Source organism: Oxyura jamaicensis, chromosome 17 (genome assembly GCF_011077185.1).
Source record: "Oxyura jamaicensis isolate SHBP4307 breed ruddy duck chromosome 17, BPBGC_Ojam_1.0, whole genome shotgun sequence".
Lineage (NCBI taxonomy): Eukaryota > Metazoa > Chordata > Aves > Anseriformes > Anatidae > Oxyura > Oxyura jamaicensis.
In genome coordinates this window covers 6134121-6200238 of record NC_048909.1, presented here as the reverse complement: position 1 = coordinate 6200238, position 66118 = coordinate 6134121, and the positions used below count along the sequence as shown (strand labels likewise).

Below are 66118 nucleotides of genomic sequence, written 5' to 3'. Positions count from 1 at the left end.
TACATTTCCCTCACGCTCAGGACATCAACACCTACAAGGTGAGGCGGAACTCGCGGCAGGGGGCAGCAGCCGTTGCTGCGTTCAGCTGTAAACGTTACAGCCCGGTGGTGCTAAAATTATTAACCGGTACGATTTGAGAGGTCTGGCTGAGTTTTTCCTAAGAAAAGGAACATTCCTTGTGCCTACCAGCTGGCAGCACGGGGGTATTTGCAACCCTTGCTTCTGACCTACGGCATTGCTGGCTGTGCCACCCCACGGGCTCTGCCAGCACCGACCGCGCGCTGTCGGTTGTGGCAGTTAACGAGCTGCCCACGGAGCCCATCTCCCGGGGCTGGGTACCTGCCGCTGTTAACGTTGGAAGGATTTTGCAGCCCAAATGCTTTTTTGCTAAGATCGTGGTTAATAAAGCTTCTGTCTGACCTGTCTAAAACTGTATTCTCGTTATTACGTATTTGGACTTTCTATGTTTTCTGGTAGCACCACCAGTACTAAAATCCTAGGCGCTGTTTTACTCTGTAAAATGTACCCCATGCCAGTTTGGGATTCTTCTGCATGGCATTAGGTAAATCCTAACATGCATCAGGACAGGTTTTCCTGTGAAAATAAAGACTTTTTTTTGCATGCGTTTTGAGCCTCTCTTTAGGGAAGAATGATATGGTTAATTTTTATTGTTCTACGCTTTACTTAGAGATGTGTGTGACTTAAAGTGGATCAGCAGGTTTCCGTGGTTAGGTGATGTGCTGAGGGGCCCTGCGAAAGACCAGGAATAGTTTGTGACACCGACGAACCATCTGGTGGCCTCCAAGCACGTTAGGTACTGCGGAAAGCTGAAACTTGCTGTCTGAGGCACGTGTGTAACGTCCTGCTGCTTGCACTGAGCAGGCTGTTTAGTTTTGCTATGCTACCATCTCCCAGCTGTAAAACAGAATAACAGAATAAGCTGTTGCCAGAAAGGTACAGGTAAACTTGGAATCATTCCCTGGGTTTGGGAAGCATCAGTGTAGGTGGATATCGTGGGGCAGTATTTCAGATGCACGTTTTCTGCTTTGTTTTTGGTTTTGTTTTAACTTTAACAGCATAGTTTGAATGAGTAGGGCTGTATTTTCTAGTACGGAATGTTTATATACTATTTGTGTATGTTGAAAATGGGAACAGGTCTACAAACCTACTTTCTAGATGGTGGAAGTAGATATTTCCCCTTTTACAGCTTGCTTTTATTCTCGTTGCAGCTGAGCTGTTCTAAAATAAAACGGACCCTTTTCTGCTTTCCTTTTGAGATGAACGCACTGCTTGGTAAAGTTGCTGCCCGTGCCAGTGTGAGGAACTATTGCTCCTTATCCACAATATATCCAATGACACCTTCCTTTTCCACCTGGTTACGCAGTAAATCTCAAATTATGAATCGCTGGAAATGGTCAGGACAGTCATTTCTCAGTCATTTGCCAGCAGATTTTTTTTTTTTACTTTGTTACTGATCTTAAATGTCACCCACAAATGAGAGAAAAATGTAACTGTTAAGTGAGAGAATCTTCACAGCACAGCATTAGCCTGTCTGAGCAATACCGTGGTTTAAGAAGGACCTGTAATTGTCTCCATTTAACTTTGAAATGATTAAGGGCTGAGAACTGAATTCTGTTCCTACTTGTGCTGGTGACTACAGGCGGAATTCCTTAGTGGTGCTGTTCATGTAGTAAATATAACACTGTTTGTGGTTTTGACACCTAAGGATGTTCAGACCAAAGTGCTGCCCAAAGCAATCAGCTTACGTGGCAGGGTTTTGCTTTGTGTTGCTGTTCCTTGGTGGTACCCATCTTTTGTCCAGATGAGCAGGCTTTCATTTTTGATGCTTTCAGGAACATCTTTTGAGGAGATTTCCTTCTTGTTGTCCTGTCTCTTGGTGTCTTCAAAATTTCTCAGAGCTAGCATGGCATTTGGTTTAATTAGTTTTATTTACAGCTTTCAGCCATGCTTTAGCCAAGAAGCCAGAGCGAGTGAAATGACACAAATGAAAACAATACAAAACTCGGTAGGCACCAGTCCTATTTCCTGTCTTTTCATCACAAATTCTTTCAGCTGCTTCTGTCTTTATGCCACTCAGGACCAGTTGCAATCATGGATTCGGGGAAATGTGAGCATCTGTCCCCGATCGCTCTTCATATTTGATGAAATGGATAAAATGCACGCAGGACTCATTGACTCCATCAAGCCATTCCTGGACTACTACGAGCTCCTGGATGGGGTGTCCTACCGCAAAGCCATCTTCATATTCCTCAGGTAGGAGGTGACGCCTCAGGCTTGCTGTCCTGGTGCACTCGGTGCCTTTTCAAACTACCTTCAGATACAACCTTGGTTTTCTCCTTACTTAGCAATGCTGGAGCTGAAAAGATAACGGAGCTGGCGCTGGATTTCTGGAGGAAGGGGAGGACGAGGGAAGACATAGAGCTCACAGAAATACAGAACGCGCTGTCCGTGTCTGTCTTCAACAACAAGAACAGTGAGTGAAACTGCGATTGGTTTTCAGGTGGTGAAAGCCCCACAAAAGCGATGGCCTCGTGCAGTGTGCGAGCTGTACTTTGACAGCTGTGGTTTCTTGGTGTGGCCTCTGGGGTTTGGCTACGGAGGAGCCACAGTGCAGTCCGGGGGCCTGGGGGACAGCTCCTGCGTTAGGAGCTCTGCGTGCACCTTGGTCGCCTCTTGGCTCACATACATGGGGGGGAGTCTGTGCTGTGCATATTGACATGCTAAGGGGAAAGCAAAAGAAATCTAAGGCTGGATGAAAGCTTTGGGGGAAAAAATCAGCTCTCCCAGAGCAGCTTGTCCTGCTCTTAGTAGCAAATCTGTTCTCTCCGTGGAAGAGGTGAAGGTATGAGACCAGCGTCTGGGGAGCAAGGCTTTAAATGTTCGTTTGAAAGAGATCCAACAGGCCACACACATCTGTGTGCCTAAGATGATGCAAAAAGCACCATGAGAATGGACTGACCTGTGCATTAGAGGGCCCTAACAATACAGATGAATTCTTACTGGTCCGTAGCAGAGGGCTGTGGTATCGTTGTGTGTAACGAGTGGAGTAGAAACAAGGCCCTTCTCTTTCCTTTGTAGGTGGATTTTGGCACAGCACCTTGATTGACAAAAATCTCATTGACTACTTTGTTCCCTTCCTGCCTCTGGAATACAAGCACGTGAAGATGTGTGTCAGGGTTGAGATCGAATCACGTGGCTACGCCGTGGATGAAGACATTTTAACCAGGATAGCGGACGAGATGACCTACTTCCCCAGGGAGGAGAGAATTTACTCGGATAAAGGATGTAAAACTGTGGATGCCAAGCTGGATTATTACTATGACTTCTAAGGCTTTATTGCTGCAAATGTAACTTAATCACAAAAATGAAGAACCCAGGACATTTCATTTTTAAGCACTTTGTAAAGAAGGGACCATTGTTTTAAACTGGTGTGTAAATAAGTGGCAGTGCCTCTGCATTTTTATTCTGTCACTAGTCACGGCGCCCAGGTACGTCGCGTTGTGCCACCAAAGTAAGGAAGAGCTGCTCTGTGAACGCAGGGACTCTGATCGTGCCGAAGGCTCCTCTCGAATCATGTATTGATCGCCAGAACCATTCGGCAGGCTCTTGGCACGTATGCTGGGACTAAGATTATGGCCTGATTTTAATTAGGTTTTGGGTTGGTGTGGATGGTCTCTAGGCAAGGTTGAGAATCGTGATCAAAGTCCCTGCTTGTGGAAGCCTTCACTGGGCTTGTGTGGGTAAATTCCTGTAACAGCATTAAAAGTGTGTGTGTTTTCTCCTCACGTAGCTTAAAAATACGTATACTCTTTTTCCAATGCTGTGCAGTCACGATGTCTGTCTCAAAACAGGGCTACAAATTGGCTTTGTTTGAGCCAAAGCTAATATGAAACTCTTTGGTGTGAATACTGTTCAGTGGAAAGACTTAATATTAAGTAGGAGGAGGAAGTAAGTTAAAATCCTTGACTGTATCTTTGTGGTAGTTGGTTCCAATTTTTGGTTATTTTTTAATGGATAAAGTTGCCCGCAGTTCTCTCCTAGGAGTGACCTTCCTGGGAGAAAAGCCTGCTTTGTGAGTGCTGGCTCAGCTTCAGGGGAAGGCTGTAACGTAATGGGGAACGTGTACAGGTTAAAATTTACACCAAGGAACTGGACAAGAGGTTTCTCCTCTTCACCCCCGCGTAGAATTCAGAAGCCAAATTGCAGGGTTTTGCCTTTCCCAGTCTCACAACCCCGTATGCCTTGGAGGTAAGGATGAAGACCAATCCAAATGCGTTTGTGACCAACGTGAACCGTGTCAGCTGGAGTGACTGCACGGAGTGCTCGACTTCCTTCTAACTGTGAGCACTGCAGAGGCTTTTTTTTCATTCCAGTTTCTATTAAAAATAAACTTTCCTCATCAGAACCGTATTCCGTAGCTACCTTCTGGTGTTGCGTGCGTCGAGTAACCCGCTGTTGTTTTCTGAAGCGTTCTGCTGTGCTTGAGTGCTGGTATTTCCCTTTTGGAGCACAAAGGGAATGGATACAGGAGCTGTGATTCTTTTTTCTGCTGCTTGGTGAAAGGGAAACAAGTGGACTTTGTACTGGGAACGAGCTCACAAGTACTAGCTGTGCTCAGATGCTTTTTGCAGAGGAGAGCTTTTTAGATACAGATGTGCTGAACGCTGTTGTAAGGATGACCTTGGCTTCTAGAAACTAGGTAGAACCCTGCTTCTCATCTCCTCCCACCGTGGTGCCACTGACTACCTACCTTCCAGGCTGTGATCGAAGCCACACGCATTTTCAGAAACAGCATCCTGATGTTTTCTCCCCAAGGGGATTAAGAAAAAAAGTCATTAAGACTCCAGCTGTCCAGTTCTGCTCCGAAGCTGTGCAATATGCTAGTGAACTTACCAGTCCTGGAATCTGACAGCGAGCGAGTGCTCTGGCCTCAGGTATTTGTCTGCTTCTTTGACCTCATGTAGGCAGCACTGACTAGTTGATGGAAAAAAGCCGGCGTGGAAATGATAAACTTCCAGCTTCCTGCTGGCAGCTTCTCAGCAGAGGAAAGCGTTCGAACAAGCAGGACCGTGCCTCTTCCAGCCTCTTGGTTCTGCTTCATGTGCAGCATCAACACGAGCATTTGACAGACACTGGTAGCAAGCGTTTCATTATATCCTGGCCCGAGGTGGCTTAGGGTGGATAGAAGAAACTTCCTCCAGAGGAGGTGGAAGTGATGTTCGAAGGGTGGGGACTGGCTCCCTGACAAATCTCTCCCCTATAAACCAGCAGACCTGGCTCAGAGCATTGCCTGCATCTGGGTGAAAGAAGTGTTTGTGCACCCGACCCTACTCCCAGATTTGATCCTCCTGATCCTTCAGGACTAGAGGAGGCTTCACGGAAAGCTGCCATAAAACAGTACTTTTCAAGGGCTGGAAATCATTAAGGCAAGAGACAAAGTGACGTAGCATTTATTCCAACTGCATTACAGTAGTGTTCCGTAGTGTTTTGAAACTGCACAAAGAGTTGGCACTTGGAATAACTGAAACCGGTGACATTTACGCCGGTGAATAAGTCAGTTAAGAGGCAAAACGCTACTCAGGAAAAGCAACAGTCCAATGTCCCAAGGTTAACGGCTAGCTAGCATCTGGCTCTTGGGATTGCGTCAGTGTCAAAGAGTTTGCCAACGTCTGACAAACTCCACGTGGAGCTGTAAAAGGCAATTGACACTTCTAATTCGGAGCTTTACATAAACGCCAAGCTCGCTGTTGTAACTTCTCAACGTTATTATGCTAATTTGCCTGTAAGTTTTGCATCACATTTTTAAGCTTAGGTACAGGTGGGGGATTAGAAGCTGCAGTTCAAAGGGCCCGCTCCCTTAAAACAGTTTAAAAACACTGCCCTCAGACAAGTGATAGGTACTTCTGCCCTGCACGAGGGATGGATAGATGAAAGAATTGAAGCTGTAACAATGTCTGAACCCCAGCCTTACCACGCACATGAAGATTAAACCAATCTTTCCCAGCCTCCTGAACTGTCACTCGCCCTTCCACACAGACACCACTTAGTATTAAAAGCTACTATAAAATATACTTCTCTAGATAGGTACGGGGATATCAGAGGCTGATCTCCTTCCCCATACTCCCTTCTCTGGTTCTCTAGCATTGCATTTTTGTTGCTTACACTTCAGTATAAAAATACACTATTAAAAATAACTTCAGCCATGAAAGTATCTTCCAAGCAGCGTGAGAGGAGGATTACCCACTCCTGGGCTCTTGGGTGCAGCTCCGGGGACTGATGAAGACCTTGAAGACTTCAGGCCCTGGAACACGCCCAGAGGAACTTGACAGGCTGCAGCAGTGAAATCCTGGAGAGTTTTCTGCTTAAGAAGAGGCCACATAGCAGGCTGAGAGTCAGACCCCTCTGCTGGGTCCCTGTGCTTAGGAAGACAGACACCCTGGAGTTACCATGTAAGTTCACTCAGTCCCCTCAGAAAAGTATTAAAAGAGAAGACATCACCATTTCTTTTCCCCAAAGAAGTGGAGTGGCAAGTAATTACATTCATTCCCCTTCTCTCCCATTTAGTACCGCATCTTCTGAGCTCATCCTGACTTGCTGCGTTACCATAGCAGGAGACGTGCTAGGATGTAACAGTCAATCCATAATCCTGCTGTTCTGTTCCTAAATAGCTGGATCTCATCTGCAGAGGCCACAACAGCATCGGACTGCTGCGAAGGACAGGGAGCCCTCCAGCATTGCACTTTCTTCCTGCAACGTGGTGAGGTACGTACTCTTGCAGACACTGTCACAGGCAGAATCACATCATGAACTCCTGTAACTTCGCTAGCCCATGAACTGGAGCTTCTGCGTACGTGGAAGGGAGTAGAACTGCCTGCAAGAGTTCCTCAGTTTTGAATTGTTTTGTGGAAAGGTGAAGGAGGGATTTAACAATCCCAGCAATTAATTAATCAGGAGAGGCTATATCCAGCGCTGTGTGTGCCATGCTCAGAAGTTTTCTATAGGTTAAAAAAAAAAAGGGGGCAATATTTGGATATCAGCCAGTTTAGAGATGAACAGTGGGATTTTATGTTTAAAAAAAAAGTTTAAAAGCCCACACCGCTCTCTCCAGGATTTTCACCATATTCCCTGCAATAGTAAAAAAAAAAAAAAAAAAAAAACCACCAAACAAGTGCAAATAGACAAGTTTCCAAAAGCTCTGGCAGTGCTTTGGAGAGGTGAAGGGTAATCAATCATTGGCTTTCGTGTATTTCACGGCGATGTCTTCATGAATGTCCAGCTTGGCCTGTACAGTCTTGCAGCCTTTATCGGAGTAGATTTTTGCTTCTTTCGGGAAGTACGTCATTTCATCAGCCACTGCCTCCACAACCTTCTCATCGACAGCATGGCCACGGGCTTTCATTTCAGCTCGGACGCACATCTTCACATGCTTGTGCTCCAGGGGCAGAAAGGGAACAAAGTAGTCGATGAGGTTCCTGTCGATGAGGCTGCTGTGCCACAGCCCACCTGCAGGAGAAGGGGGAAAGAAAATAGCTGTCAGGGAAGGACTTTCTTTGAACTTGGGCCTGCGCAGGGCAGGATCAGCAGACCAGAATGAAATCACAAAGCAGTTTCTCTCGTCTGCTGCCCAGGGAGGCAACGCGTGCTGGTTAGATGGATGGGTCAGAGGGATTGCACCTTGCAGGGGTTGCTGCTGCTCCTCAGTGTCCCCACGTAGCACCTTCTGTGCTGAGAACTCTCCTGTGGCGGGATGACATTGCAGTGAAGGGACAAAAGGGCAGGGAGCTGGGACACCACAGGAAGGTGTGTGAGGGTGTCACAGGAAGCAGGGCAGGGTCAAGGTAGGTGAGGAACAGATTGCAGAAATAACCCTGTCTTATGAAGTAAAGGAAATTCCCATCTTCTAGGGAAAGTGACTTACTGTTCTTGTTATTGAAGACTCCTACAGATAGTACAGGCTCCAGGTCTTTCAGCTGAATCTCTTCCCTGCGCTTCCCACTTGTCCAGAAGTCAAGTGCTGCTTTATTAATTAAGTCACCACCGGCATTGCTGTTCATAAAAGAAAAGTTTACAGCAGTGAGCCGAGACACAATTAAGCCAGAATTCCTTTGTAGCTGGTTACATGAATTGCTAGTTTTCTTGAAGTCAAACAAGTAACCAAAACAGAAAGCTGTAAGCCAAAATGTAGGGGGAAAAATCTCCAGTTCTTATCAGCTGCCATCAGTGTGGGGCAGGTTGACCCCAGCCAGCAGCCAAGCACCCACACAGCCACTTTCACTTTCCCCCAACTGCCCCCAGCATGATGGGAGGAAAAAATAGGAAAAGCAGAAGTAAGGAGACTTGTTGGTCAAAACAAAGACAGTTTAATAGATAAGGGAAAGCAAAAGGACAAAATAATAATTTAAAAAAGCACATGGCTAAGGAAATCACTCGCCATCCTCCCAGGCACACCAGTGCCCAGCCAGTCTCTCAACAACCCTCCTTCTGGAGGCTGACACCTCACACTTCCTGCTCTACCCCAGTTTTTCTTGCTGAGCATGGCACTACATGGTTCAGGTCAGCTCTCCTGGCTGTGTCCCCTCCCAATGTCTTGCCCACCCCCAGCCTGCTCCCGCTGTGTGCGTGTGTGGGGGGGAAATCCTTGAGGCTGTGCAAACACAGTTCAGCAACAGCCAAACACCGGGGCGTTATCAGCACTGCTTTAGCCAGAAATGCGAAACAGCACCCAACAGGCTGCACGGGGGAGGTTAACTCCATCCCAGCCAGACCCAGTACACAGAGCACCCACCCCAGAGAACTGTCCCAAAATCTGAGCTCCTCAGCTTAACTGTGCCCTGGGCCAGTCTCCCGAGCTCACTGCGGTGACCTGCTGTGCTGTCAGAACTGCTTCACCACAGCCACGGGCCCTGCGCTCACGAGCCCATGGTGCTCCCTTCTGTCTTCGAGGGACGGTCCTCACCCCAGGGCAGCTCTTCTGCTGTGCCTGAGTGAGGTCTCATGGGAACATCATTAGCATCGTAAATACGGATTTATCAGGGTATCTCCAACAGCTGTAAGAAGTGCTACCGACCTGAGGAAGATGAAGATGGCTTTCCTGTACGACACCCCATCAACCTGCTCGTAATAATCTAAGAACGGTTTGATGGCATCGATAAGGCCCTGGTGCATCTTGTCCATCTCATCAAAGATGAAGACGGAGTGAGGACAGGCACTAACATTGCCCCGAATCCAGCTCTGCAATTGCTCCTGGAACAAGAAGGTGAGAAACACAGAAAAGCCAGGGCTGCAGAGGGCGTACTGCAGGGTGGTTGTGTGTCGCAGACTCCAGAGCCACCCTTCCAACTGCCCAGATCCTGCACTCACTGGTTTTATCCTTTTCCCTAGAGAGGACCATAAACATGTTTGTGATTGATCCCTTTAATGTGACACTGAATTTAACTGTGGATTATTTACTGCTCACAAAGACTTTCTTTTTCTTCCTGCTTTGCATACAGATGTGACACTGCAATCAGGAATGGGAAGTTTCAGAGAAACGAAAGTGTTTTTAACAGTGTTTCCTCCTTCATACAGAAACGCACATCAGCTTGGGGCACCTTCAAACACTGAAACACGAAGCTGAGAGAGAGGTCTCTTGTTTCAAGGAGGGAAGTCACCTGAAAGCTCTCAAGCAAGTTACACTTCCTCATGGCACAGAGATGTGGTTTTTAGTGCACTGCACGGCACCACATGGTGCAAAACGCTCCTTGGTGCCTTCAGGCCTGCTCTCCCACCTGCGTTTCCCTCCCAGCCTCTTGCCCACCCCCTGCCAGCCCGCTATGGAAGAGGGGAGAAGCAAACAAGCCCTGAGGCTGCACGAGCACTGCTCAGCACCACCAGGCTGTGCCCAGCGCTGCTCCAGCCACAGCCACAAAGCACAGCATGACGGGGCCACAGCAACAGAGGGCTCCGATTAACAGGAGGGCTTTTAACGATGGGCTCCTCTCCCACGAAGCCAGCAGCGGGTAGCACTGGCAAACAGGCCGTCCCTCGCTGCTCCGGCCGTTCCCTCTCCCAGCCTTTTGTGCTCCCCGTGGGATGCGCTCACCTGGTAGAGCTGCAGCTGCTGCGGGTGCGGGAAGTGCAGGGTGGCCAAGAAGAGGTGCACGAACTTGCTGCGCAGCCCGGCGGGGTGGACGTGCTGCGCCAGGAGCTGGCTGAGGAAATTCTTACCGGTGCCGGCCCAACCGTGCAGCGACAGCGTCAGCGGCTTCTTGGGGCTGGGGTTGTGGCTGAAGCCCGTCACGGCCCGCAGCACCACCTCCTTGGCCAGGTGCTGCCCGAACAGCCTGCCGTCCAGCTGCTCCCGCAGCGCTGCGGGGAGAAACTCCCTCAGAGCCCGGCTGGGGGGCAGGGGGTGCCCGGGGCTCCCCGATACCCCCCCCCCCAGGTCCCCTCGGTCCCCCCCGTCCTCCCGGTACCGGTGGCGTTGAGGCGGTGCCCGGCGCTGGGGCAGCACTCCACGTAGCTGCAGTAGAAGCTGGGGTGGGAGAGGTACCCGGTGAGCGCCGAGGCGACGCCGATGGCCAGCCCCACGCTGAGCGGCTCCAGCGCCGCCAGCCCCGGCAGCAGCAGCAGCAGCGGCAGCAGCAGCCCCGCCGCCCCCGGCATGGCGGCTCCGCGGCCCCGCTTCCGTCCCGCCGACAGCGAGCGGGAGGACGAGGCCGGGCCGGCTCCGCCTGTAGCCGCCGCCGCCATCTTTGTTAAGGGCACTTGGGGGCGGGGGGGGGTGTCCTTTTAGGTGATTTGGGAGGGCCGTGACGTAACGCTGTGGTGACGTCACGGCTCGGAGTGACGGCATTAGGTCCCGGTGACGTCACGGGGTGAGCTAGGACCAGGCTTCGGTGCCTCAGCTCCCCCTGAGCCCCGCCGGGGTGGGCTGTGGGGGCACGGCCCCACGCTGTGCCTGAGGGGATTTGGGAATGAAACCCAGGCTCACAGAGACATCAGGGTTGGAAATCCCTCCGAGATCATCGGCACCAACCGTCCCCATACCACCAATGTCACCACTACGCCCCGTCCTAAGCACCACGTCCAGCCTTTCCCTTGAAGAAGCTTCCAGGGCAGAGTGTGGCTGCCCTCCATATGAGTCCCCTATGCCCCCAACCTTAGATGTTGGCCACACCAAGGGAGCTCAGCGTGCTAAGAGGAGCAGTGTGGAGCATGGAGCAGAGTGGAGACAGACTTATAACGGCTAATTGGGCATCACTCACAACTACTTTAACCTTTAGCACAACAGTGCCTCAGCCCCCAGCCTCCTCTCTCTCCTCCCTCACCACAGCCCGAGGGAGCAGCATGGCAGCCTCAGGCACAGGGACGTGGCAGCGGGCAGTGATGGCAGCCTGCCGAACCACTACCTCAGCGTGCTTCCAGCCGCCTCTGTGAGCGTGGCAGCACCGGTGCCTAGAGACGAAGAGAATTGGTGTGGAGACACGAAGGGTTTCTCTATGCCATTATCTGGCACCGGTGTGCCGTGATCCCCAGGCAGACAGCTCGGCAGGGTGGGATGGCCGTGTCGGCATGAGGCAGCGGTGCCATGCGGGTGGGCTGGTGATGTGGGACCTCTGCCTCTGGCCAGGCCTGCTGGGTTTGGACCACTCGGTCTCCTCCTTCGTGCTTTGGTTTCCATGCCAGTAACGCAGGAGCAGGGGTGCTGATCTCCTGCGTGATTTCTGTGAACAAGGTGGGTGACTGTATAAAGCAGGCAGATACTACTACACACGATGGTTATTTATTAATAGATTTTATTAATTAGGGCAATGCTGGGTGCAAACAGTCCTGCCACAAAACTGGGAGACTGACCTCTTTAAAATACTTACATCTGGGAGTGATTGTGTGGCAAGGAGAGCAAACCTCATCCTCCATGTATGTCCCTCTTCTGCTTACTCTGTGCTATGACTGTTGCCTTGTCCTTTGTATTTATCTCAAGGTCCCTCTGCTATGGGAAAGCCCGAATCCCATCAAGGAATAACATGTAGCTTGATGGGGAAGGGAGTCACTGGTTCTTCCATCTGCTTTGGTCTTGCAGTAGGAACACAAGGCGTTTGGCCTTGTAACGTCTAGGTGCTCAAAGTCACTCTGGAGGCTACAGTCTTGCAGCCTTTGCTGGAGTAGAGCCTTTCTTCACTGGGGTAGTCGGTCATTGCCAAGGCAATCTCTGTGATGAGGTCCTCATCCTCAGGATGCCCTTGCGCTCGCATCTCCTCCCGGACACACTGTTTCACGTGATTATATTCAAGAGGAAGGAAAGGGATGAAATAGTCAATCAGGTTCTTCTGGATCAGTTGACTTTGAAAGAAACCACCTAGAAGAGAGAATGAGGAGCTTTACCATCTGAGCGCTGCGGAGGCCAGCACATTGCTGCACACCTCCTGGACCAGTCTGCAGAACACACTGAACATCAGCAGTCCTGGAACCTGGAGCCCAGAGGTACTCACTGTGTGTGTTCCTGAAAATTTCCTCAGATAGCAGATGCTGGAGCTCCTTCTCAGGAATGTCTTCTCTTCTCTTCAGCCTTCTCCAGTAATCAAGAGCAATCTCTGTTATCTTATCTCCACCTGCATTGCTGTTAGGAAAGAGATTAATGGGCTCATTAGAGCTGTATCTTTGCCATCTTTATTGCTCAGATCTTGGCAGTGGTTTAAGTTGCAGTCAGCCACAAACATGTTACTCCCTTTGTCCCTGCTGATTCTTTGGGACTGTAATTCCCTTTTTTAGCTTTCCTTACTTCAAGAAGATGAAGATCGCCTTGCCATAATAAACTCCATCAGTCTCTTCATGGTAGCCAAGAAATGGTGTAATCGAGTCTATCAGGCCATGTGGCATCTGATCCATTTCAGAGAAGATAAAAAGGGACCTTGGACAGGCACTGACGTTGCCCCGAATCCAGTTCTGCAGCTGTTCCTGTGGGAAGAGGCAAGGTTATCGGTGGCTTGCCCTCCCAGTTGCAGACAAATTAGAGAAAATGAGGTGAATCTGGAAGTACCTTATACAGATGGACACGTGAGGCATGTGAGAAGTGCAGTACCGTGTCAAAGTGGTGCACAAACCTCCTTCTTGGTGTACTAGGCCGATAGAGGTTCTCTGCGATGATACTGCTGACAAACGATTTGCCTGTTCCAGTCCAGCCGTGGAAGGACATCACCAGGGGTTTCTTGGGCCGTTTGGAGTAAATATTTGCACTCAGAGCTCTCAGAATTAATTGGAGAGCAAGATGCTGGCCAAAGACTTTTCGCTCCAAATCCATCTTCACAACTGGAAGAATGAGAGGGGAGGCAGAAAATGCCATATATTCCTCCTTTTTTTTTTTTTTTTTTTTTTTTTTTTTTTGCTCTAGCTGAATGACCATCAGAGAGAACAAATATTCCCTGCCCTCAGCCCATGAAGAGACTGAATCAGCAGATAGGCAGACAGACATCCCAGCGGCATGGTACCTACTGCCTCCTGTGAAGCCCTGGGATGGGGTCTAATTTACTGGCAGCGATTTGTTCTCTACATGTGATTTGTAATTATTACATGTGACATGTAATTCTCCTTAACAGTTTCAGTGGCATCAGGCATACCTCGTATTTATAGAAATAAGTCCTTCTGTTGCTGTATCATGTCCTCTTAAAAAAGAACCACAACTGTTTATTTTTAGTGGCTAAAGTGTTGAAAACCAGCCTCTTTGTAACCAGCCAAATCCAGAGCCAGTATGAAGAGATGCATTGCAGTACCTGGAGGCACACAGGTCTCAAGTGCTTGAGAATTTCCTTTGAAATCTGTGTCCCAGCTCTGAAATGAAACAATTTTTGTAGTCCTGTGACAAAAAGGTTGGGGATTTTCAGGTGGCAGGATCTGGAATTTATGGTTGAAAGGCTGTGTAAGCTTTTTTTTTCAGACTCTGCACTTGTTCCCCACAGGCTGGGTGAGCCAGCTGCCCATCTTCCCCTTTCTCAGGAGACTGCCAGCCTGCTTGGCTCGGGGAAATGAAACGGCAGTGTTCTGACTCTTAGAGCTACCACTGATAGCTGCTCGTTTGGCATCGATTATAGGCCAGTGCTGCCTGGATTCTGGGATACCACCGGGGTGTCCATCTCACAATGTCGGATTGTTACCTCTTAGCCTTAAATTCACCTACAGAATTTTGCCTGCTTCTGCCAATGAAAACCAAGACACAAGCAAGGAAAATGCTCCAGTATTTGTGTGACAAGTAGGGTACGTGGCCATGTGCAGGATAAGCTAAATGAGAAGCTTTTGCCTTCTGGAGCCGCTGCGGGCTTTGACTCTCGTCTTTCCACGACCAACTCAGGGATGCCGGCCTTACGAGGGAAGACCTTGCCACCCTGGGACCATCAGCAGGGCCCACTGGCAGCTGGCTCCTGATGCCCCTGCCACTGCCTTACCTGAGAAGTTCAGCGTGTCCTTCGCATTGCAGCACTCCAGGAGATGGCACTTGAGCCAGGAGTGAGGGGAGAAGAGCTGCCAGGTGATGGCAGCCCCCCCCATGAGGAGCGAAGCGCTGAGTGGGTCCAAGGCTGGCATCAAGGCGGGCACGAGAACAAAGAATACACCAACGCTCAGAGGCTTCATGGTGGAAACTGCAAGCCAGCCCGGCTCAGGAGGGAAGGAAAACGAAACAGAAATTGCAGAACAACTCCCTGCAGCGTGGTGCTTCAGGCTGCTCCCGCAAATGGGAGCCGAATTTCCTGTAAAGCTGGATGTGTTGATGATTTCGTGCCAAGGGCAGAGTTACGGCTCTGTGCGGTGAGAAGTGAAAGTGTCTGAGCAGGGCATCGCCCAGGAACGGGCGGTACCGCGTGGGGAGAGTGAGAATTTGATCAGAACAACCCCAGCTCTGAGGGGAGCAGGGCTGGGACCTCACGGCATCTGAAGTGAGGTGCTAATTGATCTGGTGATTACAGGAACATAGCAGTGCTTGTTCAGGGCTCAGCGCGAGGGGCTGCACACAGCCCAGAGGTTTCTTTCTGTGCAGCTCACAGGGCTGGACACATCAGAAAGCTGCTTTTTGAAACCAGGTTCTCACAGCAGGTATTTCGTCCTGACAGCTTCGTGATCCCTGCCCTGCCAAAACAGCGTGTTTGCAAAGGGGAGGGACAGACAGCAAAACATTTTTCATTTTCTCAGTAAACATTTTTTGAAATGATAAAATGTGAAAAGCACATGTAAGTAATCCCCACTTTATTTTTAAAAGCCTCGCTGGAAAAACACCAAACAGCATTATTTAGTAGTCAGTGCACACGTTTAACACTTGATGTCTCCTGAAACAAGGCTTGCCCCGTGCAGCTTATGGGAAAGCCACGGCGTTGCCCATTTCAGGTCCTCTCTGTCAGCTGCCCTCCAGCTCCTGCTCTGGGCTCCTTATTCCAAAGCTGCTTGCCCAGGTGGCTCCCACAGGGGGTGTCCTCAAAGCCCCATGCCCTGGGCTGCCCAGGAGCTGAGGCACACGGAGCTGGGCTCGCAGGGCTGTCAGGCTGCCACCTCTCCTTCAGCTCAGCCAGAGGCTGCCTGGAGGAAGGGATCAGCACTGGAGGCGTCGTGCAGGGTTCCTTCTTGCCTGGACTCTCCTGAGGTCAGCTCAAAGGATATTTTTACAGAAGTGGCTTGATACAGCTGAAAAAATACTGGGAATTTTCCAGTCAGCTCCGTCTCCTCGATGGTCCTCTGCACTTGGCCGGGCTGAACGCTAGATGGGGTGTCAGACAAAGGGTTTGGGCCAGAATTAGCGGGGGTAGGACGACTGCAAAGACGGAACGTCATTCCTGAGGAAAACAGGAAAGGAGGTTTTTAAAAACATCGCCTTAAAAACAGAGGTTGGGTTATGAAATGTTGTTTCTTGGGATATCAGACAGGACAGTGCTCACGGCTGCTCGGGCTCCACGAGGACAAGAGCCTCACAGGCAATCTCAGAGGGGACCGAGAACAGCCCAAGTTACCTCCCGAAGGAGGACGGAGAGTTTGAATAAAGAAATGAGGCGGCAGAGCTGCGATCTGTAGCTTATTTCGGCTGCACATCCGAGTTAAAGGTGCAGGCAGGTTGCACTGCTCACCCCGCAGATGTTTTCCCCTTCCCCTGTAGGAATAGCGTGGTCCTGAGGACGGTGGGATGGGTGGTCAGCCCCGAATCCCTCTGGGATAAAGCACAGCAGCAAGTTGTGACTTAGAAAGTGCGTGCAGGCTTCACCGTTGATAATCTATATTTTCTCCTCAAACATATCAGGGATTGAGCCTCTTCTGACTGATTGTGCAAGGGGGACAAATTCTTCACTTTGGTCGTGTGTCCTGCCACAAGGTTCCGCCGACCTGCAGGGGACCACATCGCCCAAACTCGGTTAAAAAATACAAAGTGACACGCTAGAGACAACGCAGAGAAGGGGAATTATCTCATTCATGTACAAAGAAGGGGTAGCATGGGACACATCTATAGATCTTCTCCTTTCCATATGGGAGGGAGGTGGCATATATTTCCTATACAACAATAGGATGTATGCTGCCTAACAGGTACCAGATGGGTGTTTAAATAACCTTCAGCTGCAACATGTCATGCTGTTATCTCATTATCCCTTACAAGTTAAATGGGTTCAAGCTGGGTCCGGACATGGATGAGATGTCTAATAGCGGTGCTGAGGCTGACACTGATGGCAATTTCCTCGAACAGCTGTCTGGAAGCTCCAAGTGGAGCGCAGACCCCGCAACAGGCAGCGTGCGGCGCGCCGTCTTGCTGCCAGTTGTGCTGTGCTGGTGAGCGCCTTGCTCTGCCCGGCTCAGCACCCTCTGGGCACAGAACTGCCCTCCTGTCCTGTGCCGGCACCGGCCCCCATCGGCGTGGGGGTCAGCCAGCAGCCAGTCATTGTGAATCAGCAGCCCCAGGCTGAGGGAACTGGGAACTTGTGGCTGAGAAGAATTTTCCAAAAGCGTTTGGTGTGTAATGGGTGGCTTGGGGTGTCCGTGACCTGCGGCGTTGGTGGGTGGTGGGGGTGGGAGGGAAGGTGAGGGTGTGGGAGAGGCAAAGATATGGGAAACTACAAAGTGGGGGAAAGTGAGGATTTGGGGAGCAGTGAGTTTGGACTGGGGGATGTGGGGTGTTTGCAGGGGTAGGCAGGGGTGGGATGGGGAGGCGGTGGGGCAGGGTGTGTTGTAAAGGGAGAGACAAGGGATGCAGAGGTGGAGTCCTGAAGGCCAAGGATGAGGAGAAGAAAGTCCCAGGAGAGAGCTTTGCCTGCCCTTTCTCTGCTTTCCGTATGTTGAAATTTTCTGTCACCCGCCCACGGTTTGATTTGTGCGTTGTTGGTTTAAAGGCAGCGCTCCCGGGGCTGGCTGTGAGCTCGCAGCCCTGCGGCGGAGAGCCGAGGGTGTTTGGGATATGGCTGGTTAGCAGGGCTGTGTACCCAGCTGTCGGCTCAAGAGCCAGGAAAAAACATCTTCACCCTTGGGGCAGGGCGATAGGGATTGGGGTTGCAGCCCTGCCTGGTGTCCTTGGAGAGCAAGAGGTTTCCAGGTAAGAGTTGTAGGGTCAAGGAAGCGATGCTTTTCCCCAAAGAAGTCTGTGTTTTTGTTGGAAGATGTGTATATTAGCTATATTTCCAAGGTTCTCTGTATTTTCCTCCATGAAAGAGGTTTGGTAACGTGACTGCTGGTTTACACGAGGTGCTGGGCTGGCAACAGGTTCTCACTGGAAGAGAGGAAATGGCAATTCTCTTTTCCCAGCACTCATTTTCATCTCTACCTAAGCACGTCTCTTTCCATGTGCTCCTCTCCCTGCTGTCTGACCCTAGCTAGGTGCTCTCTAATGCTCAGAATTTTTCTGAGGAGACTTTGATTTATTTTTACTTTTTTTTTTTTTTTTTTCCTGTATGAGTGGTTTGGGTTTGTTTTCTTTCCCTTCTTCAATTTCAGCACCATCTTTCCAAGTGCTCCTCGTCCTGAACACAGAGGCGAGGCAGCGACAGGAAAAGGCCGTCGCTCTGACGTACTTTGGGATCTCTGAAGGAGGGGATTGCGGTGGGCTTTATCCAAATACAGAGCCTGGCTAAGCTCCGAGGACGGCGCTAACGCTGCGGGAAGGCTCTGACTCACTGGAATGTGTCCGTTGGCCTTTCTATAATGTGATGGTTATAGAAATAACACCAGGCACCAAAACCTACATTAACGATGAGCAAACGTTGTCTAATCCTGGCAACACCCCGGGAGTCAAGACACTGTCATCCTCCTCTCGTAGGTAGGGAAATTGAGGTCTGCAGATGATGAAAGTTCTTCTTAACGTGGCCGTTTATAGCTGGAAAGCTTATAGCGAAGGGATTAGCAGCTCTGCTCTCTGATATCTTTGCTCAAGAGCCTGTGCTGTGATTTCCCTTGAGCAGGTTTAAAAATGCTTGTCTGGGACACAAAGTCAGAGTTCCTCATGTCAGCGTGTGCTGCTGGGGGCAGATGGTCCGACACGGAACGGTGTGGAGGAGCTTGGGGTGTGGGTGAAGGGGAAACCATGTGCAAAAACCTCTGTCCGTGTAAAATAATCCCTTTGTCTGAACCCCTGTGAAGTTCTGATGTACCTGTAGGGTCTTTTTTTCCTCTGGATGCTGTCGCTAGAGAGCACAGCTGAGAGGATTTTCCCTACAAGAGGAAAGGATTTCCCATCTGGATGCCCAGCCTGAAAGTCTCTTATCCAGAGCCTATACTGCGGTCGGAGAGCAGCCTCAGCGCGCTGTACAGGCAGCACCAACCCCAAGCAAGGGGCAGCAGCTGAGGGGGAAACGAGGTTTATCAATGCTCCTGATGCTGCTGGGCTATGGTGAATGCTGACAGTCTGCAGAGGGAGGGGGGGAAAAAAAAAAAAAAGGGACTTTTAATCTGATAGCAGGTGGTTTTCAGCAGGTGGAGCTAGCCAGGTGGTGTGGCCTGGTGGGGACAGGAGCAAAAGGAGGAGGAAAGGTCTTCAAACCAGGCTTGATCTACAGCAGTGGTGTGGGTGAGTGAAGCTGCTGCCTTGCACTTCTCGCCTCCCGTGGGATCTCCCCTGAAAGGTAATGTTTTATGGGTAGGTGCAGGGCGGCAGGGCGCCCCTCTGCTCCTTCAAGCTCTGCTCCTTAAAGGCTGGGAGCTGTTGCTGCAGTGCCTGTTTGTTGTATTCACCCCCTCCAGCAATGAGGAAGGAGAGGGGTGGAGAAGGGCTCTCTGGACAAGCACAGGGAGGTGTTTGAGTGCCCGGCACCCAACCTGGCTCTGCTCCTCCTCATCCCACGTGGTGCCCATGGGGGAGAAGGGACAGCAGGGTAGCTCTTTGGCTTTGGGAGGACAGAAGTTTCTGCACCAGGAGATGTCAGGACTGCTGCAGTGACCGACTCTGAGGAGAAAGGGGTTTTTAAATCTGTAGCTGGGCAATCTTAACAGGCGTTTCTTCCTAAAATCGATTTTTGTGGCATCGACACGCTCCAGGTCCTTCTGGTTTGGTGCCAGGAGTGAAGAGGTTAAGACACAGTTTGGAGAAAACCTTTGTAAAGGATTTAAGTACCAGAGCTGCACGGACAATGGGGCTCAGGGTGTTTTGTGTGCTGGTTTGTGTCCCTGGTTGCAGGGCAGGAGGATGCAGCAGCTCCAGGTCTGACTGTCACCCAAAGCCAGGTGCACAACACAGCAGCCACAGGAGGACCATGCAAATCCTCCTGGGCTGAGGGAGGCAAAGCAGGAGGGGGCCGGTGTGCCACCAGCCTCCCCTCATCACCGTCACTGCCCAGGGCTGCCCCTGCTCCAGCCTGATTGCCTCTGGGCTTTGATTTCAGGGCCTGTGTTGTGCAAGACTGAGACTGAATAATGGGCAGAAAAGACCGAGCCAGTGGACGGGCTATCAGGTTGCACTGCATGCTGCTGCTTAGTCTCTGTTTTGACTTGTAAGCTCCTGGTGCAGACATCACATCGCCTGTGGTTCAGTGACCAGGTCTGGGGACTGTGCTGTGACCCCAAGGGTCTGGCCACGGAGGTGTCACCCAGCTCCGAGCGGCACAGAAGTCACCTTAGCAGTGCTGTGAGCTCCTCATCGGTGAGGTGGGGATACTGTGAGGCCGGGTTTTGCCCCTCTCCTTTTTTTTTTTTTTTTTCTTAATTGAGATCAGAATCTGAAACTGGAGACTGTTCCTGTTTGGCTTGCAGTGGGTTCCAGTCTGGGGCCGGGATCTGCTTTCTGGTTTTGTTCTCCCGGCTGGCTTGGAAGCAGCTGGAGCAGAGTGGTTCTCGTCTGAGCCCGTCTGTGTAGCAATAATTCTCACTGAGAGAGCAAGAAATAATAGGGAAACTCTACTCGGTGTTTTCTTCTCTCTTAAAAGTTGATTTCTATTGCAAATAATAATGTAGGGGTGAAAACTGTGTGAAAGGGATGAAGCCTAAACTTGATTAAGTAAGAAAACACTGCACTCAACGTGGCGGGGGAGGATCGCTACGGGAAGAGGATTATAGGGCATAAGTAATGTGGTGCCCTCCGGTCACGGGCTCTCTGATGTGGCGAGTGGCTTGTATCTCATCCAATGTACATAAGGTGGTGGAGCTATTAACCAGGCATCGTCGTCCAACACTTTGGGACCCTTAGGTGAAAGAGGGTTTGAAAGTGTTCAGGAGGCTTTGGGCTGGACTTGAATCAGAGGCTGCGTTTGGCTTGGGGTTTGCAAAACTAAACACCCTGCTCCTTCGCCCATCTCCTGTGGAAGAGCAGTAAATACAGGCCACTAAAATTAGTCCTGCAAAGCAGCTGTTCCGACCGGCGCCTCTGTTTTTCCTGCCCCTCTGGCTCATGCTTGAATAGAGACCTCTGCCTCATTTTAACTTGGCCTTGAGGGACACGTAGATCCACCAGGAGGTAGCCATGTGCTGTTTTAATTGTTCCCCAATTTGTTCCAACAGGCAGAGCCTGGCTGCCCTTGGAGGCTTCCGAGCTGGGCTGGTGCTAGCTGGCTGCTCACGAGGCACGAGGAGGCCCTTTGCCAGCGTCAGGGAGGGATCTGAGAAGGTTCGGTTCTCTTTCCAGGAGAAATGTGGTCTGAAAGGGAGGAGAACGGACTCTGCTATGAATGGACGATTGCAGGCAGGGCTTCTGTTTCCAGCTATTGTTAAAATGCGTGTGAGAGCTGGGAACCCTGCGGCTGGCAGTGAGCTGGAGCAAGATGAAAACAGCACGGACACACTCAACAAAGAACAGTGTTTGGGGAATGCTAACAGCATAGGAGGTTGTGCTGGGGGATACAGAAAGGCCCCGGAGGAACAGAGATGAGCAAGGCAGATCTGCTGCCGGATGGCTGCGGGGTGAGTGTCCCGGGCTTGTCTTCTGCCAGAACATAGCTGGAATTCCTTCAGTTTGGAAGTAGCCCCTCCAGAGTACTAAATAACTTGGTGCGGAGTCATCCTAGCCCCCCTCAGTGAGGACTAGTGGCATTTAAAAGAAAAATGAGCTCTTAGGAGGCCGAAGGACGGTCGGAGCATAGTGAGCTGGGAGTCATGTGCTGGTCATCTGCTTGCTTCAGCGTTGGAGGGAAATAAGAAAGTATGACTGGGATAATCAAAAGCACGGAGGAATCTCCTTTGAAGAGAGATGAAAGTGAATGGGACTGTGATAAAGCTGAGTAAGAGGTGATTTCACAGATATGTATCAAAGGAGGAGTACGCTAGACAAAGCTGAGCAAGAACTGCTGTTCTTCCTAACCCCCAGCGTGCCTCTGTGACATGAACAAGAGGGGAGGCAGATCCTATAAAAAAGATTATCATCATCATCTTAACTTAAACTGCGTTTTATTATGGAACTCGTTGTCTGTAATGAGTTAACTGTCCATTGTCAGCCGGGTAATTTAATTTTAGCAGTTTGGGAAAGTGACTCGACACATGTAATTATCAAGCATTACCGTCAGCTATGACAACAACAACTTGGGAAAGAGAATTAAACCTCGTGATTCAGAGCTTAAATTAATCCCCAACCTTTGAAGGGCACCGGGGTGTGTATGGGGCCAGCGAGCCCCAGTTCATTGCCCTTTACTCCCAGTAGGTTGTGGAAATGGTGGTGGACCTGAGGCTGGTATGGCTGGGCAGCTCCCTGCTCCTGTTGAGGAGCAGCAGCCCCTTTCCACCAGCAACTGTTCCCACAAAACCCTTTTAATTGCCCAAGTCCCTTTTGGGGCAGCTCCAGCCCTGATAATGTGGCCGCAGCATCCTGCAGCCCCCATTTCTTCCCACCTGGTCCAGCTTCTCCCCTGTTAATGGGCGAGCCCTTCTTGTTCGGCTTTGGCCAAGCCGGTGGCACTGTCAACAGAAACGTGCCGTGCTAAGCAGATGCCTTCTGCTGCGCTGTAAATATTTGTAATGAGAACCTCTCTCCTCGTGGAGGGCTGCGTGAAGCAGTCGTGTTCGCATAAACACAGCGTGGAGCAAATTTCTGGAGCGCACGTCATGGACACAGGAATATAGCCTGCGAGGCAGGAGAGCCATCAAAGCACGGGACCCATCGGGTTGCTGGAGGCCTGCTGGTGGATCACTCAATGGGGAAGAAGTCGTAGGATGGTTTATCTTAAGTGTTGATGCCCATGATGTCACTTGGACATTCCCTCTGGGAGGTTATCTGGTCCTACACCCCCCCCCTTCTCTTTCCTTGCCCTGGGTTTAGAAAACATGCCCTGACTGCTTCTAAATCCCAGTTCAGTGGGTGCTGCGCTGCACAGGGCATGTGGTCCCTGCTCTGATGCCCAGGAAGGGGCCCCGTGAGCTTCCTTCCCTTCTCCTGATCTCCTGCTCTGCCACCTTGGGACGTGACTGTGGGCAATCCTGGTGCTGTGAGCGGGAGGGCAGCTGGGATGACTGCAATAAAGAGCTGCCAGGCGGTGGGGATTGGGAACAGCACGGCTAAATTGCTCCCTGCTTTCCAGGCTGATTGCGGGGAGGGTGTTCGTAGCACTGGGGGGTGTACTTAATAATGTACTTAATACTTAATGTACTTAAGTGTACTTAATAAATGTCAGCGCTGGGGCCTGGACCACCTTTCTTCTGGCTGCTGAGGTGCAGTTGCTGCAGTTGCTGCTGCCGACGTAGGCCTAAATGACACGTTGTGTGTCGGTAAAGGAAAGGGAAAGTCTTAAAATGCTTCTGGAGCACTGCTTATGGGCTGACAAGTGACTTCATCCAAACTTCGAAAAACCTCAAACCTCTGAGAAGCGTTCCCTGGAGCCTGAGCCAAGCACAGGGCCCTGGCTTGGGGCTATTTATGGGGGGGAACAACCCATCCTGCTAACGAGCCACCAAAGCAGCCTGATTTCACCCCAGGCAAGATAACCCAGCTCCTGGGTGGGGGGGATGAGCCGAGGGCAGGAAGAGGAAGAGCAATTTTTTGGTTGATTTAACCTCTTCACGGTGTCTGCCACGTAATTCTCGGTGACTAAGCTCGGAAAGCATGGCTGAGGTGAGCTGGGGAGCTGGCGGCGGGGATGTGCTCGGCACGGCTCGTGCGGGCCTGCTGAGGAAGGAGGACAGCCCCGCTGCCTGTTCTGCCAAGTGCCTCGCTCCGAGGAGTGCGAGCCTCCAGGAGATCGGCGTGTGTGATAAAGGGGTTTAGAAAACATGACCTATGAGGAGGGGCGGGAGGAATTAGCCCTGTTTAGTCTAGGGGCGATGGAGGGGACAGAGAGGACTCGGGGTTTTGAAAATGAGCGCTGTGTTTTGGAAAGGTTTGCGGTGGGTGAAGCTCGGTGGCAGGCCATGAAGGGATGCTCTCTGTGGAGCTGCTCTCGCCAGGATGGTGTCACTGCTCCGCTGGTTTCAGGAGAGGTGAGGATGCACTGACCCTTCCCTTCCCCTTGTGCTACCTTTCTGTGTCACTGCAGCAGCCTGAAAATGCCTTTTTAAGACCCGTTTTTAACAGTAGGCTTCAAAATGGGTGAGTTCTGCTGTTCTTCCTGGGTTTCTGGGCAGGGTCAGTGAGGAACCGAGAGGTTCCCACCTGCCCCAAATAGGTCCCTGACATTGAGGTGGGCACCCCACTGTGCTCCTGAGGGTGAGCAGAGCCCCGTAGGGCAGCCCAGCAGGTCACAGTGTGCTCAGGCCCTGGAGAACACCTTGGGTTGTTTTCCCCTTCAAGCTGCTCTTCAATGCCAGGCCTCTGCAAGGCTGAAACATGGGCCCACATCTACGTTCTGTCCCAGCCAGAGCTCTCACAGCTGTAAAACGTGCCCCGATCCCCGAAACACGGCATGTGGAGGCAGGACCGTGCAGCATCCCTACCTTAGCTCTTGCTCAACAGCATCCCAGCAGGGCATCTGTAATTGTTTTGTATGTTTGCAAATGCTTGCTTCAAGACTCGGAAACGCTTCCTGATTTTGGAATTTTTGGCAGCAGGATTTATTTCTCTTCTCTCCCCAGCCTGGCTGGGAAACCCCCTCTTTTTGGCCAATAACTTAAATGTTATTTTTTTTGCATGCTGTTTACAGCTGGTAGGATCCAGTTCTGGGGAAAAGAAACACATTGTGAGTTGCTGCAGGGTAAAGCAAGAGAGAAGCTGGCTTCCCGTGCCCTGTTCCTTGTCACACACCCTCGCCCCATGGCAGCAGCAGCAGGTGCAGCTCTGCAAGAAGCCAGCCTTTGGGCCAGCTGGGTAAAAGGGAGGGAAAAAAAGCAGGGGAGAGGAGCTTCCCTCCCAGCTGGGCTGTATCCCTGTGCATGCTGCAGCCCAGCCAAGGAATTCTTTCCTCTAAGAGAAAGCTCAGGCGTAAATCCATGTGAGGCTGAGACCAAGAAAAAATAATCTGCCTCCCACATGCTCGCAGCCTGATGGCCTCTTTTCCAGCAGGCACCTCCTTGGGGCAGGAATGGGGCTGGGAGCAGGGCAGCAGCCCTGTGGTGTTTGGGAGCGGCTGGAGCCCGAGGGAGAAGCAGGGAGGATGTGCCACTGCCTCGTGCACTTGGCCTTGGTGAGGAGGAAAGGCCTCTGCTCCTCTGTTGTACTGGGGACCCCAAGCCACTGCACCCCTTCCCCAGGCCCCTCTGCTGCTGCCAGCATCTGGTCTTCCTGAGCACGACACACAATTTGGGAGAGTCCCATTGCACATTCCTTGTGCCTGAGGCCTTCCAGGCAGCTCCTGCCAGTACAGCTGTGGGGAAAATGCTTTACAGAGCAACAGGCAAAATCTCTGAGAGTTTGCAGAAAGGCTGAAGCAGTTCTGGGAGATGCTCCTGCTGCTGGTTTTGCTGCTGAGTTAATTTGCGGTGTCTTCTCCTGTCCTGCACAGACCCAGGAGCTGCACGTGGGGCAAGGGCATTTCACTGCCAGCTGGGGCAGAAGGTGCGGCATGGGCAGGGCCCGAGCGCGTCACCCTGGCTTCATGCAGGCTGAGCAGAGAGCGCAGGTGGAGCACCTTTCTGGTTGATAAATAGCCGAAACAACTCATGCCTTTACTTGAAAACGTGGCTGTGTTTGAGCCGCAGCAGCACTGCCGGCTGTGGGTCACTGGGCTCCCCAGGGCTGGCGCCTGTCTGCCTGCTCCTGGGCTTTGTGCTGGGAGAAGCGGGGAAGGAGGCACCTGCGCTGGCAGCAGCCTCCGATCAAGCTGGGAATGTGGCTGAGCACCACCTGCAGCCCTGGGCAGTGGCAAAATCCCAGCTGTGCTCAGGGAAGGGCTCTGCACCTTGTCCAGCAGCAGGCAGGAGCACCCTGGGGCTGTGCCGCTCCCTGCCTGTCTCCAGGCTGCACCAAAATCTCCCCACAGCTCCTGGGGTCATTCTAACCTGGCAACTAAATCTACAACCCTTTCAAAGCCTGGCCCTGATTCTTATTAATCATTTCTCCAAAGAACGCTGTGTTTTTTGTTTTTCTTTTTAGCACGACTGGTTTGGGGTGGGTCTTTTCCTGAGCTGAGACCTTGTGCGCTAAAGGCTTTAAGGCACGGTTCGTGTTGTGAGGACTTACTGCCCTTAGGGCACGGTTTATGTACAGACAGTGGCTCTGTCCTAGCAGGATGTGATCCATGTAGGAGGATCAGCACACTGACAGTAACAGCCTGCTTCCTCCTGAATTCATGCGGTGGCTGAACTTGCTCCTGGCAGCTGGCATTGCCCCGTGCCAGGAAGGTGCCGCCCTGCAGAGGCCGTGTCCTGCAGTGCAGGGCCCCAAAACGTGAGGCTGGGATCCCAGGGGCATCCCATCTGCCTTCAAAGGTGGCTTCTGCCCCTCGTCCCCATCCACTGGGGTGCTGTGTCCCCCGCACTGTGCTTCAGCTGCGTGCGAAGGGGGCTGAAATGCAGAAACCTGTGGAAGAAGGATCTTTCTTGGCCTGCTGCAGGTTTAAACACCGTGGATCCCACCCCGCACATCCAGCACGTGTGTCTGGGTCTGCTCCAGGAGCTTACACCTAAACAAACCACGTTTCTTGATCGCTTCATGTAATTTATATTGATGCGAGTTGCTGGTGCAAATTGGCCTGGACTTCCTGCCAGCACTTGAATAACACCGCAGAGAAAGTCCGTCTGTCTGTCCATCCGTCTCCAGCTGCCAGGAGAAGTCCTGGCTTGTCTGCAGGTGGTACCGAGCTCGTGTGTTCCTGCTGCTCAGCAGGGCCTGTGGCTGCCATGGGAGGGGAAGGTGCAAGAAGAAGGCACCGCAGGATGCCCGTGGGCTCGGCTGGCAAACCCGGAGGGGGTCCCTGCAGGGTGTGGGGGTCGGCGAGGGGCCTGGCTGCCTGCCCCAGCTCCAGGCTCCTGGAGGAAACCTCACCCCTGTGGCAGGGCTGGTCTGTGCCTTGCATCACCCAGCCCTTGGGCACTGAGGTCCTCCCCGCTGCGGGGCTGCTCCCCTGAGCTGCACGGAGGGGAAACGAAGGCGAGCGGTTTGCGCCTGGCTTTGCCATCGGCTGCTAAGGCAGAGGAAACATTTCTGATGCTCATCTTAGAGGGAGACGTGCATGGGCTTGGATGCGGCCCTGTGGTGACACAGGACCAGGGCTCAGGGTGAGCACCTGGCTCTGACCACAGGGTTTGGATCTCCCCAGCTGCTTTGGGGACCCCCATAGCCCCAGGAAGCAGCCGGCCAGAGTCATTCCCTGCCTGGCCTCTGAGCACTGCAGCGGGCTGTGCCGGGACTTGTTCCATGGCCTCCTCAACTCGGGGTACTGGTGACTGGCTGTGATTGCCTCCCCTTGAACTTGGGTATTTGGGGTGCTCGGGGGCTCCCTGCACACACACCGTGTCGTGGGGCTGAGCCCCAGCCACCGCTGGGGACAAACCTGCCCTTGTGCAGCAGGGAGGGCAGGGGGAAAGCAGCACCTGAGCTTGGTCCCAGTCCTGGTTCCTCTTGGACCAGAGCTTGCTCCATGGGTAGTTAAAAGGTTAAAATGCACAAAAGAGCAAGAGCAGACGTAGAAGCTGCAGTGCTTTGGTAGATTCTTTTGATAGATACCAGCCATCCTACTCTGCTCATTGCTTTTCTGGGCCTTTTTTTTTTTTTTTTTTTTTTTTTTTTTTTTGAGTGGCTGGAAACAACTTATCTATTCTAAAACATCAGTTAATGAAAAAAAAAACAAAAAACCAGTGACATCCTCAAAACACTCATCTTCCGGAGAACCTCCGAACGTTTCCATGTGCCTGACACACGTCTTCTCCTGCGTTTAAAGGAACCGAGCCCCGGACCCAGCCCTCCCACCCCCCCCAGGCTGGGGGAGCCCCTCCGTGCCCCGTGCTGCGGGCTGGGGAAGGAGGAGTTAAAGGCTCGCAGCGGAGCAGCAGCCGAGCTGCGACCCCTCCATGCAGGCTTAGATCCTGCTCTTTCTTTAGCTGGCCGGGGAATGGCAGCTCCACATCCAGATGCTGCTTTCTAGACCGGGGATAAGGTCGTACCTGGCTCTCCTGCTTCACCTTGCTGGAGAAATCCCAAGCCTTGCTGTCCCCGGCGCCGGGAGACTTGGTCTGTTTCCTTCTGCTTTTTTGGAGCTTTGGGGTTTTGTTCGTGCTTGGGGGCTTCAGGAGCACCCCGGTGAGCTGGTGGGACAAGGGACAGCTGTGGCCCCTGTCCCTTGGCAGGTGGCAGCGGAGGGGAGGTCTGGCTGCCTCCGCCGGGGAGCGCTCAGCCCATGCTGGGCGGGACTGGGAGCACTGGGAGCACTGCCACGGAGGGGTGGCTGCGGGATCGGAGGGGTGGCTGCGGGATCCAGGACAGAGGGAGCACAGCAGCACGGGCTGGGTGCAGCCGAGGTAGGTGCCTTCCTCCTCCCCACCTCCTCCTCCCTCCCAGGGCTGCTGATGGGCGAGGGATGCTCTTTGCAGCTCCAGACACAAACGGGAGGGGAGCTGGGTTTGGGGGGCTCGTGGCGGGGTGTTTTAGGGCAGGGTGGTGCTTGCTGTGCCCCCCAAGAATCTGAGGAAGCCTTGTCCCAGCTCTGGACATCCTGGGGGTGGGGGGCACGAGAAGCACAGAGCAGGGCGAGCGGCTTGCTCTCCTGCCCACCCCTGTTTTTTGCTCGCTGTTTGCTTCTGCTGAACCAGCGCTGTCCCTGCGTGCTGCCCTGCTGACACACCGCTGTCCCTGCCCCTGCAGAGCCCTCGCAGCCCAGGCAGGAGCCCGGCGGGCTGGAAGCGCTGCAGACGGCCGGGCAGCTCTGAGCCTCCCCCCACGATGCTGGAGAACAAAGTGTTCCTGTCATTCGCGTTCTACAGCACGATCCTGATTGTGAAAATGTACGTCGTTGCCATCATTACGGGGCAAGTGAGACTCAGAAAGAAGGTACGTTCCGGTTTCCTTTCCCCTCCTCACCCTTTCTGCCTTTCCCTTGGGTTTCTGTTTGGGTTTTCTGCAAGCCCTTTCTTCTTTTAATCCTGGAAAGGCCGACACAAAGTTTTGCAGAAGCAAGCCGAGTTTCCTTTGACTTGAGTTGAAAGCAAAACATGTTTTATAGCTGGGGCAGATAAATATCTCGCTCCTCTTTGGCTCTTTTTGTTTGTTTCTACCATCTGTAGCTTGATGTTTATCATTTCTGAATCCTAATCTAAATAGCAATTTCAGATTCAAAATGCCAGGCAGGTGAGCTGCTTCTGGAAGGAGGCTCTGTTTACAGTTAATTTGCTGTGTCTGGAGGAAAAGGAGAAAAAAAAAGTGGTTTGAGCACAGATCGCTGAAATGCCAGAAGAAGCGACTGCAATGGAGCAGAAAGCTTTCGTGCTTTCAGAGGCTGAATCTCTTTGTGGGCGCTCCAGGAGAGCGAAAAGTCGTGGTGAACAAAAACAATAGCGAGAGGAAATGGTTCTTGGACACGGGGAGAAAAGGAGCGGGAGCTTGACTGCCTGCAGCCCGGTGGGAACTTGTGGCAAAACTCCGCAGTCTGTAAAAATAACTTGAAAAATATTCGAGACGTTTCCGACAGCATCAGAGGAGTGAGAGGGAGATATTTCTGCTCTCAGGCAAAACGCAAAGATGGACTCTCCTGAGCTGCAGCATCATCGTAGCTAACGATTTGGCTTTCCCCCGAGTTTGTGAGCGATGCTGCAGCCCCCGGGACATCCTGGGCTCGTAACGCGGTTAAGGGAAGCGCCAGGGTCCCTGCCAGGCTGCGACGGGGAGCTGTCGCGTGTAAACAGGTCCCTGCCGAGCAGCTTCTGAGCATAGGTGGGGAGCTTGCATTAATCATTTCTATTTGTGAGCCTATTGATGACGGATCCAATTCCCCCGGGGCTTGTTTCAGTCACACAGCATCAGTGCCCAAAAGCCAGCCAGGGAATTTTCTGTCTCAGTAGGGCAAACCGGTCTGTCATTCCCGGTTATCTTTTGGACGCTGCTTTCACCATCTGCAAGCGCCGTGCCAGGAGTGATCTCATTCGGTGGCTGGCAAAGGCTCTTCCAAAAGGGTTTCACGGAGAGAAGGGGGCTGGGACCAGGCCAGCACGGGACCCCCAGGAGCTTGGAGCCCTGATTTCTGATCTGCCCGGTGGGCAAAGCGGGGTTTTTCAGGGGAAACCCATCGGGACAAGCGGGGCTTAACCCCCATGGAAGCACATGTTACCCATGTGTTTGTGAAGGGTGCTGAGAAACTGGGGTTCGGAGAGCTCCTTGGTCTCGAGGGCTGGGGCAAAACTCCCACCTGTAGAGTTCCAGGAAGCGTTGTAAGCTCTCCAAAAAGGGACCGGGACAGACTGGGGTGGAAACTCCCAGCTCCAGCCGGGGCCTCCTGCGATAAATGTGACGGATCAGCCGCGTCTCCTTGGCGTCCAGGCAAGGTACTGACCCCTCCTCAGCCCTGCCTGCTGCCCAGGGTGGGCTGGGGGACCCATGGTGAGCCGAGGATGGGGGCCTGGCAGGGACCTGCACCACCAAGGGCACCCAAATGATCTCCAGCGTGCCCCGAGGGGCAGCACAGGAGGCCCCGAGCGAGCACTGACTGTGCTCCTCCCATCCAGCTTAGCTGATTTAATCATTTTTTAACCTCGCCATTTAAAATTTGCACGGAAATCCAAACAAAACACCCACATGAAGCCCTCGCATTGGAGACGTGTCCCCTGACAGCCCCCTCCCCCCCCCCGGGGGGACTTTCTCTTGCAGGCCTTCGCCAACCCCGAGGACGCGCTGCGCAACGGGGGGCTGCAGTACTACCGCCAGGACCCCGACGTGGAGCGCTGCCGCAGGTAGTACCGGCTGGGCATTGCTCCTTGGTGGGGCTGGAACGCTAAAGGGGTCATTAATTAAGTAATTACCCAGATGGGTGGATGCCTGCAGGTCTGAGGCAGGCCCTGCACGCCAGGGCAGCTTAATCTTTAATGGGAGCCTGGTGTGGGCTAGCGCGAGGAGAAGAGGAAGGACACGGGTGTGGGGCCAGCAGACACCACAAAACCTCAGTGCCCAGAGCCCTGCCGGCCCCTGGGGGCTTGTCCCATGCCCACAGCCAGGGGATCCTCATGCCCTGCTGTGACACTACCCGAATTTCCCAGCTCCCTGCACACCGTGGCTGCTCCCAGCACCGAGTGCTGCCTTCCTTGGGGACCTGGCACGGGGCCGGGCACAGTAGCAATAACTTCTCCCTCCCCGATTAGGCAGCCCCACACCTTCCCCCCATCTTGTGGGGCTCACCCAGAGGATAAACCCCAAGTGATGCAGCCCCAGGCTCGCCTTGACCCCCCAGGGGAAGGTGCTGGGGTGCTGGACCCGATGCCACACAAGCTGGTTGTGCACAGGAGGGCTGGAGCTGTGCCCGGCCCCGCTGAGCCCCCGGCTGCCAGCATGGCTCTGGGGGGGCTCTGCTGCCCCCATCACCCCCATCTGCCAGGTTGGCTTTCCAAAACATCCCGTACCACCCAGTCCCTGGGCTGCTAGGGGTTAGCAGGAGGAGGCGGTGAGCTGTTCGCTTGCTAGAGAAAAGAAAATAATAGTAGCAATGTTAATCATAACCCTCTTCTGGTTAGTCAGAAAAAAAACAGGCTTCCATAAAAAATTAATAACCGGAGCTGGGGGAGCAGCCTGGGGAAGTCTGCGGCTTGAACTGTGCAGTGAGCACAAGCCAGGTCTGACCTTACAAATCCTTTTGCAGCCCCGGGGGAGCCAAATTAAACCCGAGGCCTCTGTCCCCATTAGGGTGCAGCAGGGCTCTCGGCCCTGGCGCGGTGCTGGGGGCCGTGGGGGCTGCGCAGAGCAAGCGAGGTTTCCCCTTCACCTCTCCTGGAGGCCCCTGGCTGTGCCTCAGCCCTGGAAGGACAATTTGCCTTTTATTTTTATTTATTTATTTATTTTTTTAACCTTCTCCTCCTTGTTTTTCCCTGGTCCTTCCAGCCCCGCCACAGCTCTGCCGGGCTGGGTTGCTGGAGACTGGTTCGGATGCGGCAGGGACGTGGGGTGGCTGCGAGCTGCCTCTGCCACGAGCAGAAACCCGTGCACAGCTTCCACAGCACCACGGTGGGGCTGAGGGACTCATTTCCCTGCCTCCTCCAGGCCAGTTTCTTCCCTGCTGTCCCAAAACCACGCAGAGAGCTGCTGGAATGGGCTGTCCAGCGCGCTCCTTGCCACGTCCATCCCTCCTTGCCGGGGGACGGAGCGGGCAGAGCCCTTGTGCTGCAGCAGAGCCAGGGCTGGAAGCGCCTTGGGTTTTTGGCAAACCTTCTCCTGAGGATCTTGGTGTGTTCGGGGTGCAGCAACCAGGGTGGACACCGGGACATCCCCCCTGCTATGAGCTGCCTCCAGGGGCAGGAGAGGGGCTTTACAACACAGCCTCTCTTCCCTTTGCAGTCAGCCTCCAGCCAGGCTCATCGCAGCCATGCACTGATGAGCTGGGACTGAGCAGCCTAAAACCTCACGGCCACTTCTCAGCTTGCGCAGAGTAGCAAAAGTGTCTTGGCTTTTGCTTCGGAGAAGAAATTATTGAAGATTTTCTCTGGGCTTTGTGGAGATTTAAACATGCTGGGTGGGGCACAGGAGTTAGGAAGGGGACAGGGTTTGGCCCCACGGCCATCCATGGACCACCCTTGGGCCGTGGCTCTCACCGCAGCCCCAACACACCTCGGTTCCACGGGCGTGGGGTGAACATGCCATGAGTCCTCCAGTCCTGGGATGAACATCTGCCTGCAAACCACCCGCTTGTTGAGCAACTCGGTGACGTTTGGGGCCGTGCCGTGCTGGCCCCTCGCCAGCTCGCAGCGTTTCGCAGCTCTGCGCGGGGTCTTTGTTTGGCTTTGTTTGTTTATAACTCCAGCCCTCGAGCTGTCAGCCACCGCGCCAAAGGCGTCCCAGGCACGGAGGGCAGCTCGCCGCCGCTTCGGGGAGCACAGCGTCTCCTTGAGAGGGTTGCTGGGTGCAAAATCCTGCTGTGTGCATGTGTAGGGGAGGATCTGAGCCTTCTGAGGGCTGCATCCACCCCCTCAGCGGGCCGGGTGGGCTGGGAGACGGCAGGGAAACGCGGTGGGAATGAGCAACCTTATCTCCTTTTCCAGGGCGCACCGCAACGACATGGAGAACATCTTCCCCTTCCTCTTCCTCGGAGCCGTCTACTCCCTGCTGGAGCCCAGCCCCGCGGTGGCCAGGCTCCACTTCTTCGTCTTCTGCGCGGGGCGCATGGTGCACACGGTGGCTTACCTCCTGCGGCTCAAGGCGCCCACGCGCTCCGTGGCCTACGGCGTGGCGCAGCTGCCCTGCTTCTCCATGGCTCTGCAGATCCTCCTCGCCGCCGCCCCGTATTGGTAACGCCCAACAAGACCGGCCACCCAAACCCCCCCTCGTCCTGCTCTCTGCAGCTGCGTCGGCGCAAAGATGGCCCAGGCTGGAGCGGGTTGGGGTGCGGGGGTGCGTGCGGGGGTGCTGCTGGCACTGCAGGGATGTGCGACGTGGCCGCAGCGAGGTCCCCGTGTCTGCGGTGGAAAATGGGCAGGGAGTCCCCAGGGGGAAGGGAAAGCATCCCCAGGGAGAAGGGAGGGGATGCTGAGCAGGCTTCCCTCGCTCCTGCGCACGTCCTGTCCTCGAGGAAGGGCTTTCATCGAAGGAAAACGGGTTTTCTGGCTAACTGACCCAGACTGGGGAGGGGAAGATGTGCCCTTTCTCCTCAGTCACTGACACCCCGTGAATCAGGAGGGAAAAGCCACAACGGTCCCACGGCTCAACAGAAACCCTTGTTTGGCAGACACTGGGTGCTGGCAGAGGGAGGGAGAAAAGCAAACACCAACCTGGTGCCAGGGGCGGTGCAGAGCCAGCGCAGCGGGGGCGAGCGCATCCCCCTGCAGCCCTTCTCGCGAGCAGGGGCGGCTGCTCCAGGCTTTGGGTCTCAGCCCCATCACGGGATGCACCAGGGACGTGCCCAAAGCAGCCGGCAGGAATTGCCTGCCCTGCAGGGAGCTGCACCCTCGCACACATCTGCATCCGCACGCTGATGCCTGGAAAGGCTCCGGGGGCCGCGGGGTAAATTTCTTCTCTTCCGCTTGCAGCCTTTCCCTGGCTGCGGGGCGGCCCGTTGCTGTTTGGGGAACGTGCCGTGGCTGCTTTGGGGTTGTTTTCTTTCCGCTGTCCCCTGCTGTCCACCACTGCCGTGCGCAGCACGGATCAGCTGGTGTTGGCAGCAAGCTCTGGAAATGAGCAGAGCGGCTTTGAACACGCGCCCAAAGCCGTGCCCCCGCGGGAGGAGGGTGCTGCTGCTCCACGGCACCACACAAAGGTGTGGTGGTGGAGCACAGAGACCGGAGCCCTGCAGGAGGACAGGAACTGCAGGGGGACAAGAACCACAGGGGGACAAGTATTGCAGGACAAGCCCTCTCCTGCCACGCAGCTGTCCCTGAGCACCAAGCGGCAGCAGGCGATGGGGTGCCCCTTTGGAGGACAGGGCAGGAGGGAGGAAGCCTCTGCTGCTCAGGAGCTCCTCTGAGGGCAATGCAGGTTTTGCTAAGATCACAGGGAGAAGGCAGAATGAGCAGAAAATAAAATCCCTTTCCACCTGTGCTGAGCACGAAAGCTCTTCCCTTTGCCATGCTCTCTGGGGTGCTCTTACCGAGAGCTCACAGAGCATGGGGGGCAAGGGCAGCACAGGCTCTGAGCCCCCACCCAATTCGGGGAGCAGCCCCCGTGCCAGCCCCAGCAGAGACGTGGCCTTAGGCTGAGCAGTTCGGGGAGGCCTCAGCACATTGCTCCTGGCCACATCTCGCCCGCACGGCCCCGGCTCAGCAGATGGCTGGGTAGTTCCCCTTGTAACAAGCCTTTGCTGTCTCACACGGCGCACAAGGTCTCGAGCCCCCTGTACATTCCTCTGCTGCCACATATGCATCCTGGTGGCAGGAAGCAAATATTCCCAATAAAAACAAATCCTTATGCTCTGATACATCCTTCCTTCGGGAGCAGCCGATGCAGCTGGGCAGCAGCTGGGCCCAGCCCCAACCCCAGCAGTGCCCCCAGGCTCCTGGAGAGACGAGGACCCCCTCCTCCAGGCCCACCTGCCCTGCAGAGGGATTTTTTTTTCCAGGTGCCCATCGTTTTTGCTGATCCTTTAAATTTAGCAGAGCTGGGGCTTGTAAAGCAGCTGTACTTGGTTGTCCTGCCTGGAGCAGCAGGCTGCTGTGAGGTTTGGTGTGCCCCCAGCTCCCCTCCATCCCTGCTCTCAATGGGAGATGCTTTTTCCAAGCAAGTTTTCTCCGTGCCCTGCCTGTATTTCTTCCTCATGGGACCAAGTTGGTGCTTAAATCCCGGAGGGTTGGAGATGTGCAGGTAAGATGTAGTTGCTTTCCCTTCTGTCCTTGTGGCTTATAAAGGAGCCACCTGTGTGTTCTGAGCTCGGCAGCCCCCTCCTTTTGCTGTAACTTTCTGGGAAGCAGAGCCCCCACCTCCCTGGCTCCCTCCTGTTTCAAGCTGTCGGTGTTCGGGAGGCGCTGCCCGCCCTGCGGCTGCGCTGGGTGGCTGGGATGGACAAAATGGTTCCCCTTGGCAGGCGCTTCTTTCCCTCTGCTTTTTGTTTTCAAGCAAGGAAGGCGCTGGCTTTGTGAGATGGACTCCATCCAGTACACGTTGCTGTGTTTCGGGATGTAGCTGGATTGAGGCTCGGGATGGGAAGGAAGAAGCGGGGCTGCAGGAACCCCCAGCCCCCAGAGCTGTGAATTCTTCCAGCCTCCTCCGAGCTGCTGGTTTGGTGCCTGGGGCTGGTGCCCTGCTCGGGGAAGCTGAGGTTATGTGCAGAGCTCTGCTGCCTTTTTTTTTATTAAAAAAATAATAAACTCCGCTGTACTGGCTGTAGGGAAAAAAAAAAGCTTGGGAACGTGAACTCTCCTGGCTCCAAGAAAACAAACAGAAAAAGCCCACAAGGCGAACTTCAGAGAGGCCCAACCATCACGCTTGTTTTGAAACGCTGGAGGCGGGTGGGGGACCAGACAGAGCCCGGCTGGTCCCTGCGTGGCCGGGACTGGGACCAGCACCGTGTCACTGGGAGCTGCAGGCTGTCCCCAGCACGGCCACCAGCGCTGGCTGCACGTGGGGAAATAGGGAGCCTGGGTGGGCACCCAGTAGGCTTGGTGGGTTGGGCAGGGTGTTTTTGCGGGGGGGAGATGGGTGATGGAGCCAGATATCTTCCCTCTTGCCCTGAGGAGGTCGGATCTGTTCACAAGTATGTGCCAAGGTGCTGTCTCCTGGGGCAGGAGGGTGCAGAGGGGCGAGGAGCTCCCTGTCTGCACCCCAAGCCTCCTGCAGGCAGCACCTTCACCCAGCCGTGCTCCCTGTGCTGAGCCCTTCCACCTCCGTCTGGCTTTGGGCGTCTGGCTCAGATGTTATCCTGAAGCTCCAAATTCCTGCTCCGGCCTCGGTGCAGGGAGAAGGGACCCCCGGTGTCCCCTGCAGCTCCTGGAGGGGCTGTGGCTGCAGGTACCAGTCCCTGGGTTAGCGTGCGTGCTGCGTGTGCCAACGGTTTGTTTTTCACACCCGGCTCAGACACGAAACGCTGCCCCTGCGCAACCCACCTGGGACCAAACATCTGCGGAGTTCGGTGCTGAAGGATTTGAATATGAGTCACTCTGCCAGCACGTGTCTTCCCCGCCGCCCAGCTGAGCCCTGCGACTCTGGAGGTGGGGGAAAAGCAAGTGGGGACCCCGTGAAGAGCCCCTTCCCCTCCTGCAGCCAGCTCAGGCCAGGGTCCCTCAATCCCCCCGGGCTCTGTGCTTGCCCCTTCCCACCCTGCTCCATCCTGACCTTCCCTGGGGCTCTGGGCCCAAGGCTCCCCTGGGGCATCTCCGTGTGTGCACAGCCTCCTTTGCCCCTACCCTAAGCCCCGCTTCCTCTAGCAAGCTGTGGGGTTTTGCCGTGCAAATCCCATTATTCCCCGTGAGGATTCGGTGTACCTGTGACTCACAGGGACAGCCAGGAGCCAGCTCTACAGGTACAGGCATCCACGAGGCTTCGCCCCGGGAAAGATGAGTGTTCCCCTCCTGCTCCCTGGCACTTACAGGGCTCAAGGGAGCCCGTGGAAAGCTTTATCCTGGAGGATTTCTCCTGCTGAGCCGTGGGGTCTGCCCCGTCTGTGGTATGCCCTGGGGGGCACCCGGGAAAAGAAGGAGCTGGGCAGGGGTGGGCGCGGAGGGGGCAGAGAGGCATGGTGGGGGGCTCTGGCTTTTGGGGCGAGTAGGATGAGGCTGGGGGGGGGGGTCTCCCGCTTTGTGAGACGGGGGGAGACGTTTTCCAATCTCTGCTGGAAAATCCGGTGGGAGGGAGCTGCGGGGCCGGGCTGTCCCCAAGCCCCGCTGGCGGCCCCAGGGCCCCCCCCGGCGCTGCGCTGCGTGGTGCTGCAGCACCCTCGTGTGGCAGCGGGCCGGCCCCAGCACCCGCTGCTGGGGGGGCCGGGGGGGACACCCCAGGGCCACCCCCAGCCCCGGTGACAAGGGGACCCCCGCCTGGGAGCTGCGGTGCTGGAGGGTGCTGGGTACTGGGGGGGGGGGCTGAGGGTCCTGGGCAGGGCAAGGGGGGGGTTGGAGCTGGGGGACCCCTCCTCTGTGCCCAGAGCTTGGGTTTATGTCCCACTTCGAGCCCGTCTGTCCCCTGCTGAGGGTTTGGTGACTTTGCTCCTTGGTGCTGCCATCGGGGGGGCTTGGGGGGTCCTGGGGCAGCCGGGGGGGGTGGTCCTGGGGCGGCTGCTTGGGGAAGGGGCACGGGGGGGTTCCCAGCAGCAAGCGTGCTGTGTGCTGTGACTCTGGCTTTGTGCCACCCGCTGCAAAGCGGGTCTCGCTTCCCAAATTGTCCCAGATTTAAGGGGCAGCCCCCACCCAGCCCCCTAAAGCCCCCGCCCTGGGCTGCGTCCTCTGGGGCTTCGGAAACGGGCAGCGAGGAGCGAAGCACCCGCTGCAGGGCGGGGGTGCTCCCTCCAAGCGGCTCGGGGTTTTTAGGGCATTGTCGCATCCCCTGGGCCAGGAGGGGTCGTGCTGGTGCCCAGCAGCGGGGACTTGCAGGAGGTGGTGGCGGAGGGGCCTGGAGGGGCCCTGCACCTTCCCCTTGCCACCAGAGGGCTCAGCGCAGCCGGAGGGGGGGTGCTGTGCCGCTGGGTGCCTGCCGGGTCGGGCTGGACGGGGATAACGGGGCTGGCATCCCCGCGAGCTGGAAAATGTGAGCCCTGTTTTGTCTCGCTGCCGTGGCAGCCGGTGCTGATGACAAGACAAAAATGGTTCGCGTTAAAACATCGCAGGGGCAGGCTTCAGGTTTTCATCGGGCGGAAAGCCCCGTGCGGGCATCGGGCTGTGGGGTCAGGGACAAGGAGAGGGGTGCAGGACGGTCCTTCCATCAGCTGACACCTCTCATCTGGGACTCGGCTGGCTGAAAACCAGCTGCTTCAGGGAAGGAAACGCTCTGAAAACCACGTCCCTGCAACCCTCCCAGCCTCCAGCCGAAGCTGGGGCGTGGGGATGGAGACCAGAAATCGGTTCTGGTGATGGATGTCTCCGAGACAGACCGCTCCCCAGGAGGAGAAGCCCCCTGGGATGGGAGACAAGGAGGCAGCACGGTGCCTTTGAGCTCCCCGTCGCTGGCAGACCCCTCCCCAGTGGTGTGCAGACCCTGCCTGGCTCCTGGCTTGCAGCCCACCAGCTCCCGGAGCCAGCAGACCATGGGCTGGGACCTCCTGCTCGAGCAGGGGCTGCACTGGAGCCGGGGCAGCGCGGGCAGGAAATAAGTGACATATTTCCAGCAGCTAACAGGAATGAGTCACTGGAGCAATCTGCCCTGGGATCTGCGAGGTCTTCTCTTCCAAGGGTCTCTTGACTCGGGGCTGGATGCCCTCCAAGGGGATGTTCTGCACTGGCCACATGCTGAGGATGCGAGGGTGCTGCCTGGGAGATGTTCCCTGCTTGGGGCTGGGCAGGACAAACGGCCGTAAAGATCTACAAGTCACGTATTGAAGGGGTAAATAGGTGGTTATGGAGCAGCAGTGAAGCAGCACGGAGCCCACGGGGTGGTCAAGCTGCTGCTGTGTGGGACTGCGGCTAACGGGGGGGGTCGGTGTGGCTTTATGGGGTGTGCGCCCTGCAGAGCTGCTCCCCAAATCGCACGTGGGGTGCCTGAGTCCCAGAGGCTGGCTGTGGGCATCCCCATGGCTCCAGGTGCTGAGATAAGATCTCTCCCGTGTCTGTCCGTGGAGCTGTGATGGCAGCACAGGAGGCCACCTCCTTATCTCAGGTTCTCCTCCAGTTCTCCAGGCAGGTCCAGATCTCTCTGCCTGTTCCCTTGGCTCCCAAAGCTGTGCAATTTTCTGGTCTTTGCTGTGCCTGCAGACGAGCGCTCATCCTGGGAGGACAGGACTCCTGTAACAGATGCTCGCCCCTGACATCTGTGGAGCATCAATTAGTGGTCGGAGGCTTCCACCCCCGTTTGCGACGCTGGATTTGACCTGGCAACGTAGCTGCGAGGGGCTCTGCCGGCTGCTGCTGGCCTCGTCCCATCTCAGCCCCTTGCCCTGCTGCTGGGGGACGCGAGCTGCTGCTTCGGGGGGTCTGCAGGCTGCTGGGGGCAGGTGCTGGTGGTTCTGCTGCTCCCAGTGTGGGTTTCAAAGGGGAAAAGCCAGCTGAGCCCACCTCCTGGATGCTTCTTTCCCTTTGTAGCCCCACACTCATGGCTGTGTAATGAAGTAAGATGGACCAGGCAAGGTGCTGCAGCTGGCTGTTACGTGGGGCCTTTGTTAGGCTGATTTCGGTCACCTCCTGCCACTGCTGTGAGCATCCCTGGCCTGAGGACAGCCCCCCCCGCCCTGCCCTGGCTCCGTGAGTCCCCCAACGTGCTCCCCCCTGCCCCTCTCCCAGGGTGGGGGTCCAATGGGGACCCCAGGATGCTATTTGGGTCCGAACAGGGGAAGGTGTGAAGGCAGATAGGGCTTCTCCCCATCCTTCAAAGCCTTCCAGGGGACCTGCAGCAGCTCCTGGCAGCCCTGGGAGCAGAAAGACCCTCACCAGGCTGGGGGTGCAGGTGGCAGCACGGGGGGGGGCTGCGAGGTGCTGCTTGGCCAGGGCAGGTAGGGGAGCAGCCACGTCCCCACCCCGTGTGCAGACAAGTCTCTACTCAGTAAAATATTTATTCCTCCATTATTTCACAAGAGTTGTTTTTACAAAAAAAAAAAAAAAAACAAAAAAAAAACTTACAAAAAATTCCAAAATCACAGACATGCAAAAAAAAAAAAAATGAAAAATCCACCGTGGGTCTTGTTACAAGTAATTGAAATGTACAAATAGAAAGGGAGAGAGCAAGCTCAGGTTACACTAATCCCTCCGTCCTGATATCCCTCCGTGGGTGCAATTTGCGTCTCGTCTCGGTGAGCCTTCGCCGCTGACTGACAATCCGTGATGAGCTGCCAAGAGCGTGGCGAAGGAGGGGCCCGAAGATTAGGAACGAATGTTTTCAAATATATATATACATATAGATATTTAGTGAAGAAATATTTATTCCCTGCTTTTTTTAGGTTTACAGAAACGGCATCTGCAAACTATTAGATGGGTTTATTTTCATTAATGCTTGCAAAGAGGCAGTGACATTTATATCCCTGTGGTTTCATCTCGTACGACTGGAAAAAGAGCCCCGTGCTTTCCATGGGAATGGGACCCCCTTGCCCCAGCACTATTTCTGGGGGGGTTGCTCTGCGGGGAAGCTGCCCCCACCCCGGCAGCTCTACGAGGTCCCTGGGGTGTCTCACTGTGGCTGTCCAGGGAGCTGCGTCCTTCCCACCCACTACAGGGGGGAGAAGAAGGACTTAGGGGCTCAGGTTGGGTGTTTGGGGTGCCCGTACCCCCAGGAGGGGTGGGTGGTGTTGGCTGTGCCCCCTCCCTGCCTGCAGAGCATGGGGCAGGGAGGTTGGAGCAGGGTAGGGGCCAGGCTCGCCCCCAGCTCGGCTGCCGTGGGGGCTCCGGGCGCTGGGTGAAGCCCCCGGGCAGGCACCACCTGGGGTGTCCCCAAGGTCCTGGTGTCACCACTGGGAGCTGCACGGGGCTGCAGCCAGAGCCCTGGGGGGAGAGGGACAGGGTGCTCTCAGGGGGGCACGTGAGGGGTTTGGGTACTTTTGTCCTTGGCTTTGCACACTGGTGGGTGCTTATCTTGGTGATCCCTGCGTTCGCCCTGAGCTCTGCTGCTGCATTTCCATGATGATCTCTTGAGGTCCCTTCCAACCCCTACAATTCTGTGATTCTTAAATTTGCTCGCTCGGTATTTGCTCCTCTGCAAAGCCCTTCTGCAGAGGTAGGGCTGGTGCCTTCTCCTCCCAGGCCACCCGTCTGAGCTGTCACCTGGCTGCTGCTCCTTGCGTTGGGTGCCGTGGCCTCCCGAGGACGCTGTCCCTGGGCTCCAACCTCCACCACCGCATTGCTGCAGCATCCATGTTGGAGGCCCGGGGCGAGGCTGCCTTCCCCGTGCCCGCTTTGCAAGAGAGAGCCCCCTCGTTCGGCTGCGTGCCGGGGTGGGGCGGGGGAGAAACCATTTCCTTTCGGCACAAACACAAAAATGCCCCATGGAGCCTCCGGCCGCGGGCTCCGCGGCACATCTGCGGAGCTGCCGCCGGGGAGGCTGTGCCTCCGGAAGACGAAGCCGGCTCTGCCGTTGGCACGAAGCACCGGGAGCCGCCTACTCAGCTGAAACCAACAGCTTTTTCCAATTTTCTCTTTCCCTGGGACGGTTCAATGACCTGGGGCTCTGCAGGATTGTTGGCAAACCCACGGCCGTGGGGCGGCGGTGCCTGGCCGGGGCGCGGCGATGTCCCCCCACAGCTCGAGGGCTCCCAGTGAGGATTTTGGGATGCTCCAACCTTGCTCATTCCTCTGGGGAGGGGCACAGCCCGGTAGAACAGGCACTGGGAAAGAGCCCTTGGCTTGCAAAAGTCTCTGCCGAGCCCCACGGCTGGCGATGCACAAGGAAGCAAAGGCACGGGTCGGCTTCGGCTGCACGGGCGAGCACCGCGGGTCGCAGCCCGGCACAAAGGGGGGGGCCCTAAAAATGGGCCTCGCACAGCTTCGTGATCCTCCCGGCGCTGCGTGCCGGCCCTGCGGGAGGAGAAGACCCAATAACTCTTTGGCTCTCCGGGCAAGATACCCAAATTGGTCAAATCCAAAAGTCCAAGATCCTTCCATGTTTGGAAGCAAATTCTTGTTCGCTTGGCAAGTCTGTTTGTCCTCGAAGAGCGTGCGGGGGGTATGTGTGTGTATATATAGCCTTTATTATAAGGGTGTGCGGAAAAGCGAGTTTCTAACCAAGTTTGCTCCATATGTGGCTATAATTATGTGCCACTTCGGACTGGGACTTGACTCTACCTTCAAAAGGGAAGAGGAGAGGAGAGGAGAGGTGCTGAGCCGTCGGGTGGGCGGCACACGGGGCGGGCGGGCGGCGGGGTGGTGCCGGCCGGCGCAGGACCCCACGTTGCGTCCTGGATGAGGCCACGGGGGGGTTTCCCCCGGTCAGTTCACGGTCGGCACCTGGTTCTGATGGAGGCTGAACTCTTTGGCTTTGAGGCGCAGGCTGGCGATGCTGTTGGCCATGTTCACCCCTTGGGTGGGCGTCGCGGTCCCGCTGGAGCTGTAGGACGGCACAGTGCTGTGGGGGGAGCGGGGAGGAATGAGGCACGGCCAAAGAGCCCCCGCGCCCCGCCAGCTTCCCAGCCCTCATCGGCTGCTCCCTCTTAGGCATCTCCCACAAGAGCAGTCAAGGCTCTTCGGCATTTTTATGTGGCTGGACGCATGTGGGAACCCCTCGAAGTATGTGCCAGGAGGCCCTGCCTCGGGCTTTTGGAGAGCTGGGAACCGAAGGGACCCGCTCCACCTCCTGCGCCGAGATGTGGGAAGGGTCAGCACGAGGCCAGGAGGGCCTCTGGTTGGGACCAGCCCACTCCTCCCAGCCCCAAAACGCATGGAGGCTGCTCTACAGGGGGCAGAGGATGCACAGCCAGTACTGGTGTGGGTTCCCAAAACAAACCCGGGTGAGCTCCTGCCCCCAGCTCCTTTGGCTCTTGCAAAGCTCCCCGTGTCCTCGGCAGTGGCACGGGGCTGCCGCAGAGGTGGGGACGGTCCCTGCCCTGGTGCCCTGTCCCTGCCGGTGCCTGCACCCACCTGTACGGGGAGGTGCTGGTCCAGGAGAGGTACTCGGGGCTGAGCGCCGTGGGCCGTGGTGCCATGGGCTGCTCGATGGCGGCTTCTTGGCTGTAGGACTTGAGGAGCGACGCCGACCTGTTGGCCAGCATCGCCCTCTCGTTACGGCGGAACTTGGCCCTCCGGTTCTGAAACCAGACCTGCACGGGGAAGAGGAGGCGTTAGCGGGGTCCCGGGGATGTCCCCGGTGTCCCTCCCACTGCCCGGACCCTGGTGGTGTGTGGGGGCTGAAGGCAGAGGGGTTCTTCTTCTGCCTCACAAACCTGCGCTCACCTGGACCCTCGCCTCGCTGAGGTTCACCCTCCTGGCCAGCTCCTCCCGCACGAAGGCGTCGGGGTAGTGCGTCCTCTCGAAGACTCTCTCCAGAGCCTGGAGCTGGCTGCTGTTGAACGTGGTGCGGTTCCTCCTCTGCTTCTTCTTCCTCTTGGCCGCCCCGCGGCTCGGGCTCAGGCTCTCGCCTGGGGGGGAAATTGCAGAAGAGGCCCCGTGAGAACCCACGGACCCCACCAGGCTCCTCCGTGCGGAGCTGCTCGGGACCAGCCCCGCTCCCCTGGGCACATGTGATGGCCACGTGTGCACAGCCCCGCAACCTCCACGAGAACCCAACCCTATTTCAGGACCTGCTGGAGTTTGGGGTCCCTCCGGGGTCTGATTCTGCTGCCAGCCCCCGGAGACTCACATGGGGCAGCGCTCGTCCCGAACCCAGACCTCAGAGGTGTCCTGGGCTCGTCCCTTCCTAAACCTTCCTAAACCAAGGTTCAGCACCAACACCCCTGAGATCTGGGGCTCAGCTCCCACCTCCAGCAGCCTCCGGAGCTCCACTGGGGCGACACCATCCCGCAGCCAAAACCTCAGTGCTCCCCAGACCTCAACCGTGCAGCCAGGGAGAAACGCGACCGCGTCCCTTGGGGCTCAGCTCCCCCCGGGTTTGTTTCAGCCTTCGCTGGCTCGTGGAAGCACGGAGCAGAGGGTGTAGCTTCATTTCTCCCTATCGATCTTGGGCTTTCCGCCAGGCTGGGATTAATCTCCTCTTTGTCACTAGATCCTCAGGTTTAGGCAAGTTTGTCAAGATTTTTTTTCTGATACCCGGCCTGCTGCCTGCGAAGGCTTCATGGGAAACGCGTCGTGCTGCTGATCCTCCGTACGGAGGTACTGGGTAATTATTTTTTCCGTTAATAAAGCATCTGGATCCAATCTGTACCTACTGGTGGGAAAGTATTTGGGAATTATTTGAAATGTTAATAGTTTTATGGCATCGCTCTGATTCATAGCAGGGTTATATTCGGGTTTTCTGTTCTGTATCAGTGCAGAGGCCACGATGGCAGGAATTACTGCTCCCTGTCTGTGCCGAAGGAACAAATACTTGCTAATAAGCTATCCTGATACTTATTAAATAGACGTGCAGCGTTTTCTGATGATACGCGAGCAAGTAACAAAATCTACTGGAAGGGATCTTAACTCTCCTGCTTCAAGACACCACCGAGCTGTTGAGCAGGAGGAAACTACATGTTCCAAGATCTTAAGGCCAAAAAGCCCTTCCTGGCCCTTAGTTCTGAATAACTCAAGCCGTGAAACCTCTGCCAGCAAGCTCCCCACCAAGCCCCTCGGGTCCTTTTGTGCATCACGCTCCGGCGCGGCCCGCCCTGAAACACGAAGTGCTCAGGGGGATGCCGCAGAGCAGGAGGGGCTGCAGGTCGGTTATTTCCATCGCTGGCCACGGCCTGGAAGGAGCAGGTCAATTTTCCAGTGCTTGGCCACACGAGGAACCAGAGGCAGGGCCTGGGAGCTCCGGGTGCCTCCAGCACCGTGACCCACCGGGGGATCAAGCAGGAGGCGCGGGGACACGGCACCGTACCCGGTCCCTGGGCGCACGCAGGGATGCTGCAACATTTTGGTCATGCTGGGGCCAACCTGCTGGGAACATGGGGAGGGGAGAGTGTCCTGGGGCTGGAGGGGATGGCCAGGAGGACAAGCAGCTCCATCCAACCCCCATGGCGTTTCTTCAGCCACCGTCTCTTATCATGCTCCGGGTGCGATTGGACCTTGGTTGACCGTGCGTTGGGCTGGGAGCCGCCCGTGCTGCTGTAGGTGGGACGTGGGCTTCTTGGTAGGGTGAAGACGTTGCGGTCGGCGTCGTGCTGGTGATACGTGTGGGTTTGGGGCCCTTCTTCTGCCCGCGAGAATGCAGGCTGCCCCTCGCTGCGGTTGGCGTAAAGGCTCACAAATAAAATTCCCCGGATTCCCTCCAGCCCTTGTTTCTGCCGCCTCAAATGTTCTGCCAGTCTCCGCTTTCCAGTTGCCCCTTTTAGTTAAACTCCTTTTTTGGTCCTGTTTTCCTTCAGCGAGCTAACGAGCCGCTGGATTAAAATACGTGGAGTCCGGCCGTGGTTGTCCCTGAGTTTTCTGGGAGCCTGGAACCGAGCTGGGGCCACGGGCCGGGAAGGACGTGGGGGACGGAGGGGGCGAGCGGGTTGTGCTCACCCTGGTGGATCCTGGAGAAGCGTGGGGCCAGGGTTTGGGTCAGAAAGTGCTGTCCCCCGCTGCCCCCACCCAGCTGGCTCCGAGCAACAGTTTCAACAGACCCCTGTTAAATGTATAAATAAAATTTATGAACCCCGTTTGATTTCCTCCCGGTTAAAATTCTGGCTGTGGAACTTTTCCATAAGCGATGGCTGCTCTCGCCCATCCTAAACTGGAAAAAAAAAAAAAGAAAAAGGAGGAGAAGGGCTTGCTTAAACTGCCTCTCACAGCATGTAGAGCTGGGATGGATCGCTCCTGTAAGGGACAGCTTCATAACCCGAGTCAGCTTCCCAAAAATGAGCGCCACAAAGCACCCAGGGAGCGGGGATGGGGACAGCTTGGGTCCCGTCCCCATGTCACTGCCACCGTGGAGCCCAGAGACCCGCTGCCACCTCGCTGCCACCTGGAGGGAATCAGATTTAACCAAATTCACCGAAACCTTCACGGCAGAATCAGAAAACCTTTCTGCACCCTGATGGGTTTCCAAGAATTAGAGTCGCAATTGCCCCAAGTCCAAAAGAGCTCGATGCTGAATTTATTTTGCCCCCGAAGCCTGGCCTGGGGCGGCTGGGGGCAGGTTTTGGTGGAAGCTGAGCCTCGGCGTTTGTCACTTGTAACCTGGGGGGGCTGCCAGCGGCCTGGCTGGGGCTTTGGTTGATTGTCCAAGCCGGAGGTCAGAGGGGACGTCTGAGCAACCCCCCCTCGCCTCGGTGTATTTACCTTCCACTGATTACAATTTCCGCCGAAAGGGGGAAAAAAAAGCAGGGGGAAGGGGGGGAAACAGGGGGATAATGTTACCGCCCAGGGAAGGATGGCACTGGGGAGGGCGGAGGGGGGCTCAGCATCTCGCACAGCCCCATGGCTCACGGCACGACGCGTCCCAATGGGGCTGAGCCCGGGGGCTGCCGACTCGGCCGTCCTCAAAATCACTTCGGGACCCCCAGCGGTGCCCCAGATTGTGCTGGCGAGGGCAGGAGCCCCGCCAGGACCGCGTGCTGCTGGAGAACGGCCCCGCGGCAGGGGAAGGGGGGAGCGCGCGGTCGTGGCCCATTTGCAGAAGCAGTGGCCCCAGCGCTGCTGGGTCAGAGCCGTGTTGGTTTAGCTGAGCACGGAGCAAGCCTGTTTTTCCGCCTCTTGCCCTTTTCCTCCCCGTTCTGACTCGTTTTCTGCAGAAATGACACGCCAGGCTGCGGGAGCCCCAAACCAGCAGACATCAAGGGCTGTAAATAGGTGACTCGTGCTGGGTTTCCACCCAGGTTCCAGCTCGGATTGAGGACCGTGGGGCTGCCCCCAGCTCCAGCGCTGGCCTCGTGGGGATGCTCACGGCATCCTCCCCACCCTCCGGACGGCTTTCGGTGCTCCCTCTCCTCTCGTGCTTTCCATTTTCCATCGCAGCGCCGACCCCGAGCCCCGGCCCGGCCGCAGTTGTCTGCCGTTAAATTATTTCACACGTTCCATTTATTTGCAAGCCCTTTGCCAAGGACTTTTTAAGCCTTAAATTCCATCCCCCCCCCCAGCCAGATGATCAAATCTGCCGTACCATTTACTTTCCTGCTCCTCCTGGAACAGCATTTTTTTTTTCTTTCTTTCTTCTTCTTGGGTATAATTTAAGGGTTGAAATAGCCTGGAGGGAATTAGCTGTAAATTCTTCCTAAGACAAATAAATTCAGCCCTCTAAGTTTCTACGTTTTTCAAACTGTTGAGAGACGTTTTAGGTTTGTTTTACTTGAAATAATGATCGCGGCATATCTGACCCTCAGGCTGCGGCCGGCTCTAACCAAATAAATAGCTTTTATTAATTAAGGTTTATCCTTAACAAATAAAACCCCAATTTGATCTCGGCCAGCTGAATTAGCAAAAATAAACAACTGGTTCTCCGGGCACTTGATGTGGATTTAACAAATTAACGCTGGGCCTTCATCAGGGAAGCCGCAGGGTGGTGGAGGCCTTTTACAGCCAAGAAATCCTTTGGAAAAACAATGTCTTTCGTTTCTCCCATGGTCTCTCTCTCTCGGTAAACATGTGGACTGCCTTCATCCCTTTATATACCCGGGGGAAGCGAGGAGGCTCCAGCGATGACGTCCGTGCGCGGCCGGTTAACTTGTTCCTCGCAGCCCCGTAATCGGGGAGGAAGCGCTGCCCTCGGGGTCGCGCCGGGCGGCGTGAGCAGAGCTCTCTGCTCCGGGAATTTCTCCCCCCCGGGGGTTTCCCCCACCCTGCTCCGGATCCTTTCTTTCCCGTAACTTGCAGCCCAGCTGCCCGAAGCCGCCGGGGGCATTGGGTCTGTGCTCTGAACGGAGCTGGGTGAGGGATGTGGGGGCGCGGGGAGGGGTCTGAACCCCTCCGTGGGAAGCAGGCGGCGCAGGGCTGGTGGCAGAAGCAATGCTGGGAACCACCCCCCCCCCCCCCCGACCTCCCCAAATCATCTCCAAAAGCCCAGGGAAGGTGAGGAGCAGCTGGAAGCTCCCGCAGAGAAACCCCTGGGGCCACCAGCCCCGGGGTGCCAGCTCCCAGCTTTGCTCAGGATGATGCTGTGTCGCCCAAACCCACCCCAGGACCACCCCATGGGCATGGGGATGGGGTGTCCCAGGGCTGCCAGCCCCCCTCTGGGCTCTCCTGCTGCCAGCACAGGGCTCCAGCCCCTGCCCCATCCCACCGCCTCTCCCCGTGCCCCCAGAGCAGCCCCAGCTCCCCCAGAACCCCAGCAAAGCCCCAGCCTCAGGGGGAGGCCGGGGACACCTGGGGGGGGGGGTGTCCAAATGTGCTGAGTCCGAAGGAAACTTCCCCGGCTCAAGTGGCCTACATGAAAAATTTAAGAGAGGGGCAAGTCTCAGCTACCGGAGAAACATTACAGCGAAATGTTTCCGAGGATGTTTCACCTCATTAATTGTGAAAAAACTGAAACGCTGACACGTTTTTACAGGCTGCCAGTTTTGCTGGGGGAAAAGCGTCTCCGTTCAAAAGGAGCAGCGAAAGCCTGTACCAAGAAAGAGGCCAAGGCTGTCCCGGGAGGGTCTTAGCCTCCGCTCACTGACAGGCAGCAGCCGACTGTTTTATGGTTATGGAGCTGCCGCCGCACCAGCCAGCAGCCACCCAGCGCCGCGGACGGCCGCGTTTCGGCAGGGTCCTGCCCGCGGGGCTGCGGGGAACCCGGGGAAGGTCCTGGGGAAAGGGCAGCAGGACCTCGTCCTGCACCCCCGCGGGGATGTGCCCGGCCTGGGCTCCGAACCCTCCGTCGGCTGCTGTGTGTCACCGAAACCGTGATCACCTCGGTGTTGGCTCATCCTCATCTTCACACCTCGTGGGGCCGTGAGGGTCACGGGGTGTGGGGAGCAGAACGAAGCTGGAAGGGAGCAGCCCGGTCCCATGGGGTGCTGCGTCTCGCGGGGGTGGTCGGAGCCCCGCAGCAGCCGCTCTCACAGCTCAGAGCCAGCCCTCCCTAAAAGACAGCGGCGATTTCTCCACTGCAAACTCAAGCACCCTAGAAAAACGGGATCAGGATCTGTCACGGCGAGGAGGGGACACGGAGACGGGCAGAGGAGCAGCCAGGAGGTGACCTGGCTGCTGTGATTTGGGGAGGACGCCCTGAAAGCCGAAGCCTGTGCTTGCTTTCCTCCAGCTCTCTGCCAGAGCAACCCCTGGCTGCTCGGTGGATTGCCTCGGGGACAAGGGCCTGTTCCTGCCCTTCCCTTCCCCAGAACAACCCCAGTGGGGACACAAAACTCCCCCGGGCATTGCCGCAAGGCTCCATCTGACCGCGGTGATGGGTGGCACCAGCCCCAGGCACCCACCTCATGCATCCCTCGGGCTCCCTTGGGCGTGCACAAAAAAAAATCCCTCCCGTGCCCACGGTCAGTCCGGCCTCGTGGAGGCTTCATTTGGCCTCCAGGCTGCTCTGCGCGTGCCTCGCTTGCACAACTCGCCCGAGCTGCTGGCTGCTACCAGAACACAGCACCCCGAAAATAAGCACTCATCCTGCACCCCGCTTTCCCCGGCGGCACGGGGAGAGCTCAGCGAGTCGGGGGGGTCCGGGCTCCCGGCAGCGATGGGGCTGGGGGCACACGAAGCCCTAAAAAACTCCTCGGTGCCATTCCCGCTGTGGGATGCCCCTTGAAAATGCCAAAATTTGGGCAAAAGGCAGACATGGAGGCTGTAAGGATGCGGTGTGTGTGGTGGGGCTGTGCCCGAGGATGCTCGCAGAAGCCGTGCCAGATGGGGGGGCTCCTCGGGGGGGATGCTCGGCGGAGCTGCGCCGCAGCGGGTTGGTGGTGCTGAGCCAGGCCGAGCTCTGAGCAGCACAGAAGCGACGGGGGACCGGGAATTTTTAATTTTCTTCTCCCACAAAACTGCCAGCCCCCATGGCGGGGGCCCCGCAGGCCAACAAAAGGGACTGGCTCTGCCCCAGCCGCCGGTGGGGAGCCTCCCCGGCCAGGAGGCATTCACGGGTGGGGGGGAAATTTTGCCTTCATCTGCCGGCCAGGAGAGCTGCTCGTGGTGGGAAGAGCTCAGCACCAGGTCTGGGCTGAGCCCCGGGCTGCTGCATCGCCCTGCCAAGGGGTCCCCGGGCACCCACCCGGGGCGCAGCCTCTCGGCTTCACCAGCACCGCCGGTGCCGTGCAGGAAAACAGCCGAGCGCGGGGCCTGGCAGCGCCGTGACGGGTAACAGAGGTGGCAGCGGGCTGCTGCGGCGTGCGAGAAATCGGGCACCGAGGGAGGAGGAAGCTGCAGAAATGGAGAGGGTTGGGACAGCCCCGGGGGACTTCGGGGTCGGTCCCGGGGTGGGCAGAGGGGATGGGCGCTGCGGGAGGGGGTGGGATGGGGATGGGTGGGAATGGGATGGGGATGGGGATGGGATGGACAGTGCTGGGATGGATGGTGCTGGGACTGATGATACTGCGATGGACAATACTGGGATGGAGGATACTGGGATGGACTGGGACAGACCCCACCATCCTACACCCAGGCCAATGGGGCCAAATGCTGCTTCCCTTCCCACCCCACAGGCACAACCACTTTCAGACCCATTTGGGGCGCCCAGAACCGTGACCCCGCAGCTCCCCCGTCGCAGCCACAGAGGTGCTAACCTCATACCAGGTTACGCGTTCTCCCAGCAAGGCTCTGGGCATGTGTAGCTCATTAACACTAACAAGACTTGTGCAGCGCCAGCCTGGACAGCAGCGTCTGCCTGTGATCGCAAAGCCCCTGCTGAAAACTCCTCTCCGACTACAAAGTGGTTTTACCCGGGGGGGACGCGGGTGCCCTGCCCGTCCCGGCGTGGATAGCGCCCGGGGAGTTTTGCACGGTGCTTAGAAAATAAAAATAATCAGCGCTGGCTGCGTAGCAGGAACGCTATGTAGGGGGCTGGCTCCCAGCCAGAGCCCCCCTGGCATGGCAATCGCAGCCTTCCTCTCCACCCCCGGCAAAAAAAGGAGGGGGGGGGGGGGGTGGAAAGGTGGTTTCTTGAAATTTAATAAGCAAAAGCCCGTAGCAAGCCAGCCCCAATGGCATCTGGCACTGAAACCCAACACCAGCCCTCCAGGTTAGAGCGCAGCCCTAATTGCATTAGGGTCATTGCCAAGACGGGGGAAGAGGGCGTGCAGGGACCGGGGGGGATGGCGCAACCCCCGCGGGACCCCCCCCTCAGGCCAGCTCTGGGCACCAGGACCGGCCTCTGGCACCCGTCTGCCTCTCTCCTCCTCTCTGAGGCCAGCTGGGGGCTCAGATGCCACCAAGCACCCGTGTCATCAGCAAGCACCGACACCTGCCAAAAACCCATCCTGCAGCCCACGGCCATGGGCCAGGGTGCCAGGATGGGGCCACCGGCATGTCTGGGGGGGGCGAGGGCCGGGCACGAGGTGCCTGCGGGGACCCCGTCCCCCCCCCCCCCCGCTCCGAGGAGCACCCCGTGGGCGCCTGCACACGCATTTGTCCTGGAAACCCTCGCCAGCCAGCAGAATTGCTGTCCTTCGGTCTGGTTTTCATTTGAGGTCGGTGGCCTCTCGCCAAATTTATTGTAAAACATTCATTTTAATAAGTGGCTCGTATCTTTTTTCCTTTTTTTTTTTTTTTTCTAAACCCAGCCCATTTAACCGTTTCCAGGTTAACGCGATCAGGATCCCGGGGGCAGGTGCTGGCTGCGGGATGATGCTGGGGGGAGCTCGGAGGTGTTGGGGTAGGGGGGCTGCTTCGGGGTCTTGCTCTGCAAAGGGTGGCAGAGCCGAGACCCTCACGTAAATCACACCAGCTCTGGCTCCCTGGGGAGCCCAAGCGCCTTCTTGCCATGCTTGGGACCCCAAAACCCAGCCAGCAGCACAGTGAGGGACACATTGGGGCTGCTGTTTGGGGTCCTGGGGCACCATTCAGCAACCTCTGGGTGCTCCCCTATGAACCCCATTAAAACACACAGCCCGGTGGGTACCCTGGTGGTGCCGGAGCCAACGCACACCGAGGGGACAGTGCCTGGTAGTCCAGTTCTGACATTTGTTTTAGGTTTCACAAACCTCTAATACTAATAGAAATGCTGCAGTGTCTTTTAATTTAAACGAAAACAGTTATTTTTTTAATTTAGGAATCCCCCTGAGGTATTTACAACCCCCCAAATTGCAGACATGTGGCCGGCCGAGGCTGCGAAAGTGAAATCGGGGAGGAGGAAGCGTCCCACGGCCACGGCCGTGCAGGGCTCGGGGCGCGATGCGGGGCTCCCCCACCGCCCAGCCCCCTGATTTGGGGTGCACTGGGATGCACCCGCATCACCCCCACGCACAAAGGGGCTGCGCTGCGATGTTCCTGTCCCCCTTGCAGTGCCTGCACAGCTCGGGGTTCAGGGCAAATCCCCCACGGTGGCCCTGCAAAATGCTGCGTGACTTGGGGTACGGCTCGGGGTGCAATGCAATCCCTCCCCCCCCCCCACCACTGCAATGCCCTGCACGGCTCAGGGAGCAAGGTAACCCCCCAAAAATATCCCACAACACTTGGGGGGCAGTGCAACCCGCTCGCAAACTGCCATGCTCTCTATGGCTTGGGGCTGTGATGCCACCCCCCGAAGAGCCATGCTCTGTACAGCTCGGGGTGCGATGCCACCCCCCAAAACCCCCCCGTGCTCTGCAGATCTCCCGGTGCAACCCACCCCCCAACACTGCCACCCCCCGCACATCTCAGGGTGCGATCCCACCCCCCGCTAACACCCCCCCGGGGGAGCAGCCTGCGCCTCGTGGAGGCGCGCTCACAGCCGCGATGCCCCCGCTCCGGCTTTGTGCTCCCCCTCACCCGGGGGCCGGGCTCTGCCCCCTCCCCTGCGCCCCGCTTGCGCCAGCGCTGCCATGTGCTCCCCGGCGCTCCCCCGGCTCCCCTGCCATGTGCACTCCAGTTTCCTTGCGTGTGAAGCCTGCAGCCTCTCAGATTCAGTGGCTGGAAAGGATGGCGCCTCCACACATCTGGTTCAATGCGAGAGCCTGGCGCCTGGCTTAGCCACAGTCTCCATTCAGAGACACACAGACTTTAATAGACTCATACAATTCTTCCTGATCTATCACTGCAGCCGCAGCTGAAAAGCTGCTTTATTATATGCGCTCCAAAGGGGGAAGAGGAGGGAAGGGGAGGGGGCCGGCGGCTGGCGCTGCCGCTCTCTGAAGGCTCCGGAGCCCCCCGGAGGCTTCGCTCCCGCTCCCCCAGCCCGCCTGCTGTCCCCCCAACCCCGGGGGCGGGAGCAGCACGGCGGCCTCGTTAGGTCCCCCGGTTAATTAGCGCCTGCCCGGGGAGCTGCTGTTTGCAGCCCGGTGCCAGGCACAGCCTGGTCCCCAGTAAGAACCCCGCCTGTCCTCCTGGTGTCCCCAGTGGTGTCCCCTGCCCCGAGATGGGACGATCTCGCCAGCCCCTCCAAAGCCAGCGTCCCCTTTACCCCCTGCCCCGCTCGGGAGCACACAGGAGGGTCCCGTCCCCCGCAGCATCCCCCGGGCCCTGTGCCGGGGGGGGTCCCTGGGGACAGCCAGGGATGTGATGGTTTCGGTGCGCCGTGGGAAGGTCGCCCGCTGCCACGCATCCCTTGGGCTGGGAATGCCTCGAGGGCGAGGAGTTTTTTAACAAATTCTCAGAAATTTGGGGGGTGTCCGGTGACAAAAACAACCTGGTTCTGCAGCACAGCAGTAAGCGGGTGGTAGATCTCGCCCTGAAAGCCCGAGGCAGTCCCTTCCCAGCAGGAGGGCTGGCTGTCCCCATCCTCCCTGGCCATCTCTGGCCCCACGCAGGGGATGGTTGCCCCTGGCCACCGGTGCCCGGAGCTTGTTCCCTCTTCCCTGCTGCTTTTTCCAGCCGGGATGAAGCCGACCCGTGTTCTCCCTGCGCTAAACCCGTCTCCGTTCCCAGCTCAGCTCCAGACCCTGGCATTTTACAGGATGCTCCGGGCTTCCCCTGCGGCACAGGGATGCTGTCCCAGCCTCGCCACCCCCCGCAGGATAAATCCTTCCAGCTGCTGCTCCTGCTGAGCGCGCCGCAGGCAGGGACGCGGTGCCAGCCCGGGGGACGCCCAGGCTCTGCCAGCCCCGAGCCGCCGGGGGCTTAACCGCAGCAAAGCACCCGGGCCCCATCCTGCCTCCGACCCCGTCCCTTCGGCTCAATTATTTCACAGCCCCCCGGGGGGGGGGAGGGGGGGAGGAATTGCCCGTTGCCAGAGGAAAGCAGCCCTGGGAAAGGGGGCGATCGCCCCGCTCCCTGGGAGAGAGGAAGGGTTTCTAACGAGGCAGCCTCAAAGCCCTAAATCATTTCATCAGCCTCCCAGCTACAGACACACGCCCAGGCTCTCTTAAAATGCTGATTCGTTGAAATTCGCCCATCTTGGCCGTGCGGAGCCGAAAATTTCATATTTTTCCTGTGAATCAGCCCCGTTCCCTGAAATAACAGCCCAAAAGGAGAGGGGAAATAGTCTTGCACTGAGCTGTTCCTGGTCATGCTAGACATAACAGCCCAGGGGGGGCGGGCAAGGTGTCCCCGTGTCCGGGCTCCCCCTGGGCTGGGCACAGCGGCACCGGGCACCCGGAGCTGCTGCGGGGGCTCCCGATGGAGCAGGGCAAAGCCCCGTGTCCCCAAAGCACGCGGGACCCCTCTGTCCCCTCCGGACCCCACCAAGAAAAGGTTTTCACACCCGTTCCTTGCTGGAAAGGAGGTGGGAAGGAGCATCCCCTGCGGCGGTGCCGCCGAAAACCCGGCTCGCTGGGGGCGCAGAGGGGAGAAAAATCACAACAACGGGGGAAAAAGGGGGATTTCCAGGTGCTTGGTTTAGGATTTTTTTTGTCTTTTCCCCATGGCAGTGGCTCGCTCTCCCCCGGCACAGATGCAAGCGGCCCCCCAGAGCCGTGCAAACGCTGCACGACACGTGCTGGTGTTTCTTTGCCGGGAAGGGCTGCGAGTGCACAGCTCCGCTGCCCGGGGCTGCAGGTCCCCGAGCTCCAAGGTGTGCGCATTGGGAGGGGGTCCTGGCACCCAGGTGGGGGCGTTCAGCCCGTTTGTGGGCAAATCTCACCCAAACTGGGGCCCAGGTGCCACTGGTCTGCAAGGGCTTGAAAGCAGCCTGGGGCTGAGAGCATCCTCCCAGCGTGTGGGGAGGAAGGCGACGGTGAGCTTGTAGCACCCTTGGGGGCTGGAGGCGGATGGGGAGCAGTGGTACCGGGGCACCTGCACCACAAACCCCCTTTGTAGCTCTTGTTTCTCCTTGCCCGCACCTGGCAGCATTTTGTGCTGTTTCTGGGTGCTTTGCAGGGTTTCTGGATGCACAAGACCTGGGGACCCGTCCCACTGCACCCAAGGGACCGCCAGGTAGGACGGGGGGTCCTGCGGCGGTAACGTGGGGTGACCGTGGTGGGGGGTCCTATTTGGGGAGGGGGTGTCTGGCTGTAGGGTCTGTGCTGCAGGTTGGGGTTAGGGCCAAGGTGGGTCCCTCCCTGTTATTTTTTTTTTTTTTTGCTGGGATGTGCTCAGACCCCATCTGCGAAGCTGACCAGGATTAATTGGCAGTTAATCACCCTGCAGGATGGATGCTGCGCCTCTGGGTGAGTGCTGGGCTTGGGCACCCAGCCTGGCTGTGCTGTCCCCCCCCAGACCCCCGGGAAGCATCCCTGTGTGGACACAACCCCTTGCCCTGGGGTTTGCATCCCTCCCTGCAGGGCAGGAGTTGTCCCCACACCCTGGGGACAGCGATGGTGGCACGCAGCCCCTGCACGTCACGGCCACGTGAGGTTTGCTCCTGTCCCAGCCCCGTGTGCCACCCGTGCTGGCCTTACAAGGACTGAGGCAGCTTGCCTCCCCCCGTGCGTGCCACCCTTCCCAGCTCTGCAACCCAGGGACAGTCCCCAAAAGGCCCCTGCAGGAGGCTTGTGGCTCCTGCTCAGGCTCAAAGGGGGGTGAGCTGCGGTGCTGACACCCCCAGACCCTGCTGAGCTCCTGCAGCGATCAGCCAGAAGCCCCCCGGGGGAGGCGCAGGGGAAATTTCAGCACTTTTAGGGCTGAGATGTGCCGGTCCCTGGGGGCCCGTACTCCCCTGAGCCAGGCGCAGGGGTTGGCCACGAGTTAACGATGCTGTCCCTAATTGCAGCCCAGTGCGTGCACAAACACCCCAGGGAAGGCAGCTCCCAGGGCCTCACGGGCCAAAACCAACCCTTTGCCAGCAGCAGAGGTGTCCCCGAGCTGTGCCCCTGCCTGATGGTGTTTGGGAAGGCAGGACAGGCACGGCACAAATGCATTTTGTGACCTAGGACCCCGGGAAATTTTGGGACTGCTTGGGACAACCAGCCAGTGTCTGACCCCAAAAGCGAGTCCCTTGCTGTGTCTCGCTGTCACCAAGCCCCTGCTTCACCTCTCCTTTTTCATCTGCCCTTGTTTATGTAATTAAAAGTGATTTGCTGTAACGTCCATCACCTCCACCCCCTCTGCCCCTTCGGGTGCAGCCTCTGGCTTCACCGCAGGACCAAGGGTGATTCCTGCACCTCGTGCCCCAACGAGGGGATGGGGCGAGGAAGGGTCTGCATATGCCAGTGGGGTGCCCGGGGGTGCCACCCGGCCCCATCCCATCGCCCGCTCCCATCTGGGAGCATCCAAAATATCTCAGCGGGCAGGCGATGGGCACCTTCTCCCCCACCCCACCCCTGGGGATGCTCCCATGGGGCCGCAGCCCCTCCCCGAGCCCATCACACCCGTGGCTCACACCGAGCTCCCAGCCAGCCCCAAAAGTGTCCCCTGGAGCCAGCGCCTGACCCTCTCCCATCGGCAGGCAGCACCAAAAGGCCGCTCATTGTTTGAAAAGCCATCAGTCAGGGCCTGCTGGCTAAAATTACCCTCCTGCTTTATCATCTTGAGAACATTAAGGGCTGTTGTTAACAGATGTTTCGCGTTACACATTATTTGTTAGTCTAATGAAAGGAGGTGAACAAGCTTTCAAGACCTCAGAAGTTGTGCGGAAGGTTTTCGCCAGGAGGCTGCCGCGCCGCTCCGGGGGGGGACGGGGACGAGCCCTCACTGCCCCCGTGGCATTTCCTCTGCCGCTCTCTTGCCTGGCTTGTGGGGTTTCTGCCTCTTATCTTTGGGGAGAAACGTGTCGCACGGCTGATATCTGCGCCCGGCACTCGGCAAGGATGCTCTGGGTGCCCTCGGGGCCGGGTTGGGGCAAGGGATGAGCAGCCCAGGAACCCAGATATAGGGCTGGGGGACTTGGGGTGCTGAGGGAGGGCAGAGAGGGTGCAAATCTTCCTCATCAAAACATAAAACCCTGCCTCGATCTTTTCCAGCATCCCCAGGCTGTGGCGAGCCCCACACAGAGTGCGGGGTGCCCGCAGCAGGTTTGGGGCTGCTCCTCCTCCTGCCTGGCAGCGCAGTGACCCCGATAACCGCTGCCCAGCCAGAGGCAGAGCCGCAGCCTGCGGGGAGACGGTCGGATACGGGGCCTGTCTGCACTGACAGTGAACCTGCTGCCACCAACCCGTGGGGCTCCAAACCCGCACCTGGCAGGAGGAAAATAAAAAAAAAGTGATGGCGAAGAAGATGAGAGATGCCAGGAGCCCGTTTCGCTTGAGGGTGACGATAAAAGCTAGCGCTACCAGAAGTTCCTCTGCTGTCATCACGCTGATGCCGAAAGCATCGCAGATGCGTAGCGAGGGCAGGGCGTTTGCGTGGTGGTTGGTGTTTCCCCATCCCGGCTTCGGAAAGTGCATCCCAGACCCGTCAGTGTCAGCGGTAACGGTCCCACAGGTCTTTGTGCTCACGCACAGGGGTTTTCTCTCTCCGTTTCCTTGCTCATCTCCCTGCTGCTTTCAGCTCCTGATGCTCAGGTATTTCCTTCTCCAGGTGGGATCGTGGGGAGAAAGGCTTCCATGCCTGCACGTGCATCCCAGGTGCCGATGGTGTCTTCGTCCCCGTGTCTTGCAGAAGCAGGTGCCAACGGGAAGCATCCCCCTGGTCCAGCGGTGCCGAAACCCACGGGGCCTCTGCCCCAGGAAGAATGGGCTTTTAGGGTAAAAAATGGGCTGGTGAGGATCAACCAGCCCCCTCGTGTCTCTCTCTCTGGTACTTGCATCGCTCCTGGTCCCCGCTGAGCCCCTTTGGGGTGTGCTGGGATTTCAGTGGTGTGTAATTTCTCTGCCCTTTTGCAAATCGCCCTGCGAGATGAGCTGCTGGCTGCGGGATGGGGGTCCGAAAGCTGTGCCCACCCCGTGCTGCCTGCCGCCCCCCCCCGTATGGTCCCATCAGCGGGCAAAAACTTCCCCACGGTCCCAAAGGCAAGGTGAGAAGCACAAATGAACCCCAAAGAAAGGGGAAGGAGGATGAAAAACACCACCAAAAGTACCCGAAACCATCCCAGAAAGCAGCCCCCAGCCCTCAGCACCCTGAGCAGAGCTCAGAGGGGGGGGGCTCTGGGGGCTCTCCCTGCAGGGGAAGGAGGTTGTGCAAGGAATAAGTGGGGGGCAAGAAGGATTCTTTGACCCCAAGGTACACCCGTCAGGACCCCTCACCCCAGCTCTGGGTGGGCTCCAGGGGGCTGAGCCCCCTTCCCTTAACCAGGCATGGGTCAGGCCCTGGGCAGGGCACAAAACAAGCCGGGGGTACCCGAGCCCAGCCTGGCAGCAGGTTTTGGGGCTGTGCCTCTGCCCCGAGCTCCCCAGCCCCTTCTCCCTACCAGCACCCCGAGGGGGCTCCGGGGGGACTTCCAGGTACCCCAGGAGCGGGGCTGTGCAGCAGGGACGGGGCCAATCCTGCCCTCTCCGGGGCCGGGATGCGCCCGGGTTGAGCGGGTTTGTCCCGGTACAAACGTTCCTCCCGCTCGGATCAGGCGAGACCCGGGGTACCGGGACGTTTCCCGGCCCCAGCATCCAGGGGCAGGATGAGACCCGCTCCGGGGGCTGCACCGGCTCCCACGTCTGGCCCAGGGGGGAGCACACGGACAAAGGCCGGTCCCGGTGCCGGTGGTCTCGCTCCCCCCGGGGCCGCCTCCGCTCCCGGGGCGCAGAAACCGGCCGGGGAGCCCCGGGAGGGGGGGGCGCAGCCTCGCAGCCCCGGCACGTACCGGGAGGGAGCTCGGCACCGGCCCGCAGCCCGCACGCCCGGTGGCGGCGGTGTCCCCAAGCCCCCGGCACAGTGTCCCCAGCCGGTGCCGTGCCCGTGTCTCCCCCCAGTCCGAGCTCCCCCCCCCGCCCCCCGGCGCGGTGTCCCCCTGTCCCCGGTGTCCCTGTCCCCCTGTCCCCGGGCTCTGTGTCCCCCCTGTCCCAGCCGTCGGGGGCTTTCGGGGCGGCGGCGGCTCCTCTCCCACTGGCATCTCAGAGCCCCCCCCGGTCGCCCACCCCTCCGACACCCCCCCAGCCTCCCCCCGCCACATCCTCGCCCCCCATTCCGAACCCCTCATCAGGGTACACCGACCCCCCTTTTTCCCCCGTGCTCGGGGGGGAGGTAACCCGGCCGGGGGGGGGCGGGGGGGGGGCAAAGGGGTGCAGGGGGGTCACCCCAACCCCAGAGCTGCCGGGGCCGGGGGGGGGGGGACATCCCGGGGCGGCGGCACTCACCGTCCTGGGGCGCTGCTTCGCTGCCGCTGCTGCCTCCCGACGGCTCCGGCATAGCCTTGCCGCCCCCGGCGGGTGGGGGGCCGGCGGGGGGGGCCCCGTTCATGCCGGCCGCCACCTCCTCCAGGTCGAGGAGGTGGCTCACGCTGAAGTTTTTCCGGCCCTGGGGGTTTTCGGGAGGCTCCGGACCGCGCACGGTGCCGGGGGCGAACGGCTTGTCCATGGCGAAGGCTGGCGCCGAGTCCATGGCTCCCACCCCCAGCCCACCCCGAGGTGCCGGGCCGCTCCCCGGCCCCTTCCCCTTCTCCACACCCCCCCCCCCCCCAATAAAAAAAAAATAATAAAAAGAAAATAATAATAATTTTTTTAAAAAAGTGAAAAAAAAATAAATCCCGGCTGCCCTGCGAGTCCGGCTCCCTCCCCAGCCCCTGTTCCGCCTTGTGCTGACGTCTGGGGAAAAAAACCACGCTCCCAGCCCAAACTTTTTTCCCCTGCTCTTTTGCTCTGGAGCTGTTCAAACAAACGCCCCTGCTCCGAGCCGAGCGGGGCGGCCCCTCGCCCCTCGCCCCTCGCCCCCCGGGCCGCCGACCTGCCCCCTGCCAGGGGCCGAGCACCGGCGGCAGCCCGGGCGTGGAGCCCGAGGGGGTGTGGGGGGGGTTTAGGGGGGGGGGCAGAGACCCTCTATCCCCTCTTTGCCCCCCCCTGCGAGCCCCCCTAGCCCCTCTCTAAGTGCTTCTATCAACAAGTGGAAGCGGCCGCGCTCCGTGGGGAGGGACGCGGGGGGGCTGCGCTTACCCCGACCCCAAATGGGGCTGGAGGGAGAGGTGACCCGCGGGTGACAGGGGGACACGGCCCCCCCCGCCCTCCACCTCCGACCCACCCCCCCCCCAAGCCCCAGCAACCCCGGAGCAAGGTCACCTCTCCTGGGAAAAGCCTGGCTCTCTCGCCTTAATGAGATAATTACGTCCTGCACCACAGTTAAAAACTCATAGGCTGCTTCCCTTGGGGCTGCGAAAGAAACCTCCCTAATGAGAACCAGCCGCCGGGAGAGGAAAAAGGACTTTTTCCCCTCTTTAAAAAATCCGATCCCGCTAGGGGTATATGTGTGTGTGTGTAGACGGAGGAGGAGATGGGAGAGAAGGGGGCAGAGGGGGGCTTGGGGCCGGGGGGCGATGGGCAGCCGGGGGCTGCGGGCGCACGCGGATGGTGCTGGGCGCACGGGGGCTTCGAGGCAAAATCGTGCAATCTTGGGTGCTGGAGCCCGGCTCTGAGCTCCCAAAAAAAGCCTTCCCAGCACCATCCCGGAGCGGCGAAGCCCCTGGCTGAGTTATTTTAACATTAGTCGCAAGCTTTTTTTTTCCTTGCGCTCCCTCTCCCCTTCAAGTCGGAGGCGTGCGGATTTCGAAGCGAGCCAGCGCTGCCAAATCTGATCTCCCTGCCGGGGAAGCAGCTTCCCAGAGCTCCGCAGATTGGAAGGGGTGTAGCCGAAGGCAAGATTTCGGCTCTCCGAGTCCACGGGGGGCTCCCGCAGTGTGCAAAAACGAGCCAGCCAGGCCTCCCTGCCCCCCCTCCTGCTTTCTGGGGGCTGTTTTGCCGGCCCTCCTGGCCCGATCTGCTGGCCCTGGGGTTGAAGACAGGCCGGACTCAGCTCCGGATCCCCATCCTCACCCTGGCCGTGTAAACCTGGAGGTGGTGTCACACCGGTTCTGCTGTGCCACCCGTCATGGCGCGGCGCACACAGGTGGCACGGGGCACATGGGTGGCACACGTCGCCATCAGCCCTCCGGGCAGCTCCGTGCCTTGGGGGGCGACGTGCCACGTGCAGGGGCTGTGTGAGGAGCCAGCAACCCCCCTCTTTGGCCCGATATACGCCTTATTCCGCTTTGCTTCCCCTTGGTGACTTCGAGGACATGCTGTCCCCAGGACGGGGGGGGACACCGGGTGCTGCACAAACAGCCGCGGGGACAGCCCGGCCCCTGCGCACGGCGGTGGCCCCTTGGAGCTCGGTGTCCTGGTGGCGATGCGCCCCGGCCCGTCGGGGTTTTGGGGGGTTATTCTGGGGGCTGGGGGGCTCAGGGTTTGTTGGGGTGGGAGGGGGCAGCCCCGGGCACTGCCCCCCAGCCTCCTCGCTCAGGGCCCGAGCCCGTTCTGGAAGCGTCTGGCTTTTCCAGGGGAGACGCCTTTCGCTCAGCCCCTGGCATTAAATAATTAAATGGGGGGAATAATCATCGGCGAAACCCCCTTGGGTTCGCACTTCCTCGGGCCCTGTGATTGCCGATATTTTTTAGGGTGAAATATGACCTTTTTTTATGATCAAAGGGGATCGGAGTTCCAAAGGAAAGTGAAAAAAAAGAAAAAAAAAAAAAAAGAGAGAGAGAAAAAAAAAGAGGGCAAGCATTTTCTTTTTCCCAGTCCTAGCGGTCTGGTAAAGTTTCTTTAGACATGCAAAGATTTACACACCTTTCTGCAGGGTGCCTTAAATTACCCTCCGACTCTTTACACATTTCCATGAGCAGAGCAAGAACAGTAAGTCATTGAGAAATTAACTGGCCTTTCAGTAATATCCCCTGTCGGCCTTTCAGAAGGAGAATGTCTAATGACTTTTTTGAAGTAGAGGTCAGGGTTTGCTTTTTTTAAATAAAACAATCTGTATTAATGCAATTTCCTTTTTAGCTCTAGGATTTGCCTTTTTTTTTTTTCAAGCATCATTTTTTTTTAACTCCGCCAGCCACACAAGGCATCTAAAGCTAGACCCATTTGTCTGAAACCCGCTCTCCTGTCGTTCCCCGAGCCTCTCGTGCGAGATCTTCTCTCTCTTCTTCTTTTTTTTTTTTTTTTTAAATGCATTTTAAGTGATTAAAACTGGACCTCGGAGCTGGCAAGGTGGCTCTCGGCCGTGCTGAGCAAAGCATGTTTGGTGGAAGCGAAGCCAAGCATGTCCGCTGTGCCTAAACCCGAGCGGGGCAAGAGGGGCTGTGGGGACCGATGCGGCACCGGAGCTGCAGGGAGCTCAGCCTGCCTCAGGGTGCCTTAAAAAAAAAAAAGGACCGTTTGGGTTCATCTCGATTTGTGCCCTCCTGGGGGATTCCTGGTGTTCCTGAGCCACCTCCCCGGGGCTGTGCCGTGCTGGGTGGGAGGGCCGCGGGCACCGGTGCTTCGCCGGTTGGTACCGAGATGCTCGTTCTCCTCAGTATTCCCCAGATCTTGCCCTTTGGATGTTATTCTGCGGAGGAACCAGGCTGGTGTGCCCGCATCCCCGGGGGGGGGGGGAGGTTTCTGGTTCTGGAGCTGCTGCTCGGCCCCGTAACGAGGAGGACGCACGGGATGGAGACGGGGGGTGACGGTGCCTGGCCAGGATGCAGTGAGGGGTCCCCGGGGTGGGTGGCACCATTGTGCCCTGCTCCGTGCCGACCTGCTGCCCAAAACTGGGCCGGGACAGCCCCGGGATGGCACCTCTGTGCCCCCCCCAGGGTGGGGTCAGCCACCCCCACACCAGCACCCTGAGCCTCGCAGTGGTGGAGGTGCTGCCCGCGGAAGGGCCCCGTTCACCCACGAGGATGGAGCAGCTCGGGGCCAGCTGAGCCTAGGGGGGGAGGGCATCAGGGACAAGCACCGTGCTCATTTTGCCCCACAAAATGTGCCCCCCCCCCCAGCACCACACAGCTTTCACCATCCACAAGCAGCTCCCAGCTCTGCCTCCGTCCCTGCCAGCACCCAAGGGTGCCTCGCACCCCGCGCTGGGTCCTCGCCCCCCGATCTCGCCCAGCTCCCCCTGCACCCTCCCCCCCAGCTCCTTGTCCCTGGTGGCATCGTGCCCCCCCCCCAGCCCATGGTAAAGGTTTTTCTCCCCCATTGCCCCCGTTTCTGTCTCTTTCTTTTCTCTCATTCTTTCTCCCTCTCTCTTTCTTTCCCTGCCAGGAATCCCAGTCCCAGATGAACCAATACTCCGTGGCTCTGCTATTTCCCTTTTATTCCCCCCCCCCCCCCCCCCCCCCCCGCCCAGGGGGGGGGGGGGAAGAGAGGAGAGTAAAAAAAAAAAAAAAAAAAGGAAAGAAAGAAAGAAAGAAAAAAATCAAAGCTGCACATATTGGATCCAGATGTGCTCACAGCCCTTTCCAGCAATTTAATTAAATTCCCCCAGACAGCCAGGAGGATTTCTTAATGATCAAATTTCCCTGGCTTTCCTCCTAAAATGCCCCTCTTTCTTCGGCTCGCCGCTGCTCTGTCTCCCTGATGGATCGCCAGCTCGCATTCTTCCCCGGCTGCCCCGCCAAGGCGCTGGGGAGGCAGGGGGCCGATCCCGGCCGGGCACCGGCACGACGCCCGGGGTGACCCGGGGGGGGGTCTTTGGGGTCTGGGTCCCCCTCGTGTCCTGCTCACCAGTGTCACCCTCTTGTCCCAGCCCCTCCTTGGGGTGAATTTCCCCCAAATGGGGAAATTTCCCCCCCGGGGGAGGCTGGACCTGCGTGGTCCCCAGCGGTGCTGTGCGCCCTGGGACGGCGGCGATGCCCGGCCCATGGAGGGTTTTGGGGTCCACGGAGGGTTTTGGGGGGGTCCACAGAGTGTTTGGGGGGTCTACGGAGAGTTTTTTGGGGGGCCCACGGAGGGTTTTGGGGGGTCCGTGGAGGGATTTGGGGATGGGGCAGTAGAAAAGTGCCCACGCGGCGTGGCCTCCTTGCCCCCTCTGCCTCACGCCGCAATCTGGAAGCGCTCCGCCAGAATGAAATAAATCCCGAAAAGAAAAGAAAAGAAAAGAAAAGAAAAGAAAAGAAAATAGGAAACTGGAGGCGGCTTCAGCTAGTGCAGGCTCTCCGGAGCTGCGTGCGTTTGGAAATTCCACCGTAATAATAATGATAATGATAATGATGATGATGATGATGATGATGATGATGATGATGATGATGGTGGTGGTGGTGGGGAGGGGGCACGCGCACCCTTGGGTGCTCCCCGGGGGACGGAGGTGGTTGGGCAGGGGCCTGCACGGCCGCACCGCCCGCGGGTGCGTGTCGCCGTCGGGCACGTGCGCGTGCGCGCGCATGCGTGTGCACGGCTGGGCTGTGAGCACGCCGGGCTGCGGCCGTGCCCTCGTGTGCACGCGCGTGGGGGCCGGGGGGGGGGGGGGGGGGGGCGACCCCAGGGGTCTGCACGCGGCTGGCGCACACCTGGAGCGGGCACCCGGTGGGTGTGCGCGTGCACGGACGGGCGTGCACTGGGGTGCGCGTGCACCTTTGAGGGAGCCGTGTGCGTGCCCGGCTGGGCGTGCCCGGACGCGCGCACCCCCTCGGCGCGCGCCCCCGCCGCCGCTCTCCTCTCTCGCCCCCCCCCCCCACCTGCCGCGCGCGCCCCCGCCCCGCGCCGCTCCCGGCCTCTGCTGCCCCCTGGCGGCCGCGCGCAGTTAGGACACGCCCCCATTCAGACCACGCCCCCATTCAGACCACGCCTCCAAACCACGCCCCTTCAACTAGACCACGCCCCCCACTAGGCCACGCCTCTCCCGGCCCAGCTGCCGGCTTCCGCTTCCGCTCCGGGCAGTAGCGGCGGGCAGGTGGGGGTGGCGGGGGGGGTTTGCGGCACCGGGACTGTGCTGGGGGCCTTCGGGGTCCTGTGAGACCCCCCCGCGGGCCTCAGGGGGCGGCTGGGAGCCCCTGGGACTGTCCCGGTGCCGGCTCCCGGGCTCTACCGCGGGGTTTGGGGGGGATCTGGGGGCTCGCCCTGCCAGTGAGGGGCCTGCAGCCCCCGGTACCGCGGGGCCTGGGGACTCCGGGGCTCGGCCCCGTGTGTGGGGCCCGGCCCTGTGCGGGTGGGGCCCGCCCTGGGCCCGGCTGTGCCCCGCTCTGCCCGCAGGAGATAAGGGCAGGGGGTGGGGAGGGCTCTGCGCTGCCCTCTGTGGCCTTTTACAAATACAAAAGGAGGCTGCTTGTTGTTTTTTTTTAACTGCTAAATTGCTCAAAAGCCGCGTTTGTTTGAAAGCAGGGGGCGGTCCTGTGGAAATCGGGCCCCGCCGGTGTCTGCCCGCCACCGTCCTGCGTGGGGGAAGGCGCCACTGCCATGCGGGGGGGCCCCGGGCGGGAGCACCATGCCCTTCCTACACGGCTTCCGCAGGATCATCTTCGAGTACCAGCCCCTGGTGGACGAGATCCTGGGGCTGCTGGCGCTGCAGGATGCCAGGCAGAGCGCGCTTGAGAGGTAACGGGATGGGGCTGGAAGCGGAGCTTGGTGCCCGCCTGGTGTTCAGGAGGTGGCAGCCGGCGCTCAGCCTGCAGCACTGGCGCTGGGAACAAGCCCTGTCCTGGGGAGCTGCGTGTCCCGGGGACCTTTGGGAGCATGGGGTTGGAGCAGAGCAGGCACGGGGCTGTGTGTGCTCCCCGGGAGCCTGCCTAGGTCAATAAAAACTGCACTGGTGTTCAGCTGTGCCACTTAGTGCTGCTGCATAATCCTGTAGCCAACAAGTTGCAGGACAAGAGGAGAGTCCAGGG

General features: G+C 57.4%; 6 protein-coding genes and 1 long non-coding RNA gene across 10 annotated transcripts in view; 3 read left to right on the top strand and 4 right to left on the bottom strand.

Annotated features, from left to right (window-relative positions):
* The window catches only part of LOC118175422 (torsin-1A-like), a 5252-nt gene extending 1260 nt beyond the window's left edge, over positions 1 to 3992 (top strand). The window contains exons 2-5 of the mRNA XM_035341671.1: positions 1 to 38; positions 2099 to 2274; positions 2367 to 2494; positions 3100 to 3992. The exon at positions 1 to 38 is cut by the window's left edge and continues 228 nt beyond it. Coding sequence (XP_035197562.1) covers positions 1 to 38; positions 2099 to 2274; positions 2367 to 2494; positions 3100 to 3350 — 593 coding nt within the window. The 3' untranslated portion in view covers positions 3351 to 3992. The remainder of the gene's footprint in view (positions 39 to 2098; positions 2275 to 2366; positions 2495 to 3099) is intronic.
* A 1463-nt stretch (positions 3993 to 5455) lies between these two features.
* On the bottom strand, positions 5456 to 10767 carry TOR1B (torsin family 1 member B). The gene is made up of 5 exons (XM_035341670.1): positions 10476 to 10767; positions 10103 to 10368; positions 9089 to 9264; positions 7940 to 8067; positions 5456 to 7524 (listed from the first exon to the last, which is right to left on the bottom strand). Exons 1-5 carry the CDS (start codon positions 10750 to 10752, stop codon positions 7247 to 7249), a joined length of 1125 nt encoding a protein of 374 aa, XP_035197561.1. The 5' UTR covers positions 10753 to 10767; the 3' UTR covers positions 5456 to 7246.
* A 999-nt stretch (positions 10768 to 11766) lies between these two features.
* LOC118175498 (torsin-1A-like) lies at positions 11767 to 14693 on the bottom strand. The gene is made up of 5 exons (XM_035341806.1): positions 14439 to 14693; positions 13040 to 13308; positions 12782 to 12957; positions 12492 to 12619; positions 11767 to 12358 (listed from the first exon to the last, which is right to left on the bottom strand). Exons 1-5 carry the CDS (start codon positions 14623 to 14625, stop codon positions 12114 to 12116), a joined length of 1005 nt encoding a protein of 334 aa, XP_035197697.1. The 5' UTR covers positions 14626 to 14693; the 3' UTR covers positions 11767 to 12113.
* Positions 14694 to 18989: 4296 nt separating this feature from the next.
* On the top strand, positions 18990 to 34830 carry PTGES (prostaglandin E synthase). 2 transcript variants are annotated; one of them, XM_035341810.1, is made up of 5 exons: positions 18990 to 19073; positions 27835 to 27964; positions 28595 to 28780; positions 30590 to 30672; positions 32965 to 34830. In XM_035341810.1, exons 3-5 carry the CDS (start codon positions 28673 to 28675, stop codon positions 33212 to 33214), a joined length of 441 nt encoding a protein of 146 aa, XP_035197701.1. In that variant the 5' UTR covers positions 18990 to 19073; positions 27835 to 27964; positions 28595 to 28672; the 3' UTR covers positions 33215 to 34830. The 2 variants fall into 2 exon arrangements, with proteins under 2 accessions (XP_035197701.1, XP_035197700.1); XM_035341809.1 differs by lacking the exons at positions 18990 to 19073; positions 27835 to 27964 and adding an exon at positions 28139 to 28251.
* On the bottom strand, positions 28279 to 32725 carry LOC118175501. Its single transcript, XR_004754996.1, has 3 exons — positions 32591 to 32725; positions 32530 to 32533; positions 28279 to 28293 (listed from the first exon to the last, which is right to left on the bottom strand). It is a non-coding gene; the product is annotated as an uncharacterized LOC118175501 (long non-coding RNA).
* A 6162-nt stretch (positions 34831 to 40992) lies between the features above and the next one.
* PRRX2 (paired related homeobox 2) lies at positions 40993 to 59923 on the bottom strand. Of its 2 annotated transcripts, XM_035341808.1 has the most exons (4): positions 59646 to 59923; positions 43363 to 43547; positions 43051 to 43229; positions 40993 to 42538 (listed from the first exon to the last, which is right to left on the bottom strand). In XM_035341808.1, exons 1-4 carry the CDS (start codon positions 59887 to 59889, stop codon positions 42403 to 42405), a joined length of 744 nt encoding a protein of 247 aa, XP_035197699.1. In that variant the 5' UTR covers positions 59890 to 59923; the 3' UTR covers positions 40993 to 42402. The 2 variants fall into 2 exon arrangements, with proteins under 2 accessions (XP_035197699.1, XP_035197698.1); XM_035341807.1 differs by having other exon boundaries at positions 42397 to 43229.
* Positions 59924 to 65572: 5649 nt separating this feature from the next.
* ASB6 (ankyrin repeat and SOCS box containing 6) overlaps positions 65573 to 66118 on the top strand; it is a 4845-nt gene continuing 4299 nt past the window's right edge. For both annotated transcript variants that reach the window (XR_004754933.1, XM_035341314.1), the window contains exon 1: positions 65573 to 65828. Coding sequence is in view for 1 of the 2 variants with exons in the window: in XM_035341314.1 (XP_035197205.1) it covers positions 65719 to 65828 (110 nt within the window). In the remaining variant the exon portion in view is untranslated. The remainder of the gene's footprint in view (positions 65829 to 66118) is intronic.

Coding starts and splice junctions, on each gene's coding strand:
- LOC118175498 (XM_035341806.1), bottom strand. CDS start 14,625: ATGAAGCCTCTGAGCGTTGGTGTATTCTTTGTTCTCGTGCCCGCCTTG. Junction 13,309..14,438: donor GGACACGCTGAACTTCTCAG/GTAAGGCAGTGG, acceptor TCATTCTTCCAG/TTGTGAAGATGGATTTGGAG. Junction 12,958..13,039: donor CACGTGTCCATCTGTATAAG/GTACTTCCAGAT, acceptor CTCTTCCCACAG/GAACAGCTGCAGAACTGGAT.
- TOR1B (XM_035341670.1), bottom strand. CDS start 10,752: ATGGCGGCGGCGGCTACAGGCGGAGCCGGCCCGGCCTCGTCCTCCCGC. Junction 10,369..10,475: donor GCACCGCCTCAACGCCACCG/GTACCGGGAGGA, acceptor TTCTCCCCGCAG/CGCTGCGGGAGCAGCTGGAC. Junction 8,068..9,088: donor GCCATCTTCATCTTCCTCAG/GTCGGTAGCACT, acceptor TTTTATGAACAG/CAATGCCGGTGGTGACTTAA.
- PTGES (XM_035341810.1), top strand. CDS start 28,673: ATGCTGGAGAACAAAGTGTTCCTGTCATTCGCGTTCTACAGCACGATC. Junction 28,781..30,589: donor AAGTGAGACTCAGAAAGAAG/GTACGTTCCGGT, acceptor TTTCTCTTGCAG/GCCTTCGCCAACCCCGAGGA. Junction 30,673..32,964: donor GACGTGGAGCGCTGCCGCAG/GTAGTACCGGCT, acceptor CTCCTTTTCCAG/GGCGCACCGCAACGACATGG.
- PRRX2 (XM_035341807.1), bottom strand. CDS start 59,889: ATGGACTCGGCGCCAGCCTTCGCCATGGACAAGCCGTTCGCCCCCGGC. Junction 43,548..59,645: donor CGAAGCAGCGCCCCAGGACG/GTGAGTGCCGCC, acceptor TTTCCCCCCCAG/GCGAGAGCCTGAGCCCGAGC. Junction 43,230..43,362: donor TCAGCGAGGCGAGGGTCCAG/GTGAGCGCAGGT, acceptor TTCCCCGTGCAG/GTCTGGTTTCAGAACCGGAG.